At 42.0% G+C, this 60,948-nt stretch overlaps 1 protein-coding gene across 3 annotated transcripts; it reads right to left on the bottom strand.

Annotated features, from left to right (window-relative positions):
- Positions 1–7,993: 7,993 nt before the first annotated feature.
- Positions 7,994–39,579, bottom strand: LOC140911581 (tubulin polymerization-promoting protein family member 2). Of its 3 annotated transcripts, none has more exons than XM_073344899.2 (4): positions 39,418–39,579; positions 8,974–9,150; positions 8,637–8,790; positions 7,994–8,254 (listed from the first exon to the last, which is right to left on the bottom strand). In XM_073344899.2, the coding sequence occupies exons 1-4, from the start codon at positions 39,423–39,425 to the stop codon at positions 8,072–8,074; spliced, it is 522 nt and encodes a 173-aa protein (XP_073201000.1). In that variant the 5' UTR covers positions 39,426–39,579; the 3' UTR covers positions 7,994–8,071. The 3 variants fall into 3 exon arrangements, with proteins under 3 accessions (XP_073201000.1, XP_073201003.1, XP_078708797.1); XM_073344902.2 differs by lacking the exon at positions 39,418–39,579 and adding an exon at positions 10,664–10,890; XM_078852671.1 differs by lacking the exon at positions 39,418–39,579 and adding an exon at positions 10,777–10,890.
- Positions 39,580–60,948: the final 21,369 nt, after the last annotated feature.

Raw genomic sequence — 60,948 nt, 5'->3', positions numbered from 1 at the left:
CTGCCCAGCGCCAGATGGTGGGGAAGGGACATGGAAGAGGTGTTGCAATGGCTGCCTTCCCCTTTTCAAAATAAAGGTTTAAAAGCACAGCAAGTAATTTAGCACACAGACAAAAACTACAATATTAGGAGTGCAGTTGCTTCTCTGAATGCACATTTACATGTCTGTTTTGAAGACATGACTGCACTACTGTGTGTGCACATAAATGGTTTTCTTTTCCATATTTGGAATAATGTGGTAGTTTGTGCAATATTCCTTCTCGACAACAGCAGTATCACTAAAACCATTACGCTCATGCTGAATGGAAAACCAGGTAAAAGGAAACTTTTGAATTGTGCCCACTGTGTATCTGAAAAGTTTGCCCCCCCCCCAAAAAAAACCCCAAAAGCTTGCCCTTCTATTTTGCCCTCTTTCATTTAGCAACCACTTTTTAAAAAATCAGGTAGGGGTTCTGCACACTGCAATACACAGCGACTGTACGACACTTGGCAATGTAATTGTAAAAATCCAGGCCAAACAAGATATTGTATATTTCATGGCTGCTCCTGTCTTTCAGAATGCTAGGACAGCCCCTTTCTTCTTTATATATTCAATTGTAGGCTCTATCCTTGCTGTGCTATTGCAGAACCCTGCCTGGCTCTGGTACTATTTTTAAATTCTTCAATAGACTCTGACTCTGTCCATCCACTCACAGAGAGTGAAAGGGTTTAGACACTAGGGATTGTGAGTCTGGCATTCTTGACCCATTCATAGTTTTTGCATATATTGAGCAAGTAGAATAAGTACTGATTCTTCTTAGTGATACAGTGCGGCACAATTTAGGTTAAAGGATGGATGAAGTATGGAGTAAGTCATGCCTCAGAAAGTCACCCTCAATTGTCTGATTGTATCCATTTTAATGCCAAACAGAACTTGCAGTACACACAAACACAAGTACAAAGTTCACAATTTGTTCCCAAAGCTCCCACAGCTGCTTCTGTGCAAGCTTTTTTTACAAAAAAAAAACAAAAACCCTCTTGAATTTGTTTACATAACTTTATACCAGGAAATTATTGTGCAATTCTTTTTTGTTGCATCCAAACTGTTCCCTTCAAAAATCTGACTATTGTATACCTGTATATTAAATTCCTAACTGTTCAATTTGTTCAGCAGATACTTTGTGACAGTATCTACTGTAAACAATGTATACAGGCTATAAAGTAATCCTGAAATCAAACCTCTGATTTATATTTCTGGAAATTTAATAGCTGATGTGAACTCCATCTGTTTTGTACTTGCTGTGTTCAGCAGAACTGCGGGGGGGGGGGGGGTAAATGTTTTCTGTAGGAGTCAAAATTTGTAGCTTTCTTCTGCTTTGAGACAAAAGAAGATGCCGTTTCTTATGATCAGCTTTTTTATTCACAAGTTTATTTCAGGGCCTTGAGGGCCATTGCCACTGTAAGCCAAGGCAAAAAGAGACCTTTCTGTGATGTGTGGAAGAAAGAGTTAAATCTTAGTTACCAACAACACTAGAATATGAAGATTATCCTCAGAATACTATTTTGGGGTTTTTTTCTGTAAGAGCAGAGTTTTTGCATGGTCATCCTTTAAGAAATCCAGAAGAGCTGGAACAGCTGGGGTTCTAGTGTTTCCCTTTTCCCTTGACATTAGTAGAATTTTGTCCAAATGGTTTTACCAGTCCAGCTGGTAGAAGGTCTGTGTGACGCTAGAAGAGTCTCTATCACTTGGGAAGAGTGACAGTTCACAGGCAAGGAGCAATTATGACAGAGGTTCCCTCTGTAGTTCCTGAAGGGATCTCCTCACAGATTGGCTCCACCATAATGGGGAAAGAGAGCACAAACTGAGAGGTTGTTTGTAAAGGCCCCCATACACAGAACACTCTGCTGGAGTGTCAGGAGGGCGTACTCACCCATAGTTCTCTGCTTGTATTCTGTGGGGAGTGGGGGGTTGAGGCCTCTCTCCTCTGGGATGGCTCGCAGCCCATTGGAAGAAAGGAAGCACTGGGCTGGAAAGGAAGGAGGCCCTAGCCTTCTCAAAGAGAATTGAGGGTATGCCCAATGGGGATGGCTTCTACCATTACCACCCAGAATGGGGCAATGGTGAGAGTGGGGCAATGGGTCTCTATGTGGGGGAATGCTATTACCCTTATTAGTCCCACAGCCTCTGAGTCACATTGACTCCTGAACACTAAGTACAATATTAGGGAAGCAGAGCTGTTTCTGGAAGCAAATAAGAGAGCCAACAAAGTAGCTATGAAATATTATACTTGTTGCAGTTGCCTGCTGACTGTATAAACAAAACACTGGTTTGCCCTGGAAAACAAAGTGACAAGAGAATGTTCTATGATTGTTTCATCTGGTGCAATAGCTTTTTTGGATAATGTCCTCATCTCTCTTAACGTACATGTACTTTGCTTGCAGTATTGTACAGGACATAACGTACTAAAACAAGCAGCGCTGAGGACAGATGCTGTGTGCTGACTATTCAGAGTTCTGCCATAAAATGCAAGGATGAGGCTTGTATTTTCCTCCATATGTTCTTAGTTTATTTCCCCTACTATTTTGAAATATTGTTCGTGTTTCTCTCTACTACATATTTTCTCCAAGAAAAATACTTCTCATCTTTGGTCTTCTCATCTTTGCACTCGGGGATCTCAAAGCACTTTACAACTGTATGTTAATTAACCCTAACTACATAGGTTAGGATTATAGTAACTAGGTAATGTTTCTACCATGGCTGAAAATGTAACTGATAAGTATTTAATATATTTATACATATAAAATATTTAAAATTCAGATTCTATTTGCAGACAAATACTATGTAAAGATGGAGTTAAGGTTGAGAGCATATAAGCTCTTCGGGAAGGGGCGGGTTTTTGTTCAGTTTGTGAAGGGTCTAGCACAATGACGTCCTGTGACTAGGGGTGTTACAGTAATATAAATTAATAATAATAGGTATCAGTCATGTAGGCTAAAATCTGTTACAGAGCTGTGGCAATTATTTCTAAACCAAACATTATAAACCTGTGAAATTTGGAGTTAAGCTTTGACATTAAAAGATATCCAAATGTGTTAAGGTATGGAAATACAGTTATGGCACCTAAACAACCTTAACTCTGCCCTGTAGTGACACCATGCACTAACCATATGATTATGATTAAGGCCTTTTAGTGATTGTGGTTACAGAGTTGATTAAATTTATTTTTAATGAGACACACACCCATTTTGTTTTGTCACTACAGGGCAGGTTAAGGTTGTTTAGGTATTTCTGTGCATTTCCGTATCTTAACATATTGCCCCAGGCCTCCCACCTACACTAACCAGGAGTCCCCAGTTCCCTCCTCACGCATGCCAAAGGGGAGACCCTCCATGACTGCTCCTTCCCGCAAAATGGAGTCCCCTGCATTTAATGTTTCTCTGCTCCACAGCAGGATACAATTGGATACATGCAGAGGACCAGACCAGGCAGGGGCTAGAGGGCAGAGAGCAATGACAGCCCCAGGGGAAATCTTCCCCTCAAATCCTTCAGGACTCCACTGCCTCCTTAACTAAAGTTTTACTGCCCCTCCCCTTCCTAACACCCATGACACCTTCCCGCAGTTTAGGAGGGGAAGTCACATGGGGTTAGAGTCAACTGTCATGCCAGAGGGTGAATGTGGGTAATGAAGGAGGATATTCAAAGGAGGTTGGTACATGCTGTATCCCAGTGGTTCTCAAACTTTTGTACTAGTGACCCCTTTCACAAAGCAAGCCTCTGAGTGTGACCCCCCCCCTTATAAATTAAAAACACTTTTTAATATATTTAACACCATTATAAATGATGGATGCAGAGCAGGGTTTGGGGTGCAGGCTGACCGCTTGCGCCCCCCCATATAATACCCTCATGACCCCCCCAGTTTGAGAACCCCTGCTGTATTCCATATCCTAGCTGAAGTATTTGAAGCCTGTAAAGTTGCCTGCACTGAGGGACAGGAAAAAAATGGCAATAAGCCTCCTTTGTCCCCTGGTCATGCCCTGTCTCACCAGCCTGGCTGTGAAGGGACACTATGTAGCTGGGCATGCCACCACCCTGGCTGTGCCCTGTCACCACAGCCTAACACAAGGGGGCATTGTGAAGCTACAGGTGCCACCCTCATTACCTTGGCAGTGCGCCATCTGTCAAACCTCGTACCAGGGAGCACTGTGCTGCATGCATTACTCCCCTCTCCACCCACTCCTGTTGCTTCTCCCCAGACAGATGCTAAGGGGGTGCTGTGATTCCTCGAGTGCATCACTTCATACCCTGGTCATCCCTGCCTTCCTAGATTACTAATAGGGGATTCTGTGTTGCTGGGACTGCTGCTCTTCGTAGCCCAGCTGTGATTTGGCTCGCCCACATGGGCGGCAGGTAGCATAGGCAGGGGAAGACTGTGCCTCCGCAAACAGCCTGGTGTGGCTCTACCCACGCTCCGCGTCCCCCATGCTCCCTTCTGCCTGCTTCAGTTCCCTTCCCATTCTTCTGTGGCTGAGAGGCTGGGGCCGGTGCACACAAGGCCCAGGGCTGGGCTCTGGGACTGGGCCACCCATCCCGCACTCTGGGTTGGGGGTGCTCCCACCACACCACCTGACTGGGACTGGGGGGTGCTCCGGCATGCCATCCGCCTGCCCACCACTGGGGGCATGCGCGGGGGGCCAGCAGGCATGGAGGAGTGTGTGTTCTGGGCTTCAGTGGGGATAGGTGGCAGGGGCAGGCCCTTGGCCAGAAGGGGAGGCCAGGGGCTAGCCTTTCCCAACAGCATGTTAACCCACTGCCAATACTCTCTCTTCTTGTTCTAAGGCACTGGTTCTCAAACTGTGGGTTAGACCCTCAAAGCGGGTCACAAACACGTTTGAATGGCGTCACCAGGGTTGGCATTGGACTTGCTGGGGCCCTGAATGGTGGGGCTCAGGTTATAGGCCCCCTGCGTGGGACTGAAGCCCTTGGTCTTTAGCTCCACACACACACACACCTAGGGCATTGGGGCTCAGGGTTTGGCACCCTCACCCAGGGCCGCAGGACTTGGGAGGGCTCAGGCTTCAGTCCCCTCTCTTGGGGGTCGTATAGTAATTTTTGTTGTCAGAAGGGGGTTGTGGTGTAAGGACATTTGAGAACCCTTGTTCTACAGCGTGCATAGGTAGGTGTGGGAGGAATGCATTCATAATCTAAATAGACATGGTAGATTAAGGGCTATCTTTTCTGGTCAATTACTGATATGTAAACTTGGAGTAATGCCATTAACTTGACTGGAATTACCGCACATTTACACTGGTATAACTAAGCTTGGATTTGGTCTATTGGGTGGGAGAAAATAAGATTAGCCCAATTTTACACATGGGGAAACTGAGGCACAAAGCTTTAGTGATTTGCTTGAGGTCATACAGGAACTGTGGCAGAGCAGCTACAGGAGTCCTGACTTACCCTCTTGTTTATCATGTAAGAGCTCGCTCCCCATAAACAGCTGAGAAGAGAACCCAGGAGTCCTGACTCCTTGCTTCCCTCCTGTTCTAACTACTAAATCACACCAAAGAGTGGAATCAGGACTAAACATTCATGTTTCATAAGCCCTATATTGCTACTGGATTGAAAAACTCTAGCAAACCCTTCCCTCTCTTTCCTCTATGAATAGAACCCATCTGTATTGACAACCCAGATCAGCATCTCCTCACATTGGCTTTCTGCCATTCTCTGCAGCACTCTAGAGCTAGCTTCATTCCTGCTCCTGCTAATATCTATAACTAGTGGGAGCTTTGATAAACATGATCCTGAAAATAGAGCTGAGGATTCCACCAGACAGCAGCCAAAACAGCATGGTGTCAGGATCCTGCACTGAGCTGGGCTGGACCTGTTCATATTTGGATGGGACTCTTCCAGTCCCGCATCCAGGTATTTTACCTGTTTAGCTGTTCTGGCCCCTTGTAATCCTAGACTTGGGAGTAAGGTTGCCAACTTTCTAATTGCAGAAAACCGAACACCCTTGCCCCACGCCTTGCCCCAAGGTCCTTCCCATTCTCCAAGGCCCTGTCCCCGATCACTCCATCCCTTGCTCTTACCCCCCCCCCCACACACCCGGCTCACTTGCTCCTTTTCACCGGGCTGAGGTAGGGGGAGCTGAGGGCTCTGACTGGGGGTGCAGACTCTGGGGTGGGGCTGGGGATGAGTAGTTAGAGGGGTCTGGGCTGGGGCCAAGGGGTTTGGAGTGTGGGAGGGGGCTCCAGGCTGTGGCAGGGGGTTGGGTGTGGGAGGGGATGAGGGCTCCAGCTGGGGTGCAGGTTCTGGGGTGGTGCTGAGGGGTTTGGGGTGCAGGAGGGGGGGTCTGGGCTGGGGCCAAGTGTGAGAGGGAGATCGGGGTTGGGTCTGGGAGGGGGGTGCTGAGTTGTGGCAGGGGCATGGGAGGGGGTTTGGGGTGCAGGCTCCAGGCGGCTCTGGCTGGGTCAGTCGCAGGGGCCCCTTAAATAGCAGCCACATCAGCACTGCTCTGGCATTTCCAGGGGCTCAGAGGCCGCTCTGTCTGCCATGAATCCTGGACACATGGCTTGACCAGTGCACCAAGGACAAAAGTTTATCTTGTTCTCTGGAATGCGGGGGGTGGGAGGGGAGAAGGGGAGTGAATTCCCCACAAGTGACACACACACACACACACACACATACCTCACTGCTGCCCCTGGCTTGCTGTGACCCCACTGTAGCCCAAATCACAGCAGCTCTAGGGAGAGAGTTGCTGCAGATTCCCTCCTCATCCCCACACCCTTTGCAGTGATCCCCAGCCCCTCTCCTTTTTCCCCACCACTCCAGCCACTGGCTCGGGCATCCATGCCCAGCTGCTGCCTGGCTCTGCTCGGACCCGTTCCCAGGGAGAGCAGCCCAACTTTAGTCCCATGCTTCTGGGCAGCCCATTCGGGAGGAGACTGATAAGCCTACAGCCCCTTACCTGCTGGTTGCATGGTCCCGAAACAAGCCCGGCACAGCAGCCTCTGGGAACAGGCTATGGGACAGCCAGCGACAGCTCACCTTGGCCCCCTGCCCTCATGCCGGCTTCATGTAATCCATGGGGAGCTGGGCTGTCTCTTCTTTCTGCTCCCGTTGGCCAGGGGGCATTCTGCAGGTCAGGGAGGGGGCTGAAAGCAGTTCCTAAAGGCCACAGTGCCTGATCCTGAGGGATCCACCCTGGCCACTGCGGCAGCTACTGTCCCGGATTAACACTGCTGGCCCCAGCCTGCAGCCAAATGCCTTTCCCAGCCCTTCTGCTGGGATACGTGCCCGCCAGGGCTCGCACCACGCCTGAGCTCCACAGAGAGAGCTGCTGCAGGTCCCGTCCTCATACTCCCACCACCAACTGGACTTTTAACAGCCTAGTCAGCAGTGCTGACTGGAGCTGCCAGGGTCACTTTTTTGACCGGACGTTCCAGTCAAAAACCGGACACGAGGCAACCTTATTTGGGAGTCAAACACCCACACATACACTATTCCTGAGGGAATTCTGTGCCTAAAAATTCTGCACACAATATTTTAAAATTCTGCATATTTTATTTGTCAATAAATAAATGTGGAGGCTCCAGCATTGCAGTGGGATGGGAGATCACCCTGAAGCCACCCCCAACATGGAGTTGGCGGTGAGGCTGCACCCAACCCAGATAAAGCGCAAGGCCTGGCCTGTCCCAGAAACACCCCAACCCAACCAGAACTAGCAGCTGAGCTCAGCACAGGGTAGGAGCCTCCAGCCAGGTCAACCCCAGCCTCCCGCACCCCCACGGTAATTTATCTCTCTGCCTATTGTTCCGGGTGCCCGAATCAACACACCTGCAGTGCTGGGGAGGGGCACATGACTGCTCTTGAGGCTTCCCTTTGCTTCCCTGTCAGAAGTCATTTTTTCTGCAGATAAGCAAAGAAATCGGTGAGGGACATGAATTCTGTGTGCATGGAGTGGCGCAGTATTCCCTCAGGAGTAACACACACAAAGAATCCAAGGTGCACTGAGCATGAGATGTTTAATGGCCTCCCTCCTAGCCTACAGGCGATGACAGGGTGTAGGGCTTCCTAAGGTGCAGTGCCAACTCTAGTGTTTCTTGTCATAGGTGCCAGCTCCCTTGTAGGCCCCAACATAGCCACTGCTATCGGTCACGTCCTCACGTCCAGCTATCCCTTTCCCTTTGCCGCTCTCATCAAACCGTTCCTTGTGGGAGCCTGTGTATTTGCTGGTGTCTGTCAGTCTATCAACCCCACCAGCTGTGGTGGTTTTCTGCAAGAGACAGCAAAAGTCAGCGGAATTGAGGGTGGAGTTCACAATAGTTTCAGGCCTATCCCAAAGGTTGGGGCCTGTGTGGGGGTTGTACTGGGCTCATTCCTGCTTCCGGGGAATGTAATATCTCCATGAAGCTCACATTAGGTTAGTTCCTGCCCTGAGTGGGGTGTTATCTCTGTGGTGGGATGCCTCACATTATGCTCATTCTTTTCCTGAGTGAAGTGGGATCTTGGGCAGGTGGAAGAAAAGAAGAGACCTCAGAGCAGGTTCATTCCTGCCCCAAGTAGGGTCTGTACAGAGGGCAGGGAGATCTGGTACTGGGGCAGGGAAGTGAGGGGGTGCCAGGTTAGGGACACCTTAGGGAGAGCTGGTAACTCACCGTTACACCCACGTTGGCTGGCTCCTTGCCCTCCATCAGTGCGTACACAGCCTGCAGGGCCTCCTCAGGAGACTTGCCCTTGAACCGCTTGCTACACAGTTCCTTCATGGCCTGCTGGAATTCAGCGAAGTTGATGGTGCGAGCGCCTTTGGTCCTGCAGTGAGAGGGAAGAGAGACATGGGAAGTTACCACTGGGCCAGGGAGCTGCAGTGTCAGCAAAAGGTCCAGAACATTCCCACTATACTCATCACACTGGGGAATGAGCTCTTCACCTCTCTTTGTTTTTCCCTTCCCTCCCTTATCTGTTGCTCCCATCTCTTCTCCATTGCCCACTCACTTGACTTTGTTGAACACAATATCGACATCGGTGCTGGTCACGGCCTTCCCGTCCATTACGCCACAATCCTTCAACATCTTGGAGAAGTTCTTGCCCGTCATATCATTGCCAGTGGCAGCCGTGTCACCATACGTGGCAAATTTACGGAAGGCTTTCTCCAACTCCGACATCCTCCAGCTAGGGAAAGAGGGAGACTGTTAGGCTGGGCCTCCCCACCAAGACATCACCACTACAACCCCTTCACCCTGAGACTATGTTGTTGGGGTCATAATGATATTTACATAAAGACAACTGGAATTTAGGAGTGGGGTGTCTGGGGAGAGAAAAGAAATGGGTGGGTGTTATTTCTAGAGAGTTGGGATTTGTGGGGAGGGAGTGTGTCAGTCTTATTCTATTAAAATGTATAGAAATTGGGCAGCCTAAATCCTCTGGACAGCTTTGGAAACCACAACCATAGTCAGAGCTCCAGCTCTTTGGATTCTACCCAAAGATTCCTGCATGGTCTGCTTTCTCCCCGCAGTGAATGAAGTTGGTAGGTCAGACCATAGCTCCCTATTTAGGCCCCTCTTACCATAGTATCTGAGCCTCACCATATCCCTAAATTTAGCCTCTGAGGAAGGGAATTATTCCCATTTTATCGATGGAGAACTAAGGGATGGAGAAATGAAGTCTGAGATTTTGAATGCTGTCTAAGCAATTAGGACATCCAATTCCCATTAAAATTAAATGGAGACTGGTTGTCAAATCCCCTTAGGCAGATCTGAAAATCCTAGTTTAAGTCTTTGGCTGAGCTTAAAATCAAACCCAGATCAATCAAACTCTCCCTCTCACTAATTCCCCAGACATAGCTCTATAGCCTCTTCTGACCGTTTGTCAATATTCCATTAATTGTCAATTGATTCAGACGAAGAACTATTGGATTTAGACTTGAGAGAGAAAATGCCAGGATTTTCAAAGCAATACAAGGGAGCTGGGCACTCCAATTCTGTTGATTTTTAAAGGGATTTGAGTGTCTAAGCTCCTTAGGCTTCTTGGAAATTTCCATCATGTCCTATTGACACCCACGTCCCTTCACCCACTGGTTCTGTCCTTCAAGTTTCTTTGGGGCTGATAGGGTTTTTAAAGTACTCCCAGTGCTTCCAGAACTCTAAGGAAGAACCAGATTGCTCACCTGGGTATATCCAGAGACACTCATCTGAAATCCCAAAAGAATTTACTGAATGTAGTGTCTCTGGATTTAGTCCAAGGGATAACTAAAATCAGAACTGATCCCTTTCCCCTCTAATACTGACTCCTTATCCAGAGGCTGGGCTAACCTGAGTGTGCAGATATTCCTGGCCCTTTGTCTGCTTGTTGCGTGTTTCTCTTGGGAGGAGGTCAACTACTTTAAGCCATCAGCACCAGAGACTGGGGTTTCAGGCTGAACCACCTATTGTAACCTCATCAGTTGTTTGTGATGTCATCACTTGCCCACCCACCTGAGTGCTGACATCAGTGGTGGTATTTGGGGAATTGGGTTGAAGGATGAGAAATTTTTATACCCAACTACATATTATTTTACAACATTATTTGGGAAAAAATTAGGAAATGGATTCCCTGCCCAGGAGCATCCCCTAATGCCAAAACCCTCGGAATGAAAGCCTGGCTCCATTGAAGTAAACAGAAAAACTCCCAGTGTCTTCAAACCCACCATCACTCATTCCTAAACACACAGAAAGCTTATCACTGCTCTTCACAGCCCAAACAGTTAGTAGAAATCAATCAAGAGGTGGCTTTCCTTGTGCTTCTGGCTCCAGCACTTACTGTCCTCGAAAGAGTTAGGTGAATTTCCAGAACAGTAACTTTGTAGAATAAGGCAGCTCTCTAAGTCAAAAGAGTAAAAAACAAGAGATGGATTTTTTTCCCTTCTGAAGTCACATGCACATGACGACTCATTTCACCCATCTATGCATGTGTATTATTCCTACTAATGTTAATGGAAATAATTTGTGTGTAACAAGAGGAGAATCAATCCATTAAAGTTTATTATACTCTGAAAAAGGAATTTATACTAAAACTGAAAATAACAAATTGTTTGGTTCATTGGCAATTTTGAAAAGTAAACAAAAACAAATTTCAGGTTGGACCAAAAATGTAAATTATCTACAGCTCAAAAAGAAAAAAAAATCATTGCAGGTTTTGTTTTGACAAAGTTGAAACCTAATGCTGAATTTTGACCAGCTTTAGACATTTTTTTATTTTTGTGAAAGATAAAATTACAGGAAATTTTTAAATGAAAAGTTATTACAAACCATAAAATGAAATGTTTCAAAAATGTCAAAATGAAAAGTTTAGATTTTTTCAGAATTTGTTTCCCTCCCAAAATGAAATATTTGGCAAAACTGACGCAAATTTGCAAAACATTTTTGTGTCACAAAAATCTGAATTTTTCTTCCCAAAAAGTTTCTACCAAAAATATTTCACCTGGATGTAATCAATACAATAAGCCCTGGGATTCCATGTTTATTATCTCTCAGTGATTCCAAATCAAATGTATTCACTTTACAAGTCAAAAGATTGCAAACTCAGCCTGGGATGTGAAAGTCAAGCGGGTTCTTTCCTTCTGCTGCATGTGCTGTAAGAATGGAAAATTTGCAGGCCAAACTCCATCCTCCATAAAACACATGCAATCCCATTGTCTCTAAAATATCAGTTATAATAAAGTTATTACTGAAGATATATTTGAACCTGTGCCTAATGGTGTGCCAGAAAGAAAGAAACCAACTGCAGTTTGAAGGAGATCTTTTGACTGATAAATTGGGCAAAGTTGCTTTAGAAGTCATTGACAGAATATGAAATCCCCACAATGCTATTGTTATTCATGTTTCAGAGCAGTACTGCACCTCAGCATGTACGTTGGGGGGTTGCTTCATACTACAAGGAGAGTATAATCTGTACTTCAATGTAATGTAGTCAGCAGTCCTCTCCATGCCAGTTTAATCCAGGCTAGGATAGCCTGTGTGGTAATATTAGTTAGCACAAGTGACCGTTATTTAGTCCAGGAGCTAGAATATCAGAGAGAAACCATTACACAAGGTTTCTGTTCCCCTCAGCATGCATGCGCAGAACTGGCAATTTCTAGATAAGCATTTCTGACAAATTTAGTCCATGTTTATGTAGCATAATACATGGGGCCTTTGTTATTAAAACACATATAAGTTTAACTTTCTGGATGGGGAGGAATATTATAAGGCATAAACAGTGCTCCTCTAAAATGGGAAACTCCAGACAGTTCACCCAACAACATAACCGTTTCCTATCTCAACCATGACCACCACTAGCACACTATACACTGAGCCAAACAGTACAATACTCCTCACTATCACTTATGTGGAAACAGTTTTTATAAAAGCATTCCATTAGTGGCAGCCCCACACTCACATACAAGAGCAGAATGTGTCTGGAGTTGTTTTAGCTCTACAACTGAAAGCTGTATCCATTTTTTACTCGGCTCAGAGGTCTGGAAACTCACAGATAAGACCCACTTCTTAGTAAGAATAAACGGTGAGATGTTTCTGAGATTATAGTTGTGGCTTCAGGGAGTTTCACAAATCCACCTGACTTTGGTATTATTATTTATTAGGATTACAATAGTGCTCAGAGGCCATAGTCAGGATTGGGGTTCCACTGTGTTGAGCATTGTATTCCTTGGGTGTTTGATTTTATCTTTCCAGCAATGTTAACTGAACTGTTTGAAACCTTGTACAACCAGAAAGCTTCCTATTGGCTAAACATCTGAGGAGGCACAAGTGGATAAGTAAATTAACTATAATTTACCCAGAGAAAATGCCTGATCATGTTCCCAGTTAAGCCAATGGTAAAACCGATACTGATTTCAGTGGTGCAGGATCAGACCTTAAATTTAAACAAGTGCTTAGATAGTACCATGTAATGAATTTAGTAATATATTTGGGTCAACCTACACCTGATTGCTTAGATCTAGTGTCACCAGCATTCATCCATTTTAAGGCCAGAAGGGACCATTAGATCACCTAGTCTGACCTCCTATGTAACACTGAGCAGAGATTTTCACCCACTTTACCCTGTATTGAGCCCAATAACTTGTGTTTGACCAACACACATTTTCCAGAAAGAGATCCAGTCTTGCTTTGAAGATATCGAGAGGTAGAGAACCCACCATTCCCCTTGGTAGTTTGTCCAATAGTTAATCACCCTGACCGTTAAAAATGTTGCCTTGTTTTTTTATTTGAATTTGTCTGAATTTAACTTCCAGCCATTGCTTTTTATTTTGTTTTGTTTGGCCTTTCTCTGCTAAATTAGATTAATGAGTTCCTTGTATTTTCTCCCTACTAAGCTACTTACACACAGTAATCAAGCGAGCTCTCATTCTTCTTTTTGATAAACTATGTAGATTGAGCTCCTTAATTTTCTCAATGTAAGGCATTTTTTTCAACCCTTCAAACCATTTTTGTGCCTCTTTTCTGCGTCCTCTCCAATTTTTCAATATCATTTTTAAAATGTGGACACCAGAACAGTCACAGTATTCCAGTATTGCTCTCACTTCTCAGTTCCTAGTCACACTTTCCCTGTTCATACTTCCAAGGATCATATTAGCTCTTTTTGTCACAGCGTCACACTGGGAGCTTGTGTTCTGTTGTTTGTCTGCTATGAGCCTAAAATCCTTTTTGGAATCACTGCTTTCCAAGATACAGTTGTCTATTCTGTAGGTATAGCCTGCATTCTTTGTTCCGAAATGTATAGCCTTGCATTTGGCTGTATTAAAACTCATTTTGTTTGACTAGGGCCAGCTTACTAAGCAATCCAAATTACTCTGTATAACTGCCCTCCTCTCCTCATTATTTACCACTCCCCCAATCTTTGTGTCATCTGTAAATTTTTATCAGCATTGGTTTTATATTTACTTCCACCTCATTGATCAAAATGTTAACTAGTACCTGGTCTACTCCCAATCCCTACAGAAACCCACTAGCAACACACCCAACGTAATGATGATTCCGCATTGACAACTATTTTTCACACCTGTCAGTCAGTCTGTTCTTAATCCATTTAACATGGAGGACCTACCTGTAAAGAGCATCTTTTCTTGTCTAAAGAAGACAGATCACATGGAAAAATAATTTTCAAAATGTTCCAGTTACATTGCTTCAGTGAAGTTACAGCAGATCCAGGGCTTTCAACAAAGTCTATACAAGAGAGTGCAAAATTTGGTACCATGTAACTAGTTAAGTATTGAGCTGCTGCCAGCCTCTTACAAACTCCGTTTAGTGAGGTTTGAGATGAGAATCTCATGTGGACAGACACTGAAGACACGAGGCTGAGAACAAGTTAATGCTCTATTTCTGCCACTGAGAAGGATCACAAAAAAAGGCCCTCCTTTGTGACTTCTTTAAAGAAGTCCCACAATGTCCACATCTCCGCTTTCCAGAGCAAAAAAAAACAACTTTTTCAAAACTTTACAAATTATGAAGGATGCAGTAGGTTGCCCAACCTTCAGCCCTAGGTAAGGGGATGAATCTGCACTAGTAAAATGCTTAGCCACTAAAGAAACAGTATAATTCAGGATTCTGTTCAAACACACAATTATTCAGGAAAGTTGGAGGACAGCTTTGATATCATTGTGAGGATTCTGATAATCTATTTAAAGGAGACCCAAACATTTTGTAGAGCCTAAAAAAGAAAATAGTTAGGGCACTTACAATGCTAAAATAATGCATACATGTTATACAGAACACCAGAAATTCAGGAAAAGAGAAAGATTAAAGTATCAAAATCTTTAATATGCAAGAAGAATGTTTTTCTGCTGTTATGAATAAATTAATTCCAAATTACTATGTAGCTTCTATATTTTCTGAATTATGACCATAATCACATAAACCTCTCTTTTCACATGCAGCTGTTTATAGCATAAATTCTTTTTAGTGCCATGATCAGAGAAATTGTTTGAATGAAGGCATTAACATATTGACAATCCCAAGAACTGTATTAAACATTTGAAATCAATCAAAATGAGCTGTTCAAAGTTCAGATGGACCAAAATCAAAAGTGCAGATCCAAGAACCTTTGAACTATGGAGAAGTTTGAAATCATGATGCAGACGTGGATGTATGTTTTGTGTCTTGAGCCTGTCCCTTGTTGAGGTCAACAGTACTGTATTTTGAGGTTGAACCTTAGCCTTTTTAAACTCTAAACAGAAACACCATTTACATAGTGTTTTACTTTTAATCAAAGTGAAGTACAGTGGAGTGATATGCTGTCCTATCTAGAAAGTCAATGATCATGTCTGCCTAGGTAAACAAATATACTATGTTTGATGCAAATTTATAGGAGTAAAAGCAAGATCATGAGCAGGGCATAATTACCCATTTTTATAGGAAAGGATTTACGGAGTTTTAGGAAGAGAAAATCCTAGTCTTAGAAAAGTGACAAACAGCTTGTCAGAAATTAAGATAAGGCAAAATAGATTAAACACTTAGTTGCTCCTAATATTATTTTATTTTATGGTTTAGAATTTAATTCTCATAATGAATTTTCCATTTATGTTACAGAAAATGAATCCTTTCTTAGGCTCAGAGGTTAAATTTTAATTCAGAGGGGAAATTTATCATCACAGGGTTTGTAGTCCCTAAACATATGGGATTATAATGACAGTGTTTTAGTAGAAATTTTAAATCTGGGTATAGCCTTTCTTCATGGGCCAATCCCCTGGCAAAACTCTTAAAGACAGTCTTTCCTCGTGCTCTTTCTGGGTAGGAAAGCACTCCTCTGCCCTCGACGTAATGATACAGTGTAAATGCCACAAGATAGCTCATGGTGAGCAAAGAAGCCCCAGACCAGCATTCGAAAACCAGTGTGTGGTATATGACCTTCTCTTACTGTCCTTGGGTCCTGGAGGTGCCCATTCCAATTAACTTTCAGAAATAAATCAGAAATTGTCCATTCTAACCTGTGTATTAAGGACACTGACCATAGTATGTGCATTCCCCTCCATAAAAAAATAAAAATATTTTTCCAATGACCAATTTCCTGAGACTAGCACCCCTACAAGTCTATTAAAATCACTGATCTATAGTATCAGACATTGAGAACATAGAGAGGTGGCTGATTTTTGCCTTGAGTTTTGGTCAAACAGAATCTGTAAAGGACTCTGCAATTCGCTTCAGAGAGAATACTCTTTAACTGGCCACAAATAGGCTGAACTTTCATACAGGGCACTCAGTTTTATTTAAAGTGAGACTCTGCTTACCTCTGGTAAGGGGAAAGATTTTTTTTATTAAAAAGAACATTTCATCATTTATAACTCGGGCCCCATGTCTGTCACACAGGTTGCAGAAGTCACGGATTTCATGTCTTTCCACGACCTCCATGACTTCTCCATGGACCAGGGTGGCTGACCCCAGGGCTCTGGGGCCACCTGCGCAGGTGGCCCCGGGACAGCCACACCAGCCGCTGGAGGAGCCCCAGGGACAGCCATACCACCCGCTGCTCCTGTAGCCCCTGCAATGGTCCCCAGGCAGCCAGCCAGAGCAGCCGCAATCCGTGACCCCAGGCAGCAGTCCCTGGCCAGCTGGAGCAGCCGCAGTCCATGGCCCCAGGAGTGGTCCCCCGCCAACCAGCAGCTGATGCTGCTGGCCATGGGCACCCCCCCTTGCAGGGGTCCTCCCATGCTCCTCCAGCATTCCCCCTCCCCCCACCAAATTTAATCACAGGTATTTTTAGTATAAGTCATGAACAGGTCACGGGCCATGAATTTTTGTTTATTTCCCGTGACCTGTCCATGACTTACACTAAAAATACCAGGTTTCAGAGTAACAGCCGTGTTAGAAGTTTCAGAGTAACAGCCGCAAAAAGAAAAGGAGTACTTGTGGCACCTTAGAGACTAACCAATTTATTACCAGCAGGAGAGTGAGTTTGTGTGTGTATGGGGGTGGGGGGGATGTGAGAAAACCTGGATTTGTGCAGGAAATAGCCCAACTTGATTGTCATGCACATTGTGTAAAGAGTTGTCACTTTGGATGGGCTATCACCAGCAGGAGAGTGAATTTGTGGGGGGGGGGGTGGAGGGTGAGAAAACCTGGATTTGTGCTGGAAATGGCCCACCTGATGATCACTTTAGATAAGCTATTACCAGCAGGACAGTGGGGTGGGAGTAGGTATTGTTTCATATTCTCTGTGTATATATAAAGCCTGCTGCAGTTTCCACGATATGCATCTGAGGAAGTGAGCTGTAGCTCACGAAAGCTTATGCTCTAATAAATTGGTTAGTCTCTAAGGTGCCACAAGTACTCCTTTTCTTTTTACTAAAAATACCCATAGCCTTATTTATAAACTGTAAAAAAAAAATATTTGATGATCCCAGTACAAAGAGGAGTGCAAATATTAATTATTCAAGCTTCCACTTTGTGAACTAGTGTGACTAAAAACATAATCAATATTCATTAAATATGAATCAGGATCCAATGAAAAATAATTCAGAAAATATTCTAGTGGCCAGGGTCTGTAAAGTGTGCTCTTAGTAACAATAAATAAATGAAAAACATTAGATGTGTTTAACAGTATCAGAAAGTTAGACTTCTCTGATCAAAAAGGAACCAGATGATCTGTGAGTGCTGGAATGAAGGCTAACGTTAACTACATGCCGTGTGAAGATGTATTTGCATTTTTTTTTTTGTTTTGTTTCACAGACATCGATGTCAACAAGTACTCTTGTACTGTTATTACGGAACATGACCAAAAGAAAACAATATTCAGTTTTCACTGTACAGTTCTTAATTCTGAACACTTAAATGAAGTTTCCCCCTTTTATTTTTCCCTTATTTTTAGCAGTAGTAGTCTTACTATGATACCCCCTAGAGGCCCTAAAGAAGACCAGGGCCTGACTGTGCTGGACAGCAACGGAAACGTAGTAAGTGAAATTGTTCTTAAGAACCTTGGTTTTAAAAGTTTCAAACTGTGTAGATGCTACAATACTTCTCAAAGTGTCTTTACTGCCCTTGTCTCAATGCAGCCTGGAGGCCTCGGGCCTAACAAACTCAGCCTAGGGTTAGCAGCCCTCACGTACTTATCGACACTCCTTATACTGCTTCCTTCTCTTCCTACTCACTTGAATGGAATACTGGTTTTGGTTTGCATTGGTTGTATTGGGGAGCAGGAAGAATTCTTTTCCCCAGGAACCTGCCCACAAGGGAAAAAAGATAAAAGTTTCTCTCAGGCTGAGGGGCCCATAGTAAATATTTTGCAGCCGGATGATAGATCCTTAAGACACAGGATGAGAAGGCAGGACAATATCTGCACCCTGTATCCCTATTTGTTTTGAATGGGATAGCATGGGCATAAATCAGAGTCGAACTTGGTCTACAGTGTCTAATCAATATGCTGGCATGGCCATTAACTACCCAAGTGCTAAGTGGACATGCCCTTTGTTGAAAATCTACTGAGGTACAGAGAAACTATTAAATAATTCCAGACTGGCCTTCACAAGGCTGTAGCTAACCTCTTAAGAAAGATGGCATACAATAATTTATCACAATAATAAAAAAACATGCTATGATGTTAGTAAAATTCATCCGTAGTGTAATCCTGCTTCCCTGGAGTTAAATCACAGAAGTGGAAGGGATAGCTCAGTGGTTTGAGCATGGGCCTGCTAAACCCAGGGTTGTGAGTTTAATCCTTGAGGGGGCCATCTGGGGCAAAAATGTTGGGGAGTGGTCCTGCTTTGAGCAGGGGGTTTTGGACTAGATGCCCTTCCAACCCTGATATTCTATGAATTAATTTAGCTCCTGAAGTCTATTTTCTTGTTTTGATATATTAGCTCCCTCCATAATCAAAACTGCACTAGCCTCAGACTTGATTGGATGAAATCATCTGGTAATGAGTGATTTGGTTTGGACATGTTTCAACAAGTCCAGTCATATGGATGTTGTTCCAACAGCATTTTTCTGTATGCACAAGACCCTTGGCAGTTTTTCAACACTAATCTAAAAGACGCATATCTTAAATTCTTCATGCCTTTTGTACTGTACTTACCGTACTAGTACAGACACTGATGTTTTATCAGCAGTCATTGAAGCTTGGTTTTCATGTACAAGAAAGATTATGTTAATATTGTTTTAATGCTTACATTCTTGTTTACAAAAACAAGCACTTTAACAAAAATTATAAGAGGTAAAAATTACAGAAGTGCCTAAGGAGCCCAGGTCCAATTGACTTTCAGTGGGATTTTGCAGTTTAGACCCAACACTTAAGCCTATGGAAAATTTAGATGCTTTCAAGCTTTTGGAAACCTATCTGTAGTGTGAACAGGTTGCCACCCAATGTCCTTACAGGCAAATATGCGGGACCCCCAACAGAGATACACCCACATGACATGAAACTGGTCCTTAATGTCCCTTCTATAGCTATTGTTTTTTCTCCTTTTCCCATTGATTGGACTGACATGTTTGAACCCTGAAGAATGTTATTTCAAGCTTCTTAGGATGTGTTTCAGGTAATGGGAAGAAAGAAAAATGGCAAACTATAAAATAATTAATGGACAGCATTCTGTTAACTTTTCCTCTTTAATCTATGAAATAACAACATTCTCTAATGTCAATGCATAAAGATCAAAGCTCAATTACTATATGGAAACAGAGCTTTGACCTTGCTTAGGTAGCTATTAAACAAAGTTACTGTAAAAGTTTATATCTGCAGTCTGTATTACTTTATCCTTCTGCTATATCATCTCACCTCGCACTCCGTGAAAAGTAAAAAAACTACTTACAACATCCCAGTTAATAAGCCTTGAGCATAGCATGACTTACACAACACAAGACGATTTAGCTCGCATTTTAGAACTCCCTGTTTGCAGTGTGTAGACTCCTTGCACTGTGTGTAGGAAATAATATTACTTTGTTAACAATCTGTTGTGAGTTCCAAAAGCAGAAGTAATGCTTGTTTAGCCATTTGGGGGATTTTAAAACACTAATATGTTTCCATCAAGGAATATCAATGAAAAAATAAAACAGAGATTTCGTTATGTTTCCATCAGTGGTAGGAAATATAATGACTCATTTGAAAATAAACTGTGTTTTGCAAATGAAAAGGCTGCAGCTGCCATCAAACAGAGACTGAGATTGTAAACTTTTCAGAAAGAGATCAAGATATGAATGAGCATAGAGTCTGAAATCTCCCTCCTGTAGGGGGACCCAATGTTGAAGCAAACTGGTGCGCAAATGGAGGGAACCTTGCATTGTTACTACCATTCTGCACTGGGACTGTATTAGCAGAGAGCTTCAGTCTTCACAGCTTTCAGTCCAGTACCTTCTATGAATACCACATGCACAGAAAATTCTTTATACAAATCACTAAAGGGGAAGACAAGAAGGAAATCATTGTCTCATGGCTGCCTTTGGTCCCCTGTCTGTTTGCTGAATCCACTTGTTGTCTCTCACTGAATACTTGAATTGTAAGCTCCCTGGGGCAGAGACTGTCTTTTCATTATGTGTGTACAGCACCAAGCAAAATGTGGGCCACATTTTGGCTGTGGCCTCAGAGCAATAAAATTAATAACTACTATTAAAAACTAATAACTTATTTGTGCTTGTACACAAATGCTAGAAGTTTAAATAATAAGATGGGTGAACTAGAGTGCCTCGTGTTAAAGGATGATATTGATATAATAGGCATCGCAGAAACCTGGTGGAGTGAGGACAATCAATGGGACACAATCATTCCGGGGTACAAAATATACCAGAAGGACAGAACAGATCGTACGGTGCGGGGAGTGGCATTACATGTGAAAGAAAATGTAGAATCAAATGAAATAAAAATCTTAAATGAATCCACATGTTCCATAGAATCTCTATGGATAGTAATTCCTTGCTCTAATAAGAATATAACAGTAGGGATCTATTATCGACCAACTGACCAGGACAGTGATAGTGACGATGAAATGCTAAGGGAGAATAGAGAGGCTATCAAAATAAAAAACTCAGTAATAGTAGGGGATTTCAATTATCCCCATATTGATTGGGTATATGTCACCTCAGGATGAAACGCAGAGGCAAAATTTCTCGATACTTTAAATGACTGCTTCTTGGAGCAGTTGGTACAGGAACCCACAAGGGGAGAGGCAACTCTCCATCTAGTCCTGAGTGGAGCGCAGGATCTGGTCCAAGAGGTAAATATAACAGGACCGCTTGGAAATAGTGACCATAATATAATAACATTTAACATTCCTATGGTGGGAAGAACACCTCAACAGCCCAACACTGTGGCATTCAATTTCAGAAAGGGGAACTATGCAAAAATGAGGAGGTTAGTTAAACAGAAATTAAAAGGTACAGTGACATCCAGACCACACCACACAATCCATTGTCTACAGCCAAGCTCTACGATACAACCGCATTTGCTACAATTCCTCAGACAGAGATAAACACCTACGAGATCTCTATCAAGCGTTCTTACAACTACTATACCCACCTGCTGAAGTGAAGAAACAGATTGACAGAGCCAGAAGAGTACCCAGAAGTTACCAACTACAGGACAGGCCCAACAAAGAAAATAACAGAACGCCACTAGCCATCACCTTCAGCCCCCAACTAAAACCTCTCCAATGCATCATCAAGGATCTACAACATAACCTGAAGGACGACCCATCACCCTCACAGATCTTGGGAGACAGGCCAGTCCTTGCTTACAGACAGCCCCCCAACCTGAAGCAAATACTCACCAGCAACCACACATCACACAACAGAACCACTAACCCAGGAACCTATCCTTGCAACAAAGCCCGTTGCCAACTGTGCCCACATATCTACTCAGGGGACACCATCATAGGGCCTAATCACATCAGCCACAATATCAGAGGCTCGTTCACCTGCACATCTACCAATGTGATATATGTCATCATGTGCCAGCAATGCCCCTCTGCCAAAAGTACATTGGTCAAACTGGACAGTCTCTACGTAAAAGAATAAATGGACACAAATCAGTCGTCAAGAATTATAACATTCAAAAACCAGTCGGAGAACACTTCAATCTCTTTGGTCACTTGATTACAGACCTAAAAGTGGCAATTCTTCAGCAAAAAGACTTTAAAAACAGACTCCAACAAGAGACTGCTGAATTGGAATTAATTTGCAAACTGGATACAATTAAGTTAGGCTTGAATAAAGACTGGGAGTGGATGGGTCATTACACAAAGTAAAACTATTTCCCCATGTTTATTCCCCCCTTCCTCCCCACCACTGTTCCTCAGATGTTCTTGTCAACTGCTGGAAACGGCCCACCTTGATTATCACTACAAAAGGTTCCCCCTCCCCGCTCTCCTGCTGGTAATAGCTCACCTTACCTGATCACTCTCCTTACAGTGTGTATGGTAACACCCATTGTTTCATGTTCTCTGTGTATATAAATCTCCCCACTGTATTTTCCACTGAATGCATTCTGATGAAGTGAGCTGTAGCTCACGAAAGCTTATGCTCAAATAAATTTGTTAATCTCTAAGGTGCCACAAGTCCTCCTTTTCTTTTTGCAGATACAGACTAACACAGCTGCTACTCTGAAAAGTGACTAGAGTGAAATCCCTGCAAGCTGCATGGACACTTTTCAAAGGCACCATAATAGAGGCTCAACTTAAACGTATACTCCAAATTAAAAAACACAGTAAAAGAACTAAAAAAGAGTCACCGTGGCTTAACAACCATGTAAAAGAAGCAGTGAGAGATAAAAAGGCATCTTTTAAAAAGTGGAAGTCAAATCCTAGTGAGGTAAATAGAAAGGAGCATAAACACTGCCAAATTAAATGTAAAAATGTAATAAGAAAAGCCAAAAAGAATTTTGAAGAACAGCTAGCCAAAAAGTCTAAAGGTAATAACAAAATGTTTTTTAAGTACATCAGAAGCAGGAAGCCTGCTAAACAACCAGTGGGGCCCCGAGACAATCAAGATACAAAAGAAGCACGTAAAGACAATAAAGTCATCACGGAAAAACTAAATAAATTCTTTTCTTCAGTCTTCATGGCTGAGGATGTTAGGGAGATTCCCAAACCTGAGCTGTCATTTGTAGGTGACAAATCTGAGGAATTGTCACAGATTGAAGTGTCACTAGAGGAGGTTTTGGAATTAATTGAGAAACTTAAGAGTAACAAGTCACCGGGACCAGATGGCATTCACCCAAGAGTTCTGAAAGAACTCTAATGTGAAATTGCAGAACTATTAACTATGGTTTGTAACCTGTCCTTTAAATCAGTTACTGTACCCAATGACTAGAAGATAGTTAATGTAATGCCAGTATTTAAGAAGGGCTATAGAGGTGATCCTGGCAATTACAGTCTAACATAAGTACCAGGCAAATCAGTTGAAACAATAGTAAAGAATAAAATTGTCAGACACATAGAAGAACATAAATTGTTGTGCAAAAGTCAACATGGTTTCTGTAAAGGGAGATCATGTCTTACTAATCTATTAGAGTTCTTTGAGGGGGTCAACAAACACGTGGACAAGGGGGATCCAGTGGACATAGTGTACTTAGATTTCCAGAAAGCCTTTGACAAGGTCCCTCACCAAAGGCTTGTATGTAAATTAAGTTGTTGTGGGATAAGAGGGAAGATCCTTTCATGGATTGAGAACTGGTTAAAAGACAGGGAACATAGGGAGGAATAAATGGTAAATTTTCAGAATGGAGAGGGGTAACTAGTGGTGTTCCCCAAGGGTCAGTCCTAGGACCAGTTCTATTCAACTTATTCATAAATGATCTGGAGAAAGGGGTAAATAGTGAGGTGGCAAAGTTTGCAGATGATACTAAACTGCTCAAGATAGTTAAGACCAAAGCAGACTGTGAAGAACTTCAAAAAGATCTCACAAAACTAAGTGATTGGGCAACAAAATGTCAAATGAAATTTAATGTGGATAAATGTAAAGTAATGCACATTGGAAAAAATAACCCCAACTATACATACAATATGATGGGGGCTAATTTAGCTACAACTAATCTGGAGAAAGATCTGGGAGTCATCGTGGATAGTTCTCTGAAGACGTCCACGCAGTGTGCAGCGGCAGTCAAAAAAGCAAACGGGATGTTAGGAATCATTAAAAAAGGGATAGAGAATAAGATGAGAATATCTTAGTGCCCTTATGGTACGCCCACATCTTGAATACTGCATACAGATGTGGTCCCCTTATTTCAAAAAAGATATACTGGCATTAGAAAAGGTTCAGAAAAGGGCAACTAAAATGATTAGGGGTTTGGAACGGGTCCAATATGAGGAGAGATTAAAGAGGCTAGGACTTTTCAGCTTGGAAAAGAGGAGACTAAGGGGGGATATAATAGAGGTCTATAAAATCATGAGTGGTGTGGAGAAAGTGAATAAGGAAAAGTTATTTACTTGTTCCCATAATATAAGAACTAGGGGCCACCAAATGAAATTAATGGGTAGCAGGTTTAAAACAAATAAAAGGAAGTTCTTCTTCACTCAGAGCACAGTCAACCTGTGGAACTCCTTGCCTGAGGAGGTTGTGAAGGCTAGGACTATAACAGGGTTTAAAAGAGAACTGGATAAATTCATGGAGGTTAAGTCCATCAGTGGCTATTAGCCAGGATGGGTAAGGAATGGTGTCCCTAGCCTCTATTTGTCAGAGGGTGGAGATGGATGGCAGGAGAGAGATCACTTGATCATTACCTGTTAGGTTTACTCCCTCTGGGGAACCTGGCATTGGCCACTGTCAGCAGACAGGATACTGGGCTGGATGGACCTTTGTCTGACCCAGTATGGTTATTCTTATGTTCTTATGTAATAATAATAATAATTTCCAAAAACTTGATTACTGATATAGATACAGCTGGATTATACAACTATTTCCCCACCCTCACCCCCCAATCCATCCCTGTGCATAGGATTGAGGCCAATATTAAATTTATTGCAGTATCACAGTCAGCTCTCCTTCACCCATCCTCACAGCCCCCAGCATAGCAGGAACAGGTGGTTGGACCTTTGCAGCAGAGTGAGAAGTTAGAGCATACCAATGATATTCTATTTTACACTAATAGTCAAATTGGCCCACAGATTGCCTAAGAATATGGGGAGATGCCAAGATATGACAAAATCCCCTCTACACTCCTGCCCCGCTCCACTCTTGAACCAAGTACAACTCAAGCAAAATTGAGACTCACCCCCAGTTTGAGATGTCCTGAGAGAAAAGAGCTTGAGCTCTGCGTAGTGCTCTCTGTTTAAGGTTGGCTGGAGTAAGGCACTTTAAAAAACTATGCACTTCCACAGACAGGGAGCCAAATCAGCTCCAACTGGAATTTGGCCCATGGAAAGAGATGAGCTTAACCACATGGAGAAAGATTAGCATAGTTCTGGAAATATGAGAGCAAGAGAGGAAGATGGGAGGAAATAAGCCTTGTATCCCGTGGAGTCATTCATACTTTGTGCAGTCTAATTTGCACCTATGTAAATGACATCATATGGTGCAAGGCAGTGGTGAATGAGACCCTAGGCAACAGGGATGAGTTCTGAAATTCAGATAAAGTAAGATGAAATCCAGCAAGCAGAATGGAAAGCCTTGTCCACATTAGGAGCAGAATATTTGTAGAAAAGCTGGGGTCTTGTACATTTTCACTGACCAATGTGAATAAGGATTTTTCTGTGCATTTGGGGATAATTGGTAATATGATTTGGACAAAAAGGTACTCAGAGTTCCTCGGAAATCCATGTTAGTCTAACACAGTCCCTGCTCCCAGCAAAGACCAGATAAAGAGGCATAAGATTAGAAACAGGGCAGTGAAGAAAAAAAAGCAATGTTAAAGAGAATCAGCCGTCTTCTAGCCCCAAGAAATCAGTCCAGCTCAAGTGGCTGAATCTTTGCTATTACTTCTTATCTCCTCCTTATTTCATGACATAAAATGCAAAATACTCTGCTTCATTTTAAAAATTCTTCGTGGGCCAGATCCTCAGAGGGTGAAAATCAGCACAGCTGCACAGAAGTCACTGGCTCTATGCCAGTTTACACCAGCTGAGAATCTGCCTCTCTGTTCTAATTTTCCTGAAGACATTGCAACAGTCCCAAAATGTACCAGAAACACAAATTCCCTGGCTCCTTCCTCCTTTCTTCTATCCCTTCTGGCAACCAACATAAAAAGTGTCAATTAGGAACACAAACCCGAATTTTTTAAAGTTTAACATTAAAAGGGGCCAGGGAACCACACATCCTCTCCCTTTCTCATTCTAACAGATAGGCATTTTGCTGCACCATGAAGAGAGGTTTACTGGACATAAGCCACAGCTCATTCTGGATATTTCCACAAGCCCAGTTAAGCAGAACAGTCCCATCACTGTCAGGTCAGAGAGAACACACAATATTTTACGCAACTATTTTTGTGGTGGAATTGAATGGCCTGGTATCTGGGACATCTGCCGGAAGCAAGACACCCTTTGTGGGAGTCTACACAACTCAGCTGGCCTCACTCTGCCGGTTGCTGAAGCCACAGCCTGGGACTGCTTTACAGGTCTGGTTAAGGGGGGGGGGGGTGGAAAAAACCAAAACCCAGCTTGTTTAAAGCTGATATCAATCAAGCCCTGTGTTTCCATCTTAGGTGAATCGTGTGCAAAAACAGAGAACCTGAGGCAAAATATATATATATACATACACACACACACATATATATATATATATATTCCTATTTTTGTGAAAGGAACAGGTATGAACCCATGCTTGTGGTACACAATGCTCAGGATCTCACCATCTGCTACTCCTAATTATAGGGGAATGCTGGTTTTATTAGCAGAAATACACACACTCACATGCTCTACGTGAGCACAACGGTTCAACTGTCAATTTCAGCCGCTGGTTCCTTCATGGAAACAGGATATAAATATAAACTTCTCTGCCCCTGAAGTATCTTTTGCTTCTTTGACACTTGGATTTTTAGTATCAATTTCAAGATAAATAATTCAGTATTTAGCACCACCTTTGATCCAGGCCTTCAGTCCTCTTAGCAACAATGGGAATGTCAGGTATGGCGGGAGGGCAGCGGATTTTAGGGATAGGGATTATATCAACTCCTCCATCCCAAATTAAATTAAAAACCTCATTGTGGTGCTAACATCATCTCCTAATTGGTAGGAGAAAACACCTGGCATTTTGGGAAAACAGGACCTCTTTTCCACACACAGCCATTTTATACTCTTAACTGCACATGGCTTGAAAGCATAAAAATATATATGAACTGGGGTGAAGATTTATAAATGGGGCCAAATCCTTGCTTTATTCATGGTACGCATTCAAACTTGATGTCAATGGGACTATTTGTATGAATAAAGGACAGCAGAGGTTAGCCCCAGACTATGTGGGTACCTATGCATGCATAAACACTATAGAGATTAATGGGAGATATGTACACACGTGGAAGACAGAACAGCTTTAAAAACTTTAATGCTCTAGAATATTTTTTCCCTGAAGAATTTCAGAAATCTCAATACAAAAGAATTGTACTTGATGAATACCTCTGGCTTGTATAATGCATGGCAGACTGGATGATCATAATGGTCCCTTCCAGCCTTAAAAACCTATGGTAGAACCTCTTTAAACTGTATTAATGAAGGGAAGACTCATGCAGGTGACCAAATGTTGTGGTTTACAAACTATATAAACACATAATCACTAAGTCCTCCGTTCCCTCACTCATCTGCCCACTGAGGATTTGTACAGTATGCAGATTAGTGAGCACTGGAAATGGGGAGGAGTTCCAGTACTTCTGGCCTATTATTAATACCCTGGTCATGTTCCAAGACATTACTGAGTTTCACAGGTGGTGGCTTGGTGCTCTCCCATCTGCATAAGATTAAGCACACTACCTCTTTCCCTGGTACCGCAGCAGAATATCATCAGTTTGGTCTTTGCCAATCTCCAAATCCAAAAACGGATTCTAAATTCTGATTTTGGATTACAAACTAGATATTAAATAGTTTCCTTGGATCCAAATTCAGCCTTGTGTATGTGAAGCTGGCAGAGCCCTCTGCTTCATCACATGCACAAAAAGTGCCAATGACAGTAAACCCCTGACAGGACGGGCAGTAACATCTAGAATTCCCTTCAGGTTCCACCACATGGGCTAATATCTGTTGCTGCTGGAGGCTCTGAGTCAGCAGGGCTTGTCTTGGTAATATACTCAGCCCCTCCAATCCTCACAGTGTTCTAGTCACCTTACTTAAAAACTCAGCCTTAAAAGACTTCAGATCATTACAGACATGGAAAATCATATCCAAATATAAAACTAAATCACAACTGAAAATCACTTATTACTTAAAAAATAACCTGCAAAATGATTTTAAGACTCTCTTTGAAAAGTTAAAGGGCCAGCTCCTCAGGTATATGCACTGACATGATGATGCACAAAAATGTGGCTGCAGGCAGGGGCAGTAATAGATGTAATCTCTGCATCTGTGGATTTGGGATGGCTGGACAGCAGAAATATCTAAGAGCCATACAGACCCTGCATGCTCCTATATAGTGCTGATATAAATGGAGGCTTCTGAAGCAATGAGGTCTGAATCAGACCGACCTCTCTGTCATGAGCATTTATACTATTGCTTCAATGCAGGGGCACCCTGCCATCATCCCCTTCTGGTTCCATCACAGATCTCCCACTGAGTCCCACTGAAGGAATTCTTCCCATACCTCCTATCTCCACTGGCAGAGTGAAAAAAGGAGGCCTGAGAAAAGTGGCCCTGACACATTTACTATCGGGCCTATTCTGTAAATACTTGTACGTCTGCATGACTTTGCTATTTTGAGCAGGCTCATTGAAGTTAACAGGTCTGCTCAAGTGAGCAACCTTCTGTCTGTGCTTTATTGCGTGCAAGATCAGTTATATTTTTCTTGCTTGTAAATGGAATAAGTCAGTCACCTGCAGTGCACAATATTTCCCATGAACTGAAGGGTAGAAGTGTAAAACTACAGAAATGCTGCAACTGCAGCAACCATTCCAGCCATGTGCACAAAGACAGATTTCCTGTTGCTTCCTTCAAACTCTTCCCCCTCCTGCAAGCTGTCCTCCTCCCTCCAAATTCCATGCAAGTTGCTAGACTCTGGAAACACAAATACTTTATCCAGAGCAACAAGGCTGCACTGAAGTGAATAAGCCTTTCACCACCATGACATGCCACTCCCAAATCCCAGCCAACTGTCTCAGATGTCAGCATAATGTACTGCTGCCATGTTACTTTGCAAACTACAGTGACCTTGTGTTAAATTACCTTTCATTTGCTACTGGGGTTATCAGACATTTTCCAGATGTAATCAGTGCTCTCTTCAAAAGAGTGAAATTAATTAGGCTCACTATTAATGTAAGAAGTTTTCTAATTAACCTACCGTGTTGCATGATAAAACACCTTCCAAATTCAATGCCTGCCACCCTTGCTCAGTAGAACACAGACAGCATTTTAAACTGTTACAGTAGGGTAAAGACATCAACTGGCTCATTATAAAAATGACAGTTGAATTGGAGATCTGTGCCTAATAGCATTAGCCATACCACTCAGAACAACAACTACATGAAGGAACAGCATAAAGTCTGGCCCAGGAAAATATTTCTTTTTAAATAATGTCGCCTATTTACTGAGCAGAGGCAGAATTTGAGGGCTTCAAGATCAGTTTCCTGTTTGGAAGAGAAATCAGTGATGTGGCGTCACGTGTTTTCTTAGTGTCATTCATTAATTTACAAAAGTGCACAAATCCTGTGCCCTGGAACGGGGTGATAACAGATGGCAAATGGGAAATTCCCTTCTACACTACAGACTTATATTGGTATAACTACGTCACTCAGGGATGTGAAAAATATACCCCCCTAAGCCATGTAGTTATCCACTAATGCCCAGGGTAGACAGTGCTATGTTGACGGGAGAGCTTCTCCCATAGACATGGGTACCATCTCTTGGGGAAGTAGATTAACTACACTGAATGTGCCGCTGTAATGTTGTACATGAAGACAAGCCCTTTGGCAAGGCACCTCTGCCCTGTCCCCTGAAGCAGTTATCTTGCACCTCTGTCTCTGCCTTCCACAAGGCCCACTACTTAACACACAGTGTCCTCTTTCTTATTCAGTCCCCTGAGTTTTACACAAGGGAAACCCTTAGGGCTGATCTATACTGACAAGTTATATCAGCATAGCTGTGTCTCTGAGGAGTGTGAAAAACTCACACCCTTGGGGAGCATAGTTAAACCAACCTAAATCCCCATGTAGACAGCAGTAGGTCGACAGAAGAATTTTTCTGTTGACCTAGCTACAGCCTGTTGGCGTAGGTAGTGTCTACACTGAAGCACTATAGTGATGCAGCAGTGCCATTGTAGCGTTTTAACTGTAGACATACCCGTAGTCTTAGTCCAAGGTTACTCATGAAGATAACATAGTCTGGAAAGGTCAACCTGGACATATATCCTCCCTTAATGAAGCTGCTCTACATCCAAAGGAATCTCAGAGCTTCAGCTGCCATACAAAGAAGAGTGATTTACCCTAAATAATATCCTTAACAACTCTGGATGTGGCTACTGCATAGGGTCTTTAATTATGTCTATGGGGAGTTCAACACTTAATACTTATACATCAATGATCCCAATGGTTTAAACCATAAGCACTTTTTGCCATAACAGTAATTCGGAAGTGCACTTGGTTTCAAAACAATTGAGAAAATAAGTTTCTTCCTTATCGTTATGTAGAGAACAAGAGAAACAATCTGGGCACATTTTTAATGATATTTTTGATACTTTACCACAGATGTTTGTAACATTAAAAAAAGATCAGACAATTTTGCTCTCAGTTTCACCAATGCAAATCCAAAGCAATTTAGCTGAAGTCTGGATTTATATCAGTGCTGATGAGGGTAGACATTTTCCCTTTACTTCTGATTTTTTAAAATTTTGTTTTGCAAAAATCTGTGGCTGGAAACTGTACCAGAAATTATATTACCTGCCTATTAAGTAATCTTAAAAAATAAAATCAGTAACCTATGTGGTTGAAGTTTAATGGTATTATGCACTGAAGCAGCTGTTACATCAAACCACTGGAAATTTATTGGAAGTCTTTGTCTCCTTCCATGGGTCCTGCATGGTTTGTCTGCGGTCAGCCTTAGTAACTTAGACTTCAATAGTTGCATAGGGGGTTCAGGGCTGTTTGTATGAGAAGATTAGCCCTTGTGATAGGAGGATTCTACCATATACTACAGTGTATCGTCTTTCAGCTCTGTTGAGGAAGGGATTACGGGTGCACTTTGTTCAGAATGTTTTTGGGTCAGCAAATCCTAAAAAAAAAATGTACCTGCGGGGGGTGGGGGAGGAGAGGAATAATGCTAAAGAACTGCCCATTTTTACAGTGCCTTGCTAGACTCCTCTGTGCACATACATACCAGTTACATTTTTCCACCCATCTATTTGCAGCAGTAGACAAAACAGAGCTCACCTCATGTGAACCATACATCACCTCAACAATGCATTTCAGGCTAGTACTGCAGTCCGCATGTGGTTATTTCAATTTAGAATTCCTCTTCTCTATTATTTACAAATTTTTTTTCTCATTAAATCTTCGGTTTGTGGCTCTGCTCACCCTTTATTACAAACAAAAGAAACAGCTAGTTCTCCTTCCTGCTGTGGTATTTGTAACTGACGACAATTAACGCCTTTTTGGAACATACTTTGTTCATATCCAAAACTGTAAATACCACGCGGAATGAAGAAGAAACAGGTTTTGTTTTTCATGCTGCTTTAGGGCCTATTTGAGTTCACATTTTGTGGTCAGAAAGGAATCAGAAAGTAGGAAGATTACCCAGTTAATATTGATATAGACAGCCTAAGTCTTCCCGGTGGCCAAAGTGAACAATTCATTCTTAAGTTGGAAGATTGAATAGAAAGAAACATTTGAAATAGAAATGAATATTTTCATCCCCTTTCTAAAGCAATGTTATTTTGAAAATAAGATTAACCAATGAATAAGTAATGTACTAAAACTTCTTACATACCTATGGAAGCAATGTGATATAATATATGGGACACCTCATGAGGAGTCAGAAAACCTGGGTTATATACCTTGCTATGCTATTGGCTTGGTGTGTAACCTTGGGCAAAATATCTCACGGTTGTTCCTCAGTTTCCCCATCTATAAAATAGGGACCATAATGGTTACCCACTTTTGTCAAGTGCTTTAAGATCTCTGGATGAAAAGAACTGTATGAGGGTTAAGCATTATTTTAGATATATCACTTTAGTGTTCGATTTTTAGCTGAACAGTCCAATCCTACACATAGCTTTGACAATGTAGTTCAGCCTTAACCTCTGTAATACTCCTTCAGCTTCTTTCCTGAGTAGACTGCCAGTCCTAAACCTAGTTTCTGTGCATTAATGTCAGAAGTCAGGTTTTATGCAGGCTCAATATTTCCCTGAAAACCAAACATGGTCACAACTGGAGTCTCTAGCACAACTGTAGGTGCAATGTTTTTCACTAAACTGCATTTGTCACTATTTGTAAGGCTAGAATGTTGGAAGGAACAGTAAAGATAGTTTGCACAGGTTTACATGTTACTGCATGAACTCCCATTTTTACTTTATGTGTTACCTATATAAATGAAGTGATGTGTGTGTGTGTGCATATTATCCCATATGATATGACTAAAGCCATTAGTGTGTCCTCAAGAAAATTATATATTCTGCTGTGTATTGACTTAGCTGAGTTATGTTGCAGAGCAAAAAGATCCCAGGACTGAAATTAATCCTTTTCTTCAGTTAGGATACGTATTGTGAGTGGCTCAACTACACATTCCTGGTTTCTGACCTAAGAATTGAATGAGAATTGTATTTAATCCTTGACGAAGGAAACCACTTTAATTGATATTACAGTAAATAAATTGTTCTAAAACCTGACTATGTAGGATGTGGCACTGATCTTTCTGACAGAGAACAGCTACAATAAGTATGTGACTTTGCAGTTTCTAACAGACATTGAGTTATGTGCTTTTCAGGGATTTTATGATAGTCACTCAGCTTCCTTTGAGGACCATTGAAATTCAGCATGCACTCATTCTTGGCTAAAGCTCTGCATACAGGTTACACACATTAATGTGAATCACTTGAAGAGCTAGGATGGAATGCAAACTGGATGGAGGAGGAAAATGAATTCCCAGAGATAGAGGGTTTCTAGGGCAGTGGTTTCCAAACTTTTTTCTCAGGCAACCCACCAAATGCAGAGTGTCTTTTTTTGTGATCCACCATTACATATATGCACCCTCCACCCCAACACCATAACCCTAATCCCGTCCAGTGCAGAGGCCAGGTTCTGAGGGGGATGGACCTTGGAGAGCAAGCCCACCCTACACTTACTCTGCAACAGCATCTCCTGTCCTGCAGGGCTGGGCCCTTCTCCCCACTCCAGGCATTGCAACCCTGATGCAAGGGTTCACAGCATCACTCAGGTCAGGCCCAGCCACCCCTCTGTCATGATGGAGGGGGGCCAGGCTGAATTTAACTGAGTTGCATGGTGACCTGGCGCATGGGGTTCAATGCTACTCACTCAGATCTGGTGGAAAGGCAGCCATGCTAAACCTGAGTGACACTGCGACTCTGGACACCAGGTCACAACACTCGGAGGAGGAAGGATGGGACATGCCACTGCAGGGTGACTGCATGGCAGACTTCCTCTCTACTCCCACCCCACCCTGCCTGGAGCATCCCCTCTGCACTGGGCCAGGAGAATTGTATGTATGCTAGGCCAGGGCTCAGATTCATCAGGCCCTGGATGTGGCAACCTATCTAGAACCTTCCTGTGACACATTGGTAGGTTGGGACCCACCATTTGGTAAACAGCTGTTCTAGGGTCTTCAAATAAAAAACAGCACTTGAAGGCAAAAGAGAAGGTCCTTAATATATCACCTCAGAGAACTTTACTTCCCTTTACTATCATACCTACATACAAAATATAGAAAAAAGTTAGTCCTGATCCTCCTTGGACTAAAACACATTTGATTTCTTCACAATCACAATAAACCCCTAGAATTGTAATGGTCTCTGTGGCAGAAAGCCCACAGAGCTAATCTTCAACATCCCACACAACAAGAGTGTCGGGAGTAAGGTATATACCCAACAGGGAGAAACACTGCGAGTGTGAGAAAAAGACTAAGAGCTACAGTATTTGTAGAAAGGCACCTCTCAAATTACTGATGTAAATTAAGGGAGCAATTGAAACATATAAAAATAAATATGCATACAAATTAGCACTATACAACTTAATTTATACCAGTGATGCTTTCAATAACTAAATATTTAGTGCTAGATTCTGCCACCCTTACACACATTGAGGAGTATCTCACTGCATGAGTAGGGACATTAGTAATGAGCTATGGAATTAGGTCACTGGTTCAGATTTGATCCAGAGTGCTAGGGAACCATGGTGAAAGTGATCTGGGGCCAATTTGAACTTGTGACCTATGATGGCTTCTCTTTGACATTCCAAATGCACCCTAATGCATATTAGTATCTAGGCATCAAAATCGAAAACTGGAGGTGAAATTCTGGCCCACTGAAATCTGTGGGAGTTTTGTGTAGCCAGGATTTCACGCCAAGGGTAGGAGGACGGGGGAGAAGGATCTGCACTTTTAACATGGAAAAACAGCATTGCGTGCCCCATAACCTCAGTCGTGCAGAACACAACGCCATCCACAGCCTCAGGAACAACTCTGACATCATAATCAAAAAGGCTGACAAAGAAGGTGCTGTCATCATCCTGAATAGGTCGGAATATGAACGAGAGGCTGCTAGGCAGCTCTCTAACTCCACATTCTACAGGCCATTACCCTCTGATCCCACTGAGGGTTACCAAAAGAAACTACACCATCGGCTCAAGAAACTCACTGAAAAAGCACAAGTACAAATTTGCACAGACACACCTCTAGAACCCCGACCAGGGGTATTCTATCTGCTACCCAAGATCCATAAACCTGGAAATCCTGGAAACCCCATCATCTTAGGCATTGGCATCCTGACAGCAGGATTGTCTGGCTATGTAGACTCCCTCCTCAGGCCCTATGCTACCAGCACTACCAGCTATCTTCGAGACACCACTGACTTCCTGAGGAAACTACAATCCATTGGTGATCTTCCACAAAACACCATCCTGGCCACTATGGATGTAGAAGCTCTCTACACCAACATTCCACACAAAGATGGACTACAAGCCATCAGGAACAGTATCCCCAATAATGTCATGGCAAACCTGGTGGCTGAACTTTGTGACTTTGTCCTCACCCACAATTATTTCACATTTGGGAGCAATGTATATCTTCAAGTCAGTGGCACTGCTATGGGTACCCGCATGGCCCCACAGTATGCCAACAGGCTTGAATAAAGACGGGGAGTGGATGGGTCATTACACAAATTAAAAACTATTTTCCCAGGCTAATTTTCCCCCTATTGTTACTCACACCTTCTTGTCAACTGTTTGAAATGGGCCATCCTGATTATCACTACAAAAGTTTTTTTTCTCCTGCTGATAATAGCCCACCTTAATTGATTTGTCTCGTTAGAGTTGGTATGGCAACCCCCATCTTTTCATGTTCTCTGTATAGATATATCTTCCTACTGTATTTTCCACTCCATGCATCTGATGAAGTTGGGTTTAGCCCACGAAAGCTTTTGACCAGATAAATTTGTTAGCCTCGAAGGTGCCACTAGTACTCCTCGTTCTTTTTGCTGATACAGACTAACACAGCTACCACTCTGAAACTTTTAACATGTGTAGTCTATTACTCCTCCCTCAATACAACCACAAGTTGCTCCTTCATAGCACCCATTTCTATGGCCTTTCTATATAAAGTACAATGCTGCTCCTAATCACAAGAACACATGCTGGAAAAGAGATGGGGATGGGGTTTTAAATGGGCGTCTGAGGAGAGACAGAATGAAGTGTGATCCCCAGCATGAAAGCAAGGTGCTTAGCTACATGTACCCTTTGGCCTTCGTCCTCCTACCAGTCAGGAAAAACTTAGCAGTTACACAGTAGTACAGTCATTTATCCAGGGCTGGGTTGCCCTGATCTCTCTGCCTTGCTCATCCCATTTCCTCACATGTACATGTGCAACACTGGTGTTATGCAAGAACACACCCATAGTGCATGTGGATACACTCACACTTACTACTTTGATTAGCTACACTGTTCAAAAAGCCCTCTGCTTTCCCAAGTATTATACATAAATTAAATATTCTGATCCCTTAAAAAGCAATTAAATTTTACTGTCAAGTAATTTGCAAATCCAAACAGCAAATGTACAAAAAATAATTAGCATAGTAAGAAATCAGTTATTTCTAAGCTCATAAGCCCTTTTAATTAAAATCACAATATTTTTAATTGCCAATGGGGATATTTTGTTTACAATAGAGAACATTTCTAAGTTTTAATTTAAGATTCACTCTAATATTGCGATAATTGAGAATTTCCCTCCAGGGGGCAACAGTATCCATCAAACAAAATAATGGGCTCCCCATCTCCACCACAGGATTATCATGCATGGAAACATACCTTCCTGGAATACAGGCAAGGAAAATTAACCTGCATCAGCTCTGACAAGTCTCATGAGGACACACACTGAGAGAAACATTGCCATTCATTTTGAAAGGAGAATTTTTAAAATAATCTATTTAAAATAATTGTACTCATACAAACAATACATCACTTCTAATCTAGTATATATAATTGCTGCACATTGTAAACCTTTAGATATATCGGGGTTTTATAATCTAACAAATATCTTAAAATTGTACCTTGTTCGTGGCTAAATGTACTACAAACTCATCCAGCAATATCTAAATGATTTAAGAATACTACTTAATTGGGGGAATGGATGACTCAAAGTCATGGCAATGGGTATAGAGCCTTCCACAACTAGCTTGCCAGTATGAAGTTGTCCAGATGTAAAACTATAGAATGTGCATACATGATGTAGGCATTTTTGAAAATAGGACTTGTTTAGTGACCTTGGGGAAATGAGTTTTGGTCTTGGTCCAGTTATGAATGGATAAGTGTCCTCAATTTTGCCACAGTGGAAAATCTTATAAGAGAAGCTAGTTATTATTATGAAATATTTGTATTACAATTACACCCAGGGGCATCAGCCAGGATCAGGGTCCCATTTCCCTAAAATCTAAAAAGACAAATGACACAAGAAAGGGTTAGAAATACTATCAAATATATACAATTTCATATAGATATACATTTGGAATTTTTAAAAAATCTTATGATAGTTAAAAGAAAAGGAGGACTTGTGGCACCTTAGAGACTAACCAATTTATTTCAGCATGAGCTTTCGTGAGCTACAGCTCACTTCATCGGATGCATACTGTGGAAACTGCAGAAGACATTATATACACAGAGACCATGAAACAATACCTCCTCCCACCCCACTCTCCTGCTGGTAATAGCTCATCTAAAGTGATCATCAAGTTGGGCCATTTCCAGCACAAATCCAGGTTTTCTCACCCTCCTCCCCCCTGCCACACAAACTCACTCTCCTGCTGGTAATAGCCCATCCAAAGTGACCACTCTCTTTATTTCCAGGAGAAAGGAAGAGAGGAGAAGAAACAGTCTGTGAGGTAGAAGCAGGGGCGTAGCCATGAGAGGGACTGGGAGGGCCGTGGCCCACCCACTTATCATCCATGCCCAGCACCCCAGCCCCAGATCTGCTCTGGCCCCAGCACTTGCCCCAGTCTACCCAACTGCCAGGCGCTCCTGCTGGGAAGTGGGGTTGGGATACGGAGGCTTTCACCCCGCCTGCCCGGCGCTCCTGACAGGGAGTGGGGTTGAGGTGAAGGGGCTGCCCAGTTCTCCAGTCGGGAAGTGGGATTGGGGTGTGGGGGCTTGCTCCGCTCCGCCTACCTGGCACTCCTTCTGGGGCTGGGCAGACAGAGAAGGGCAAGCCCCCATGCCCTAACCGCATGCCCCGGCTGGAGCGCCAGATGGACAGGCGGAGTGGGGCAAGCCCCCATGCCCTGACCCCACTTCCAGGCTGGAACACCGGTGGGGCAGGTGGAGTGGAGCAAGCCCCCATGGGAGCGCCAGGCAGGCAGAGCGAGAGAAGGTGCAGGAGTGCCAATTTTTTCTGGGGCCGTAGATTAGCCCAGTGGCTAATTCACCACTGGGAGGAGGGTGAGTGAGTGGACAGATGGTGGCGGTAGAGGAGATCTTCAAAAAAGGTAGGCCTGCCACCTGGGGGAGCCAGGGCGGGTGTGGTGCAGTGGGATCTGGAAGGGAGCCGAGAGCCATGCACGGTGGAGAGCAGCTAGGTGCATGCCTGGGACCCTGAGGAGCCTCTGGCCAGAAGGTCCATCCGTCGCCCCCACAAGGCTGGCTGCAGGGGATGGGGGAGGCCAGCCTCCTGTCCTTCCTTCCCTCCTGTAATTGCCCACCCACCTGAGGTTGGGGCCCAACCAAATATCCCGTGCTGGCTACACCACTGGATAGAAGAAGATCCAAGAGAGGATGCACTCATAGAAGCCAAGGATTAAATCTTCTCAGAAACTTAACTGTGCTCTTCTCTGTAAATATGATCCGTGCAGAACCAGACTGAGGCACATTGGAATCAAAACCATATTGGCCATTTATTCTGTGAAATGTTCTACTCTGCTAAATCATGCCTGATTATCTTTATTCCAGTTCATTTAATTGTTGACAGGTTAAGTTCCCTGGATCCAGAGATGATAAATAGACTGGCCAAGTTTTCATAAAAAGAAGTATTTGGGAATCAAATATTAAAAAACTGGCTTGTAGCATTTCTGAACTTCTATACCCTAAGATTAAAACAGTTTTTGAAACCTACTTAAATTAGATGATTAAGAAACAAGGTAAAGTCACAGTCAGCAACTGATTGCCATATTTAGGAATACAACTCAGTAGAATTTTGGAAAGGATAATGGAAACAAATAAGTCATCTGAAATTGTATGGATTAAGAAATACATATTTGGGATTAGCTAAAAGCTTTGAGGTAGCTTTTTTGCACCAATTTAAACTACTTGAGTTGGAAGAGGAGAATATAATTTGCTATAAACAACAGGGATTGACTTAGCTCTGTCCTGTCCTGCAGTGCATGCCTGCATATATCACACATCAGTTGTCATAACAGCATGAATTCTTCTTGCCTCAAAGTGGACTGTTAATGTGGGTTTTCCACCTGATGTTCATCAATACAACATGCCCAATCATCTTTGCAGCTTGTTTAAGTGATTCTCTGCTGAATCTATAACAGTGGAAGATTTGTTGAAAGTTCAGAGCCCTGTCTCCTCCAGAGCTGTCCAGTTATATCATTGTTTATAAATTCTTATTCTTATTTATTATTAACAGGATTTAATCCTGATTACTCAGACTTCCTTATTCAATAATAATATGATTGTTTCATCTGATAATAAAAAATTTCTTACCTGATCATTTCCTTCTGGGTGTGTCTCCTTCATAGAATCAGGAAGCATCTGAAATCTGTTTCTTAGCAACCTTCTTCAGTAAGCCTTACCTCTTTCTTCAGCTCCCTGGTGAGTGCTTCCAAAGCTGTACTCATGAGTTCTTCAGACACAGCTGTTCATTATCGTCCATCTTTTTGGACAGAAACAATGGGAACATGTCAGATTTTCACAGCCTTAGATATATATTCTTAAATATATTAACAATTGTGACATCATTAAAATGATAAATCATAGAAGATGGCACAAAATTTGTTGAGGAATTTATGGATTGTGTCTGAAAGTCAAATGCACCCTAAGTACAGAATACTGGATGATATTGACAATGACTTATGGGCTGCAGTTTTGCTACAGATTAATGATGGTGATGGGCAAACCTCAGAAGTTTTTGAAGGTTTACTTTGGTAAAAGGTTCTCAAAGTGTACTTACTTCTCTGAACCTACAGGGACCCTTCTCACCGGGATGCACAAAGTTAACACACTGCCCTATTGAATCACTCATGCATGCTGATGCAATTGTTTTCAGTAATTGTGATCTGTTGATCAGCTCCATGCATCAATTAAAAAATGTGTTGTATATTTGCAAATAATGTATGTGTTTTACATATTGCATGAATTATATCAAGAAACTGGCCCCTTTCAAATGCTATAGTTCACACACAAAGAAGACATATGACACTGTATCACAAATATGAAACATACCTGTCCTTTCCACACAGTTCTGGAACACTACAATAGTTCATGCCTCGCACCATGAACACCTCTCTGGTCTCCATCTCTCACTTAAATTTAAAAATGAGTCGCACCGTGTTTTAAAAGTAAGCATTTTACAAAACACTAAATATTAGTAAAGCTGACTCATTTAGTGAATTTATAGCAGGGCAGGAAACCAGTCTGAACTGAACAAAGGACTTTCCACAGGAAATTTATGCTAGTAAAGGTCCATTCACTCATTACCTCCTGTAAAAAGGGTTTAAGATAGACAATAGGCTGCTCATTAAACAGACCAAGTGTGCATTTCATTGTTTGTATAGTCATTGAAATGCACTGCACTCACTCTGTTCCCTGGCACTTCTCCCCGTTAAGCGGGTGTGCTATTTACCAGCTGATCAGTTCATCTAGATATAACTATATTCCACTAGAAATGTCAAAATTCTGCATACATCTTTCAACACACTTTGTTAACTAACACGTTTATACCCCCTCTGAGTAGTTGCACCACCCAGCATGCTCAAAAGTAGTTTTTAGGCCCTCATCCCAGTCTAACTCCAAGTTTTCATAGATTCCAAGGCCAAAAGGGACCACTGGGATCCTCTAGTCTGATCTCCTGTGTTACACAGGCCATAGAACCTCCCACAAAAAACTTGTCAGACATATCTTTTGGTTTTGCTGTTCCAGAGGAAGAAGGAGGACTTAAAGGGACACCTGGAATTCCTCTGCCACAGGAGAATCCCCCAAGTAAAGCTTGTTCTGTGCCCCCACTCCTCAGCAACTCTGTGTAGTGTGGATGTTGGGGCAGGCAGAGACATGGGTTTGTGTGGCTGGAATGCACTATACTTTGGCAGTCCTGAATGGCTGAAATGGCTCCTAAGCGTCTATTACAAATCAGAGTAACTTAAAGCAGCCCAGTGCTAGAGGCTGCCCCCAAGGTTGGGGACAGAAAAGTCCCAGTGGAGTTTTAGAGCACCTGAGGATTCAGTTCTTAGCGTCATCTGATTTTCAGCGAGTGGTAAAGATTAGAGATATATTGATGTAAAATCTTCCTACTTCTAATAGCACTTCTGTACTTTGCCTTAATAGAAAACACACATATCTGTGGGAAGCATTTAACTTGTGTGTGGCTTGGGGAGAAGCAAACATGAAAAACCTGTCCTTTCTAATCAGGCTGTACAGCTGAAAACAATCATTATACTGGTTTCAGAGGGGTAGCCATGTCAGTCTGTACCATCTTTTCATGTTCTGTATATTTCTACCTGCTTACTGTATTTTTCACTCCATGCATCTGATAAAGTGGGTTATAGCCCACTAAAGCTTTTGCCCAAATAAATTTGTGAGTCTGTAAGGTGCGACAAGGACTCTCTTGTTGTTTTAATCATTATATTGTGTTTGCTTCTGTATACTAGTCCTACTCCCACTAAACATCCAGTCCTACTTCCACTAAAGTCCCTGATGAAACTCTCGCTGAGTTGAATAGAAGCAGAAGCAAGTCCCAAGTGAATAGGTGAAGTGCGTCCAAAAATGTCATTTATTTGATCTGGTATGCCTCGTGATACACATCTGCTGTGCTCTTGATCTAGTAAAAGATACTTCCTTACCAACCTTGTCCTGGGATAATATCAGGTTACATCATCCCATCACATGACATGATGTAACACAGTAATACATGACACACTATAAACAGATGCTGTGTCAATCAGTTAAAGGAAACACCATCTTGTTTGGAAAACAGATGGCTGGCCATGTAGACTTGCACCTACAGAGAGGACAGCAGATATTTCACAACTGGAAGATCTCCAGAGAGCGATATTGACTTGTAGTGGGACGTTAATTACAAGTCTGTCACTCTCACAGCATTTACTTTCTCTGTGATGCCCCTTTCAAAATTACAGATCTTTGTGATCAAGTATTAATTTCCTCCACTTACAGTGTTTCTGACCCCAAGCCGTGAGAGGAGGGTTTTGAGGAGTTATTTGGCTCTCAAATACAGCAAAAGAACACTTGGTGGCACTCATTCAACATCATTTTTGCCTCTCCCCCCACCATTGAGGCTTCTGTGGGAATCTGAGAATTAGTTTTTATTTGATGATTCCAGATAGTTGAGACATGTAAATCATTCTCCTTAAATTAAATTAATGCCAGTATTTTGTCACTGTGGACCAAATCCTGAAGTCTCTACTCAGCTTTCAATCAACTCTTATTCAAGTCAGCTTAAACAGAAGGAATTTTGCCCCTGTATTGAGTAAAAGATGAGTAAGGACTTCAGGATTTGGCCATATAATAATGATATAGTAAAGTAATATTTGGCTAGTGCTTGCAAATTGTGTAGAACAACATTAAACATTTCCATGCATAAAATGCTTTGAAATCTCTTTTAATATTGCACCTGGTATTTCACGCCCCCCTTCCATCACTCCATTTAATTGTTTTGTTGCCCTCCGTCAGTTTCTCTTTGCCTAGACTCCATCCTGTCTTGACCACAGTTGCAACATGAACCCTGATGCTGAAGGAGCAATTAAGATTGACTTCCAAAATTTCACACCACCAATGGCCATATTTCCTAAATAATAGTTGTATCCCAACCAACATCATGCATCTCAGAGTGCTTCTCCCTACCCAGGAATACCATACCCTGATAAAAACATAGGATAGCAAGTAAATGCCAAGGCACTACTCACACTGGAACAATTGAAAAGGAGGAAGAGAATTGTGCCTCATCAATATACTGAGGATATCCCAAGCTATGCCTGTGGGTGACTCCCCTTTGTGGGCTTGTATGCATATTGAACTATTTGGAAAACAAATGGGATTCAGCATCCTATAGGGATTTAATGAGCATTTGCCCATAACTACTCCAAAAACCCTCTTATTCCAGGAATGAGTACAGCCACTCATGAACTAAGACTCCACCAAGGACCATAGCTTCATCATGTCAGAGACTGTTCAAAGATCTCACAATCAGCAAGGAAATTCTTTACTGACCTTTACAAGCAGGACACCATCACATTAGCAAGGCATGATATGATGCCATGAGATAGTCTAAAATCTGATTGAAGAGGGTGGGGTTTAAAGCTCAAGTCCAGATGTCCCTGGAACTCTTCATTTATTATATTCTCAATATAACACATAGCGCACAAAACAAGGAAGTTTGAAACAGATCAGTAGTTACTAGTAGGTGTTCATATTGAGAAAGGGTTTCAGGTAATTGAGCGAAGCTAAGCATAGAAGGCATCCTGCCTTCAGAAAACTGATCCACATGTGATCTGAAGTCACTTCACTTCATGTAACTTGGTCACTGTGTGGCTCACCACTGGCTCTGCATCTATTAAGCATTTATTCCTTTCTCAACAGTTATTGCCCTTGTTCACCTTAAAAATCGTCACGAGCTGCCCACTGGAGCTTGTAGGTTCTTTGAACCAAGTGCACATTTAGCTTGCTGTGTATTTGACTAGCTATGCCTGCATGCACTCTGCATCTATGTTTAGATGTAAACCCATAGACTTAAGGAAATGTTCCACTGCAGATGTTCACTATACTGTTTTAAAATAGCCAATTTCTTTTCAAACCAAACGATACAGTGGTTCTCCAAGAGACAGTGTCCTATGCCCAAACCAAGTTTCAAACGTCAGAGGTTTTTGCAAAGACACCACAAAGAAAATTTTAGCCAAAACTGTGAATGTCTTGGAAAGTTAAAAGTGTGTGACAGCAGACTTTCCAATAATGGAAATTGTTTTAAGAGCTTAAATATAGCGAGTGCTGTAAAGCACCTGCTACATAGCAATAAAAAGAAAAGAGACAAATATAATGTATTGAAAGGCACAATGTATATTTTACTACAACTATGGAGACAAATATTATGAAAATGTGCTTCCCATATCAACGGAATACACAGTTACACCTGTATTGTACACAGTTCACTTGCAATAATCAAATAACCTTTCACAAAAAAGGACTAAACCATGAGTCATGAAGGGCAGTGCCTCAATGAACAGCTTTGATGAGCTTTCCCCTCACAAGAAGGTGGGGCCCTTTTGTACATGAGCTCCCATTGTCATCAGCGGTTTGTATAAAGAATTTAAATTACATCATGCTTTATTGTGGATGTTATGAATTTTGCTAAAGATTAATGACTGAGGGATGATGGCCAGATGCAAACCAATACCACAGTAGCTAAAAGATTTTCTTAATATTAAGGAGGCAGGTAACTGCAATGAGCTCCCCGATAGATGGCACTGCTGGGATAAGTTATTTTGTGACCCAGTGTGCAAATCAGCTCCAAGAACAGACTGTTAGGACATACCTTGTATATAGTTATAGACTTCACCATCAGAATGCTGGCATTTTCCAGACTCTCAGCCAAACAATTGCTTAGTGAGATATACACAGCTTATGTCTCCACAATTTCCAAAGGGTTAAAAAGGGCTTAATAACTTGGAGCGTGGGATGCGTTTGTGCTATATTTGGGGAAAGTGCTGAAAAGTAGGTCAGGTGCCACAAGAGTAGCCAGACAGGCTACTGGAAGGGGGAAATCAGCTGTTCTAGGCATTGTAAGTTTAGGCCTGGGCAGTTGCTATGTAAGTAGGAACCCTAAGCCTTCAAACAGAGTAGACCCTCTTACTGTAACTTAATGAGTCTTTTTCATAATTTGCTCTTTGTCATTAGTAGTCGCTGACGTAGCAGTGACAGTTTGGTAGATCTACCTCTCTGTACACATCTGGACTTTTACGGAGACCCACTCAAGGAATTGGAAAAACAGGCACTTAAAATGACAAGTGAAGCACAGTTTAAAGCCCTACATGCACCACAACTTTTAGCTGGTTTTATAAGCAGCTCATGACGTGCTTGGCTCTACACACTGTTTATGTCAACAAACAACTCAGTTAATAGCAGGTTAGTAACTGTGGCTGCCAGCCACGTGCATAGGTTGGCACATGGGTATCTTCCTTTAACTAGGCAAGCACAAGGCAAGGCCAGCTCAAGCACATTTAATTGGCACTAGTTTAATTGGAGCCCCCTCCGAAGCAGCATTCAGTGTCCCCAATGCAGGAAAGATGGGGGAAAGCCAGAAAGCAAGAAGAGACCTTTTCCATCCGAGACACCAACAAGTTTCACAGACTGTCTAAATCAGATCTAAAGTTTGGGATCCCTTACTTCTGCCTGTATAACTAATTTGGCCAGTCCTCCTTCCTCCGATCTCTCTGTGCAGTAGAACATCCCCGTATGTTTTTCCCCACCTGCTGCTTGCTGTGTTTATTTTCCACACTATCTCATCTGCTGAAACCCTGTGGGATTGCCGTCCAGATGACCCCCAGACACACTTACATAAACATGATTAGGCAGTGTGGCAAGTGCAGATATGTAAACATGACTGACAAATGGGTGTGTTCTGCAAAAAGCTTCTGTTTGGACACAACTTAATCATGTTGCAGTGGAGTCAGATGAGAGTGTCATTAACTGGTTACAAAACCACGGCTATACTGGCAGGGCATGAATTGAGTTTTTAAGTGTTATTTGTATAAAGTTCAAAAGCTCGATAAATTGTTTTGGACGAGAGGCCCAGGTTTTCTTGAATAACCAGAGAGAGAGCAAACCCTGGGGGACACATTTTGGAACATTGGTACCTCTATTGTGCCTTAAGATCCCGTGTCTGCACCCACCAGGGTTGACATTAGAGTGGCCACTCATCCATCCCAGAATACTGGACATTCCAGTTCTTCTGGGAACAGTGTGCATTCGCCCCCACCTGCGTGACCCCACCCCTGCCAGTCTTGTATGCACAATGTGTGCAAGATCACAGCACAGGAGGAAGCCACTATGAAGAGTACCCTGTCCTGCCCTCTTCAGCATGATGATGCGAGGTCAAATCCTGGGAGATGCCACTTTGAAGAGTGCACCACCCCACCCCTAACAGCATGACCTCACATGCATGGTCATGCCAGCTGAGCCAAGGCAGCGCACTCTTCAAAATGGCATCCTCCAGCTTATACTGTACAAAATCATATCTGATTTTGTCTCAGTACCAGATGGGGGACAAATCTTAAAAAAGCAGGACTTGTCCCATTTAAAACCAGGTGAATGGCCTGCCTAGATGATGCACAACTCACTAACAGAATTACCAAATGGAATTTCAGAGTTACAGACATGTTAGTCTGTCTTTGCAAAAAGAAAAAGAGTACTTGTGGCACCTTAGAGACTAACCAATTTATTTGAGCATGAGCTTTTGTGAGCTACAGCTCACTTCATTGGATGCATACCGTGGAAACTGCAGTAGACATTATATACACACAGAGACCATGAAACAATACCCCCTCCCACCCCACTGTCCTGCTGGTAATAGCTTATCTAAAGTGATCATCAAGTTGGGCCATTTCCAGCACAAATCCAGGTTTTCTCACCCTCCGCCCCCAGCAGGACAGTGGGGTGGGAGGGGGTATTGTTTCATGGTCTCTGTGTGTATATAATGTCTACTGCAGTTTCCACAGTATGCATCCGATGAAGTGAGCTGTAGCTCACGAAAGCTCATGCTCAAATAAATTGGTTAGTCTCTAAGGTGCCACAAGTACTCCTTTTCTTTTTGCAAATGGAATTTAGTACACAGGGCAAGCCAAATCACATCATAACATAACAGTCTATTTTTGTTCTAGTCTATTTAGCTTCTTATATTATGATCCATACTTCAGTATCTGAGCACCTTCCAGGAGTACATTAGGCAACATGATAACATTTACAATGTGACAACTTGATCACGTATAATGTGCAATCAGAATAAAGTCCAGACCAGTAACTATATATATATATAGTTGATGCTTTAATAGGGACAGTTTCACAAAGCTGCAAACAATTATGAGTCATATCAGCTGGGAGGAAGAATTTAATCAAACAATGTGAATAATAAATGGGAATCATTTAAGAACACCTTACTGGAGGCTGAAAAAGCTACCATCCCACAATTGAGGAAGATGATCATATTGGTTAAAAAAACTGACCTGGTTTAGAGGGGAAGTAAAGACAGCTAACATAAACAAATAAAATAATATAAAACCAATAAAACATATAAAGGGAAAGTGGATAGAAATCAAAAGTTAGGAATTGTAGAAAATTGATAAGGGAAGCAAAGAGGCACAAGGAGAATTTTATGGCCTTCCGAATTAAGGACAATAAGAAGGAGTTTTAAAAATATATTAGGATAAAAAGAATCCTGACAGTGGTATTGGTCCATTACTAAATAGAAATGGTAGAATTATCAATAATAATGCAGAAAAGGCAGAAGTGCTTAATAAATATTTCTGTTTTGGGGGAAAAAACAGATGATACTGTCTCACCATATGGTAATGATTCCAGACTTTCCATTCCATTAGTATCTCTGGAGAATGTTAAGCAGAAGCTACTAAAGTTAAATCAGCAAGATTTAAAGCTCAAGGATTTAAAGCTCAAGTTTAGAGCTCAAGCTACTAAAGTTAAATCAGCAAGTCTAAATAATTTGCACCAAGAGTTTTAAAGGAGCTGTCTGAGGAGCTTATTAACATTGATTTCCAATAGGGCTTGGAACACTGGGGGTGGTCAATAAGAATGGAACAAAGCTAATGTTATGCTATTTTTTAAAAAGGATAAATGTGATGACCTGGGTCATTATAGGCCTGTCACGCCTGATATCAATCCTAGGCAAGATAGTGGACTGGCTGATATATGATTGGATTAATAAAGAAGTAAAGTAGGGTAATGTAAGTAATGCAAATCAATATGGGTTTATGGAAAATAGAATTCTGTCCAAGTAATGATATATTTTTGATAAGATTACAAATTTAGTTGACAAAGGTGTTGATGTAATAGACTTAGACATCTGTAAGCCATTCAACTTGATACTGCATGACATTTTAATTAAAAAACTAGAACAAAATACACATTAAATATACTAGAAACTGGTTAACTGATAGGACTCAAAACGTAATGGTAAATGGGGAATCACAATTGAGTAGCTGTGTTGCCGTGCAGTCCCACAGGTATCAGTTCTTGGCCCAAAGCCATTTAATATTTTTATCAATTACCTGGAAGAAAACATAAAATTGTCACTGACAAATTTTTCGGATGACACAAAAATTGGGGGAATTGATAAATAATGAAAAGGACAGGTCACTGGTTCAGAGCAAGCTGGACCACAAGATAAACTGAGCACAAGCAAACAATATGTGTTTTAACATGGCTAAATGTAAATCTATACAGCTAGGCACAAAGCATGTAGACCATACTTACAGGATGGGGACTCTATCCTGATAAGCAGTGACTCTGAAAAAGATTTGGGGGTCCTGGTGGATAATCAGCTGAGTATTAGCTCCCTCACTGATTCTGTGGCGAAAAGAGGTATTATGATCCTGGGATGCATGAACAGTGGAAGCTCCAGTTATTTTACTTCTGTATTTGGCACTGCTGCAATCACTGCTGGAATACTATGTCCAGTTCTGGTGCCCACAACTAAAGAAAGATGTTGATAAATTGGAGGGGGTTCAGAGAAGAGCCACAAGAATGATTAAAGGCTTAGAAAAAATGATAAACTCCAAGAGCTCAATCTACTTATTATAACAAAGAGAAGGTTAAGGAGTTGTTTGATTACAGTCTATAAGTATCTCCCTGTGGAACAAGTATTTAATAATGGGCTCTTCAATCTAGCAGAGAAAGATGTAACATGATCTAATGGCTGGAAGCTCAAGCTAGACAAATTCCGACTGGAAATAAGTCATAAATTTTTGAGAGAGAGTAACTAAACACTGGAACAATTTACCAAGGGTTGTGGTGGATTCTCCATCACTGACAATTTTTAAATCAAATTTGGATGTTTTTCTAAAAGACCTGTTCATGGAATTAGTTCCATGGCCTGTATTACAGAGGTGGTCTGGATAGATAATCATAGTGGTCCCTTTTAGCCTTGGAATCTATGAATCTACACAACATCTGTCACATGTTCTCTCACCTTCTCCCCAGGGGGAAAAGCACGTAATAGAATGTCTTGTTTTGGAACTTTTAAAAAAATTATACACACGCACATGTTGATATATGTTTATGTTAGAGAAGTCAAGATCAAAGAAATGAGCCTTGTACTTAGAACAGAAGGTGGTCCTTTAGTTCCTGGGAGAGTTCATTCCATAGTCTCAGACTAGCCCTCAATAAAGTCCTGCCTCCTGCACAGATGAGCGTTACCTTTATTGTAGAGAGTTCTATTGGGACAGAGGAGCAAAGTTGTCAACCTCAGCTTCCATCCCAGAGCTTTCATCAATCTTTAGATACCCTGGGAGGGACTGTCATGTTAAGCCATGTCGATCCTCCCTCTTCATGAAGGGATAAGCTGTCTTTCTACCTACTTAGAAAACTTACAGGAGCCAACATATTGTGGGTGCAGGGAGGGAAAAGATACAGCTTTCTGTATGTTAAATCCCTTCATACTCCTTTGTCTAATTCCATTCAGGCACACCTGTACTTGATACATTGCTTTTTCATCCACTGTCAGCCATTAGCAAGAGGGTAGAAATATATTTTGACATGTACTTAAAAAGGCCTCTCTCTCTCTTTCTTTTCCCTTCCTCTTCTGTTTCAAAATTTTAGAAGCATTTTTGAATTAAATTTTCCAAATTTGTAAGGTTCAAAGAGGTGGCTTTTATAAAAAAATTAAATCAATTACCTATCTCTGTTGAAAATGATTCTCAATTTAAGCATTTTTCACTTTAGCCTGATTAAATACCAACGAATGAACACGTTGTACGCATAACAAAAGGGTCACACATTCACCAGCAACTGAGAAAATCACCTAGCAATGGAAAAATGTAAGCGTATGGAAGAGGATTGTGCCCAAACAATGGGAGGATTATCAGAAAATAAACTTCAAAAGCTAGCAAAGGGAAAATGCATTCTATCCATGGTGCAATATCTGGATGTATTACAGCACCATCTGTCTAGCTGTCTCTATGAATGCTGCAGCAGGGTAACTATTCCTGTCCCCATCTCTATTAAGGGAAGTACCCGTCTCCTTTTCCATCATCTCCAGATCATATTTGTGAAATGTGGGAGAAGGAAAAGGATAGAGTTTCCCCCCCCCATCTCTTTTGGCTTGCTGAACTTCACTTGAGAAGTCAACAAGGGAGACAAAGGGTGAGCCCCTCCTCCCTGTCCACACCTTTAAAAATGTCTTCTCTAGCCAATTGACAATCAAGCAGAGTCTGGATTCATTAGTATTCCAGACACACTGCAAAGATTTGCTTTTTCTGATTATTTGAGGAGGAGATGGGCTGAAGGCATTTTATTGAGATGTATACTATAGAGGGAATTTTATTTATAGGTTGATATTTATTAGACCCAGATGAGTTGTTCATTGTGTGACATTATCAAATGCAAGTGATGTAAAATCACCCCGCATGTAACGTGGATGTGCATTGTGTGAGGTTTTAGCAACCAAATTACTAACTGTGTTAGTGAGACAAGGTGTGTGAAGTAATATCTTTTACTGGACCAACTTCTGTAAGTGAGAGGGACAAGCTTTTGTGCCACACATCGCTCTTCTTCAGGTCCGAGAAAGGTACGCCAAGCTTCACAGCTAAATGTAAGATGGAACAGATTGTTTAGCATAAGTAGCTAGAATCTGTGCTAAGGGAACATTCAAGGTAGAGTGTGTCAATATCGTTACAGCACTAATGGGGACACTCAACTTTGCTCCATTATCTGCAGTTTGGTGGCCACTGGTTCTAGGTGGCATCACCTGGAAAGATTCCATGTGGAAGAAAATACATGATAAACCCAATTTCCATCATACCTCAACACACTGTTTAACAGGATTGAAATAATGGTAATCAAATAGCAACAATGTTATTTTAATTTGTAATGGAACCTGGAAGTCAGTCAGTAGCACACATTTGCTTATTCAAAAGTGAAACATTTCTCTTTGCTCTAGTGAATGTAAATAAGATGCTTCACTCTCTAACAGCTAGTTCAGGAAGTGTCACTGATGGGGAGGCTAAGATAAAGAACTGGTGTACACTGACAATCATAAAATAGGGAGAATCCACCGTGAAGGATAACAACATTAGCACACACCGTCTGATTACACAAATGTTGGTATAGGAGCTGCTTCAGGGAGGTGAGTGAGGACTCTTTCTGAAGTCAGTTAGGAGAATAAGTACCCAAGGCCAACTACTTGCTGTCAAAATAGCAAAAACAGAGAAAAAAGTATTTTAGCACATCAGCCATTTTAAACCCACTGAAAAAAACAGAGTTTCTTATAGCTGCAAGTATGCATAGCTCAATTAGCTAGTCATATCACTGGCCATCACCACACACTGTGTGGTGTAAAGCTTACTGCAGTGTTTCCTCCCATGATTTGTTGGCTGACACAATGTTCATGATCAACTGATCTAAGTTCCAGCGCAAATGTTTTCGGTATTGCTGTTGCATCAGTTTTCGGTATTGCTGTTGCATCAGTGTCAGAGGGCAAAATATTTTGAGTTTTTCTACTCTGCTTTAATATCTTTCTGGAAGGCACCAACATGAAATGTTCCATACACATCCAGCGTGGAAAGAAACGGCTTCTTCTAAAACAAAGACACATCTGTCACTGTTATACAGTATATGCATTTCCACAGTCTGCAGAGTGGAAAAAGCTCTTTCGGAAAGTAGTTTAAGTTGAGGGAGGCAATAAAAGAACAGCATGAAGCACTCTATAAAATGTCAACAATAATTAACAGAGCGTTTTAAAGTCTGCCAGTGCTTCCCAACAGAAGGCACTATCAGGTGCTGGTTCGGAACCTTCTGACTTTACATTCTCAAGCCCCTGACTTCTAGTGCCGTATGCATATGCCTTTAACACACAGGCTATAAATAATTCCCTTACATTATGGACATTCAGAAACATTTTCCCTCAGTGTGATTTCCTATCAATAGAAAAATGGAGGGGGGAGAGAAAGGAAGCATAGGAGGTGAAGTGAAACATGGATGCAGGAAGACTGGGCTTTGCTACAGACTTGCTGGGTTACAACGGGAAAATCTCACATGTCTTGATTTTCGGGGGCGGTGAGCATCCACTGAGCCCATTGGCTTCAGCAGAGTGGTTGGTGCTTAGCATCCCTGAAAAAACACCACATTAAGCTCTGTACCTCAGCTTCCCCATGGGTGAAATGGCAATAGCTTGCCTCCTTATCTCACCAGGGTATTCCGAAGCTTTATGCATGCCTGAAAAGCTATTTGAAACCCTATTATGGAAGATGCTGTAGGAGTGCCCAGGGGATGAGCTGATGACATTTTCCCTTCCTCTTGTGTTCACAAAACCCAGAAGTGAATTCAGCCCATTACTGCTATGGATCTTCACTCTAAGGATCTCAGACAGCTATATAAGCATTAATGAATTAAGTCTACCAATATTCCTGAGAAGCAGGAAAATATTGTACTCCCCTTTTCACAGGTGGCAAAACTGTAGCCTGGTCTACAGCAGAGAAATCTCCACTGATTGAAAAGCACCTTGTAGCAAAGTACTTCAAATGGTTCTCAGGAGGCAACAACTGGTGCAACTTATCATTGAAATCTGTGGGGTTAAACCTGGAGTCTCAGTTAGCTGAGTGTCAATGACTTGCATGCAAATGCAGATGCAGTGCACTGGCAATCACTGTACTGTCAACACTGATAGCTCCTTCTGCCAGTGAATCTCCTTCATTCACTAGCACCTCTCTGCTGCCCACATCCCCAACAACATTCCCCCTCAGCCCACAAATCCCCCTAGCTATAGTTCCTCCTACTAGCTATGCCCCCACCTACATTATCCCACCTTAGAAATTCCTTCTTCTTCAGCTTTGCAGGCCCTTGGCTAATGATCCCGATGAAATATAGATCAAGGAGGACCACCGCCCCATCTGAATTGGTGTAAGGTTGGCCCTATGGCAGATGCAAGGGCAAACCTTACACCAACTGGGGTTTTTGGAGCATATGCCATTAACTGTTTTACTTAATCTATGCAAAATAGCTGCTAGAAGCACAAATGGCTGAGTGCTCTTGTGTAGACAAGGCTGGAGGCACAGAGCAGTTAAATGACGAGCCCAGTATGCCAATGGCAGAGGTCAGAATAGAACTCAGAGTCCTATCTCTAGACCACATTGTGAGCTCCTTTTAACAGCGGAGAGTAAAACCACTCTGTGCAAGATATATGTCATCATGGAAATTACTCTTGAGTCACAGGCTCCGCATTATCACATCACAGCACGATCAAATGAAAAGGAGATGATGAGCACTGAGGGAAAAAGAATGGTTAGTTTGTGTCATTTACTTCTATGGTCTGCTAGACAAAGTCACAAAGGACAAACATTTTTTTCAGGCAGATGCCCTTTACCCAGACATCAAACACTTCTCATGGGTGTCTGTCACAGACATCTTCCTATCAAAGGCTTGGCATTTGTTAGATGTTTGTCTGGATTTTCCATTACAAAGTTCAAGATGATCGTACTGGGCCACACCAGAATAGCAGCAGAAGCAAGCCAAAGTAGCCAAAATCCAAAATGGTTTAGTGAAACTAATCCAATAGGGTAATGTGATCCCTGACTAACACAAAGGGAGAGTAGAGTTTCTGCAGCCTCAGCAGACATCACGAAGGGAGGAACCACAGATCACTTTCAGGCAGCCTAGCTCTGATACCACTGAACTGTAGGAAAACCAGTGCTAGGAAGTGGGTGCATTCCCTAATGGATTTTACTGTTTGTAAAAGCTATGTGTCCCACGAACAAGGCGTGTAGGAGAATACCTTTTCATCTTTACTATTTATTCACTGTGTCCTGTGTATCTATTTTGACATGTATACAAAATGTTCAAATGTATTTAAATATAAACATATTTTATAAGGAGCCAAAGGAGCAGGGACAATAATGAAAAACACCTGGAAGTTAATAAACTTAACATCCTGTTACATGCTACCTCCACCCCTAGAGCAATGTCCATAATGCAGTCACATATTTTTTCCCTCTGTGCACCACATTTGTCAAGGTTCCTTCCCCACTCTGAACTCTAGGGTACAGATGTGGGGACCTGCATGAAAAACCCCCTAAGCTTATTTTTACCAGCTTAGGTTAAAACTTCCCCAAGGTACAAACTATTTTTCCTTTTGCCCCTGGACTTTATTGCTGCCACCACCAAGCATCTAACAAATATATAACAGGGAAAGAGCCCGCTTGGAAACGTTTTTCCCCCCCAAATCCTCCCAAGACCTACATCCCCTTTCCTGGGGAAGGCTTGATAAAAATCCTTACCAATTTGCATAGATGAGCACAGACCCAAACCCTTGGATCTTAAGAACAATGAAAAAGCAATCAGATTCTTAAAAGAAGAATTTTAATTGAAGAAAAAGTAAAAGAATCACCTCTGTAAAATCAGGATGGTAAATACCTTACAGGTTAATCAGATTCAAAACACAGAGAATCCCTCTAGGCAAAACCTTAAGTTACAAAAAGACACAAAAACAGGAATATACATTCCATTCAGCACAACTTATTTTATCAACCATTTAAACAAAACAGAATCTAATGCATATCTAACTAGATTGCTTATTAGTGCTTTACAGAAGTTCTGATCTGTATTCCTGCTCTGGTCCCGGCAAAAGCGACACACAGACAGAGAGAACTTTTGTTTCTCCCCTGCTACAGCTTTGAAAGTATCTTATCTCCTCATAGGTCATTTTGGTCAAGTGCCAGTGAGGTTATCCTAGCTTCTTAACCCTTTACAGGTGAAAGGGTTTTTCCTCTGGCCAGGAGGGATTTAAAGGTGTTTACCCTTCCCTTTATATTTATGACAACATTTGAGACCCAACACCCAAAGTACTCTGGCTGGTCTCCTCATTGCCTGAAACATTTTCCTTTCTTTGGCCACAAGCAAGTGGCCGTGGACTAGGAAAGTGCTTCCAGCATCTACCAAGGCCACAGTCCATGGTAAGGAGAGAGATACATCCACTGAGAGTTAACCTCCACAGAAAGTTAGGCTATCTGATTCTCTTTCTCATAGGGAGAGGGAAGCCAAAGGTTATGTTATAGGAGTAGGTCAGCTTTCCAGAGCTCTCCAGTGCTAACATTTGGGAGCATCCAAGTCACCTAGGCAGATACCACCACCCCTTCTATTTGAGCTGGCACAGAACATCCCTTAGGAGCTCAGTAAGCCCAAATATTTCCCTTTAGTCACATTCCGTCAGGAGACAGGAAGATTTAACATATCCCTATCCTCAACAATGGAAACAGATGATAGGTGCAGCTGGTAGAGCCTTCCTGGATTCTGAATGGGCATCCTTGTCCTTTCTGGTTCCTCCTTCGTGTCCCAAAGTGTCTTCATTCTTCGTTGTGATGGCTCTTCCATCTGTCGAAATAGAGTCTCGTCATGGTGGTTTCTCATGTGACTGAGCCTCCAGATTCTCATCCAGTAATTTCATGGCCTTTACCAGTTTATTCTGATGGTGCTGGCACACCCAAGTCTGCACTCTCCCAGGCAGACTTTTCAAGTATCCTTCCAGCATCAGTATGTCCATTAGTTCCTCTACTATTTCAATCTTGAGTTTGAGTCTATAAATTGCCCAGTCGATCAGCACCAACAAAGAGGTGTAGTACATGCCCACAGACATTTCAAAACCCCCACCAGTACTTCTTCTAACACCATGAATCAGTCCAAACTAACAGTATCCTCACTTAGGCCCCAGTTCAGGGCTGCCAAATGGGTAACTCAGGATACCACTTCTCACTGAGCTGCAGTAGCTGCCTGCGTGAAAACGATCAAGTAAAGCTATGGTTCATTTTCCGGTTCCAGTGTGGATAGGAAACAGCTACATACAAACTAGAGTTTGCTGGCAAATTTCTGAGTCTTTAAAAACTGTTGCTCCTCCTTTTTCATATATTGCAATAAGCCTGGTCAGCAACAGCCTGGGTTTGATGCTGCTGTTGTCTCTGCTGTCCCATTCTAATTTCAGGACCAATTCAGTTTTACCCACTTTGAGCAGAAAGTGTTCAGTTCCACCTCAACATCATCCGTAAGCAGGTGCAGTTCTACTTGCTCTTAACACAGTACGCACACTGGCTAGCTTTCACATTTACCCCTTCCATCTGTCTTTGTCCCTAATTTTAAACCACACCAACCCTCCTTCCCCTCCTGCCCCCACCCCCCCCCTTAAAAATTTCTCGTGAATCTGACTGTCCTATTTCCTTTCAGGGCCCTTCTACCCATGCCCCTGCTTCTCTCTGTCTCTGCCTCAAGAGAACTCACACACTTTTACATTCTCGGGTTCGAGCTAATAGGACCAATTTAATCTGACATCAGGTTGAATCAGAAAAGAGCTCTGTATTTCTATGCAGCGTCCTGAAATCTGATTCCCTACAGGTAGTTACACTAATATTTAATTATGGCTCTGTACAGATGTTTTCCACTGTGAGGAAGTCACTGTTACACAGGTTTTACAATTTACCATTGAACATTTAGTACAATGTATATCCCAAACCACTCTCTGCTCCAAACAGTGATGAATATTAAACACTTGGCTTCTATCCTCCATTGTAATGATTCTGACCTGCATGTTACAGAAATAAAGAAACTCAGCACAAACTCTCCTTACTTTACCTGGGGAAAGCAAAAGAAAGAAAAAAATCTTTTTCCAAGAGATTCCAAAAGGAAAGATCAAGATAGCTGGAAAGAATGTGTGGCATGCTGGGAAAATTAGTTTATCCCATCATAAGATCATTAAACTCTGCCTGGATTTTTTCTGAGAGTTTTTTTGTTTGTCAGTTTTGTTTTTTATCTTTTCCACATAATCTGCTTGTTAGTTGGCATATTTTCAGAAAGAACTTTCACATTTAAAAGTGCTATAGTTGTGACTGAAATAAGAGCTTGTTATGCTCAGAAAACCCCTTGGCAAAGTGCCTTTTCAATGATAGAAAATCCAGCTCATTACAGAAGTAACAGTAATGGGAAACTAGTGTAAAGGAGAAAAAGAAAAAAATAGATAAGCATTTCATTCTGGATGTTTTTTCCCTGTGGGACAATATGGCCTCTTGGACCTGTGATGTCACCCCGATCTTTAAGTAATCTAGGGCTCGTCTACACTAAAGGGCTACAACCTCTGTAGTGTGTCTGGTGAAGATGTTCTAAGCCAATGGGAGAGAACTTGCCCATCGATTTAATTACTCCACCTCCACGAGAAGCAGTAGCTATGTCACATCACTTTGTCTACACTGGAATTTAGGTTGGTGTAATTTACGTCATTCAGAGGTGTGTGAATTATTCACCCCGAATGATGTAACTTTTACCAAAGTAAGTGGTAGTGTAGCCAAACCCCTAATCTCCAAACAAACGAGCGTAAAAAGATTTGAAGAAAATATGTTAATAATTAATGGTAGAGATTGGAAGAAACCCAACAATGAAAGCAATTCTTGTTTTCTAACCTGGAGAACAAGTTTTCTATAAACACACACAAGGAAAGAGATTACCACATAATGTAGCAAAGCAATGAAGTGAAACAGGATACACATCCTATACTTGAAAAGGTTTCAGCATTTCAGCTATTCTCAGCCAAGATGCAAGCTGTCTAACAGAGATATATTTGGGATGTAATGTCACAGTAAGTCTGTGGAGATTCATAGATTCCAAGGCCAGAAGGGACTATTGTGATCATCTAGTCTGACCTCCAGTATAACAGGCCAGAGAACTTCCCCAAAATAATTCCTAGATCCCTGCCATTTGATTGTTATAATCTGACAGCATGTGCTTCCAAAATAGGCCTGTTTGTTTCCATAGCTATTCCTGAATGGAAACATCTATCTCATTTGTATTATCTTTCTAGTGCCTTATAAGTCAGCAGTTGCATAATGTTACCATATCAAACCTAATCTTTTTTTTTTTAACTGGATACTTGAATTGCATCGGTACTTTTTAAAGTATGTTGTTTTTGCACTTTCACTTCTAGTTCTCTGACTGAGCCTTTAGTTTAGATATGAGGGTGATGGGTGGAAGTGTGGTTTGGGTTTACATTCAGGTCCAATTTTTTTCTGAACCCTAAAACTTAAAGGCTGGGTGGTTTGGATAAATGGTTCCCATTTTTGGTCCACATCTATATAAAATATGAGGCAGGGGTTTATTTTAAGAAGCTAAAACCAGGATGGTTTGGATATAGGTCTCCAAACAGAAAGTTTGAATTGGAGGATTCAAATACACAGTTCCAGTTTTTCCTCATTCTATTTCTGGGTAGTTTTTATCCTACCTTTTCTGTGATTTTCTATTCTCAGCCATTGTTTACTTCCCTGTGTTTTCAATGGAGCTTAAAATTAAATTAGATTAGTTTTACTTCTGCGTTTGCAAACAAAGGTCCGAAGTCCCATATCCAGGTGTAGTTCAACTCCCAGGCTGAGTCAATGAAGTTAGTCTACATCTGTGTATATGTACTACTTTACACCTGTGTACCTGCTATCAGAATCAGGACCCCTGGCTTCATTTCTCTTTGGAGAGACACAAACAGTACTATGTGGAATAAATTCTGAACTCAGACTGGTGTGTAGCTATTTGATTTTAATGGATTTATTCTGGATTTATGACAGTGTAACTAGAAACAGAATTTGGCCCACAGTGTCTCTCTCTCTCTCTCTCTGCAAAGTCTTCATGGTCAAAATACGGAATTTCATCAAGAGGCAAGTTGGAAATCTGCAAGCTCGCAGCAATTACTTCTTAAAATTACTGCAAACTTTGTTTCCATTGTGTATGTTGATACTGGCAAAATGCTTGTTTTGGTTTTCGGCAGTCATTTGTGCAAGACAGTGCAGCCACTCTGAGCAGATATACATTTGAGAAGGTCATTTTTATTCAAGTGACTCTGGACTGGAAACCTAAATAAATGAATTAAATATGTCAGTGGGCCCATTCTTCCATCCATGCCAACTTATGAATTGTATAGCACTTGCCATTTCAATTAGAGGAAAGAGTCAAACCATGAGTATCTCAGTTGGAGGAAAGAGGATATTGCATTTTCTTCTTAATGAGGAAGACATGGAATGCTGCTGCCTTATAATGGCCAAACACATCCTTGAACTTCAAGATATTCAAAGGCAAGATAGAAAATGGACACAACAAAAGCAGCTCTGAATATTAGATTCACTTTTGCACTTCATACCCAGGCAAAATCCCTATTAATTACACTGGGAGTTTTGCATGAGTAGGGCATGCAGGATCAGGCCCATTATATTGTGGAAGATAGAAATTCATAACTACTTAGAGTGTGCCTTATTACTTTTCATAAAGTAGAGTATGACTACATGCTGCACTCGAAAGTGATATTACAGGGTAAGAAAGTGTGTTTTTAATTTGGCAGGTTTGTAATGTAAAAAGTTACAAAACAAGTCACTTTTGTGAAGTACTTGTCTTTTACACTCATTAGATTGCAATCCAGTGATGACTGAACATGATATTTAAACAGTGGTGATTTGCCAATGAGTTACATGATCAACAAGAACTGTTAATGTTTTTTTATTCTAAACCTTCTCAAAATGTCAAGTGTTCTTGTCAGCTGCGTGGAAGTGGCATAAAAGTAACTTTTGAAGATGCTGTTGATGAGTTACACTGGGGAACACACTATATAGACACTAAAATCATATTCACAATATGTTCTAATCTCTTACTGATGCAAAAGGATTTATGCACTTAATTCACATTCCCATTGATGGCAGTGTAGTATAGCCTGAGTTTTTCCTTACATAAAGACACTGAACACTCTTAGTTAACACCAAATCCTACCTACTTCTTGTATCTATTCAGGCCCTAAGAAAATAAAAAAATAGGACACACCAAGGACATCTCTCTCTACGACCCTGGTCCTGGTGATTCTGACACAGTCCTCATAATAGCACCATTTTTAAAATCTTCTCTGCGCAATTCCAGGGAGCTCCTTCCTATAGAAGTTCACCATATAGTCCCTTATGGGTTATTTCAGAGGAGGGATGATACAGTGGTTACGGCATTGGTATAGGACTCAGGAGATGTGGATTCAATTCTCCGCCCACCACAGAATTTCTGTGTGACCTTAGGTAAGTCACTTAGTGACTCTGTTCCCCATCTGTAAGATGAGGATAATAGTGCTTCTCTACCTCCCAGGGTGTTGTAAAGATACCCACATTAAAAAGTCAGAGGTTTTAGAAGTATCTAAGACATAGACTTACCTAAGACAGAGCAAGAGCCACCACCCAAGCAAACCCTGTTGTTTAATCCCTACAGGTCCTGGTCCACCAACAGTAGATACAGGGGGTAGGCAAAGTGTTGTTGGCCCAGAAGGATCCCTCCTGAAGCCCTATGCTCCAGTATACCCAGTCACAGGAGTTTGTCTTTGTCCAGCTTGTCCTCATCTATCCCTCCACAAATGTGAGTCAACGCCACACCATTCCATTTTGTTGCAAGCACATTCTTTCCATTTCCAGCCACAATGTTTTGTCATGGGATTGGCACAGCATGTTTTCAGGCTACTCAGTGATCGTTTGTGGTCTCTGGGATCCAGTGACTGATGTGGGTTGTCCACCTATTGTCTTGCCTGTGGACTACATGACCTGCCCATCTCCGCTTTGCGTCGTACATCGCCTGCACTACATCGGTCACCTCTGATCTTCTGATTCGCCTTCTGATCTTCTCATTTGGTATTTGATCACATGAGTTTAGGCACATAAATCTCCCATGCCTACTATAAACATGTAAACAGACCCCTAGAGACTCCATTTTTCACTCAGTCTTTCCTCAAGCTGCTATTTAAATCGATGGGTG

This window comes from Lepidochelys kempii, chromosome 5 (assembly GCF_965140285.1).
Source record: "Lepidochelys kempii isolate rLepKem1 chromosome 5, rLepKem1.hap1, whole genome shotgun sequence".
Classification (NCBI taxonomy): Eukaryota; Metazoa; Chordata; order Testudines; family Cheloniidae; genus Lepidochelys; species Lepidochelys kempii.
This window is presented reverse-complemented; position numbering and strand designations above follow the sequence as displayed.

Coding starts and splice junctions, on each gene's coding strand:
- LOC140911581 (XM_073344899.2), bottom strand. Junction 8,791..8,973: donor ATTGTGTTCAACAAAGTCAA/GTGAGTGGGCAA, acceptor CTCTCACTGCAG/GACCAAAGGCGCTCGCACCA. Junction 8,255..8,636: donor CAGCCAACGTGGGTGTAACG/GTGAGTTACCAG, acceptor TGTCTCTTGCAG/AAAACCACCACAGCTGGTGG.